Source organism: Thamnophis elegans, chromosome 10, assembly GCF_009769535.1.
Source record: "Thamnophis elegans isolate rThaEle1 chromosome 10, rThaEle1.pri, whole genome shotgun sequence".
NCBI lineage: Eukaryota > Metazoa > Chordata > Lepidosauria > Squamata > Colubridae > Thamnophis > Thamnophis elegans.
In genome coordinates, this window is record NC_045550.1 from 16,163,976 (window position 1) to 16,236,064 (window position 72,089).

Below are 72,089 nucleotides of genomic sequence, written 5' to 3' on the forward strand. Positions count from 1 at the left end.
AATCAGAGATCCTTGTAGTCCACGTAGATGTGGACAGACCTGTCAGATTTGACAGGGGTCACTAAAGGGGTCTCCAAGCATGCGTTATCAACTGGTTCTAGGATTCCCTGGCCTATGAGCTTGTCAATTGTCAAACTATGTTCCCTGGGATGGATACATGCAATGAACGTTTGTGTTGCTGTGGAGAGTTTCCCCCTTTGAGGTGTTTCTGTGTGGGTTATAGGGGAGCAGAAATTCTGACTTGGGGTCTGCTTCGGCTTCCTGCTGCGGGGCTTATGACAAAGGCTGGAAGGGAGTGCTGCTAATGGCAAAGAGCTGGAGGACCTTGTTAGCAGTTAGCAATAGCAGACTTATATACCGCTTCATAGGGCCTTCAGCCCTCTCTAAGCGGTTTACAGAGTCAGCATATTGCCCTCAACAACAATCCGGGTCCTCATTTTACCCACCTCGGAAGGATGGAAGGCTGAGTCAACCCTGAGCCGGTGAGATTTGAACAGCCGAACTGCAGTCAGCTGAAGTAGCCTGCAGTGCTGCATTTAACCACTGCGCCACCTCAGCTCTCTCTCTCTCTCTTGTTCCAGTGGGACTGCATCATGACTGGAACTGGCTGACAATCTCAACCCGCTGAACCTAAGGCATTGCACTCCCGCAGGTATTCCCTCTGCTTGGGAAACCTATGCTCATAGTCCTCAATGAGGTGCTTCTATTGAGCCGCCTTCTTGGTCAGATCCAATTTGAACTGAGCTGTTTTGCCAACTTTCTCATGGTGGCTGCTTAGCTCCAACAACTGCTTCATGTAGGGGCCCTAAGTAGCCCAGGTGAGGAGGGGAGGAGTGACTCAGAGGGGAGAGGCGACTAAAGGCTGGCAAGGCACCCTCAATGTGAGTGATATTGAGTTGGCCATTCCCACCCAGTCACATAACCACCTAGCCACACTCACCCAGCCAGTCATTAGGCAGATCATATTAGTGGTCCGCGGGATTTAAAATTATGGATTTAGTGGTCCCTGAGGTCCAAAAGGCTGGTGACCCCTGTTCCGTAGCATCTGGAAGTTATGAGGATTGATATAAGATACAATGTAGAAAGAATTCTCATAGCAAATATTTCCTTTGAAAAAATTGAAAGCTTCTATAACAGAACAATTGTGGTTTGATCCTAATCTCAGAGAGACATGATTGCTGTGTAAATAATAAAAGCACTAATACTGTATTCCCCCGACCTCCCCCCCCCAAATAAACACTTGGCCTTATTTTGGGGGAAGTCTTATTATTTTTGAGGTGAGGCGGCTGCGAGCGTGGTCACCTCATGGCTGCTGCTGTGTTGCAATATTTTCGGGGGAAGGCTTATTTTGGGGGATGGCTTATTTTAGCGCATGCGCTCAAAAGGGATCATTATCTGGGGAGATCTTATTTTGGGGGAAACAAAAATAAGGATAGTAACAATAATACTAAAAAGTTAATGAATTTCATTTATTTTTAATAAATGTTTAATAAATGTTTTTAATGTTTAATGAATCTGATACAACATGGCCTGATACAGATAAAAATCTGTATCAGGCCATGTTGTATCATATTAATTAAACATAAAAATGCTGGATAGGGAATGAAAAATCATACAAAGTAGCTTTTTTCATTTAAAAAAAGGGTTAAAAGGAAATGTTGAAGCTAAGACATATTAAGATTAAAATAAATGTTCATTGTTGCAAGGTCACTTGTGTAAAGATTTCAAGTTCCTTTGAGTCTACATTGGTCTCTCCCATAATAGGATTGAAATAATTCATAATTAATAAGCTTCTTATATTATCTCACAATAGTGTTATAGTGTGCTGAATTATTTTTTAGAACTTCTTATTCAAACTTACAAATTTGTTTGGTGAGTACAGTAACATTTTCTCTTCTATTCATCTACTTATTGAATTTGGCCTTCAACTCTGCAATAATCTATCCTTGTTCATTCTCAGTTTTTAAAACAAAGTTCAATGATGAGGCTAGAACTTATACACCTTCTACAATGATGGAAATATTAAATACATTAAATAGAAAAAATATTAAAGTAAATATTAAATAGAAGACAAGTCATACATTGAAAGAAAGAAACAAGCCTAGTTTAGTAGTAACAATTAGCTTGAGAATTTAAGTAATCTCTTATGAATTTATGGTTCCGGCCAATGCTGACTGATCTCTAATCATCATGAATCAGGCATTAATTCAGCAGGTACTTCATTGGACAGCTTTAGGAAGGAAAATGGGGAAACAAGAATCGCATAATGGTTAACTATGGCTACAGAAAGGTGGGTTAGAGAAAGGATAGAGCAGAGACTATACAACAGGACTGTTAAACTTCCATCCCGCAGGTCAGGATGTGCTTGTTACGTCCATGCCCAGTTTAGTGAAGGGGGGGAGGGGAAAGTCCTGATACATCCGTGATGATGTCATGACGTGAGTTTGACACCTCTGCTATAGAACAATGTTTTTCAAACTTGGCAATTTTAAGCTATGGACTTTAATTCCCAGAATTCCCTGGACAGCATGAGAGTAAACATCTTAAAGTTGAAAATGTTGCTATAGAATATATGAGGAACTTGTGTTTTTTCTTTTTAAAATCTGTTTTGGGAATTGGCCCTGGATTCACATTATCTGAAAAGAAAAAAAATAAACAAATATTAAAATCAAGTGCAGCAGGAAGTTTGGCAGCCTCCAAGGAGTTGCTTTTTAAGACAGTTTGTGGATATTTTGTTGACTTCTAGTTCAGATGAGCTCAATGGCAAAGAATGAAGTTGATTTGTTTTTGTATAACAATTTTGTATATCTGTTTAAATGAATTTATTGCATTTTTGTTTTGTTTTTAACAATAATAGTATTTAAATTCTAGATACATATAAATGTATCTATTGTAAGTATTTGTAAATGTTTGTGCACTGGCATATAACCTCAGCCCAATGCTATTCTATATTATTCAATATTATGAAATAATAGAGATATTTATCATAATTGAAGCATGGTTAACAAAACTGTTGTTAAATGTATATTATTGTTCTGTTGTCCACTTCTATCCATATTTATAAAAGTAAAGCTTTTTATTCAATACAAAGTACTCAAGATCAGAATACAAAACTTTAAAATACTAAATTCATAAAAAATACAGTATGATTAAATAATCAAAAAAAGATGCTGTAGTTAAGTGAATGACAATTTCATAGTACAATTTAGTAGTCTTTTCTGTTAACACATGTTCTGACTGTGGGGCAAATCACTAATAAGTAAATCTAGAACTTAGTAAAAATTGTCTCCTTTTCTTCTTTGTTTTGTTTCATTTTGCAGTTACAGGAAAGATAATGAAATATTGAACCGTTATAACACATACCAATAATCAAAGAAGGCAATCAGGCAATAAAATAACTTTTCACAATATACAAAGGTCCACAAACAATCACAATGTTGATGTTGGAACTTTTGGTTGCATAAATGGGACTGTTTGTGCTTTGGCAAGAATAAACGTAACCAATAAGAACAAAAATGCCTTTGCTGATTAGCTCAGCTTTCTTCCTTTTCCTTCACTGCATGGTTGTTTTGAATTACCTCATAGTTCTATAAATCCATACTTTTTTCCCTCGTATAGCAATAGTTCTGTTGCAATTCCAAACACAAATTTCTAATTTGGAGGAGAGAATGCTTTAATAGAGAGACAGGAAAGATGTGAGTAGAAATCTTCACTGAAAACATTCTACAAAAAAATCTTTATAATATTTTGTGGGCCACATGTTTATGCATTAACATATATAAGAATTGCTTCTATTGCTTACTATGCAAGTAATGGAAACCTTGCTATTAATTCCAATACAAACAGATTATAGCTTCCGCTAAATAGCATCAAAGGACATTGCAGCTGGATTTCTTAAAAAAGAAATTATACAGTTGAAGCAGACATCCCTTTAGGAATACTCTAAATCCGTACTCATTTGTTCGATACCATAGCAACATCGCACACAAGAAACAATGTTAGAATACAAAATTGAGAGCTTTCTATATACAATAAGGAGTCACTTGTCCAATGCTTTCGTTGATTTCATTTGGTTTTGAAGTACAGCATTTCTAGCAAAATACTTCAAAGTAAATACATTCTCCCAAGATTTTTTTTTAAGCTACCAAAAGGAATTCAACGTACCAAAACCACAGTTCTGGAAAACATAAAGAAAGTAATCATTAAGAGTCCTCAAAATTAGCAGAATATCATTTCCACCCTAACAATAAATATGAATTTAAATTACAAACTTTAAAATCAAGTGCAGCAGGAAGTCTGTCAGTCTCTAAGAAACTGCCTTTGAGAAAGTAATATTTGTGAAAACTTTGTTGATTCCTAGTTTAGATCAGCCCGATAAAGTTTATTTGTTTTTGTATAATTCATTACACTCTTAATATGTAATTTGAATCATACTCTTAATATGTCTTTATCATTTTCTAAAGCCCATTATTCTGCCTCTTATTAATGGCCAACAATTTTGGAAGAAGATTCTGCGCATACCCAGACATGCGTGCTCGCACTACCAAACCGGTAGTGAAGAGAACAGAATACAATTGCTGTGAGAAGTGATATAGTAGCAGCATTCCCAACATCCCTTAGTCAGCTCACATATACCCATTTGCAGATCAGTGATATTTCACCTACCTGGAAGGAAAATGTGGAAGCTGCTTAAAACTGAGTGAAAATAATGCTGAAAAGTGCCATAGTCTATGGAGTTTCTAGTAAATGTGAAAGGGATATTTGATAAAGTGAAATGGGTCTGAATGAAAAAAAGCTACATAAAAATTATAGAAATGTTAATGAGAGCAAAGTAGCATCTAATGTACCTAAAAAGAAGGTGGTTTTAAAGTATATGGTTAATATATGTTTGATGATGGAAAGGGTGCTGTTATTGCTCCCCTCTTCAAAGGTAGCAAGAAAGAATGCAAAAACTAGGTTGTCCCAAAGGTGTTTTTTTCAAGAGGCAACTGGACTTCTGATTTTTCTTTGAAGACCTTTCAATTCTCATCCAAGAAACTTCTCCAGGTCTCATTGGATAGTGGGGAATGCAAGGATTTATATTCCTTGCAAACCTCTGGTCATTTGCATTCTTTTAAAGAGTCATTGAGGTCATCCCGAGGTTTGGCTGTGTGCTTAGTCACCTGAGTAATGCAATTGGGTGTGGGAGCCGTCTTGAAACTGTTGAAAGGATTGTAGACAGGAGATAGATAACGTATCCCTTCCCATCTGTTGAAAGAGGGCTCTTCAATTTTGACATAGATGGCCTTTAACCCTTCTTTCAAACCAGATTGTTAAGTGTTTAAGGGAAGGTTTGGAATGGAATGAAATGTTATGAGAGATGAGAATGAGTAACATTTGGACTTTGGCTAGATAGAAGAAATGCAGGCCAGATTTGTGCTCTTCGGGTCACTGGGAAAAGTATGACTGTGAAAAATAATTTATTACATGTATGTTCGTATAGAAAAAATGAGGAGGTCTGAATTATGCTATATTTGGTATAAATATAACTTGAAGGCTGATTGTGTCAGCTGTAACCAAGTAAACAAAGGAGAGGCTGACAGATTGTTAAATAAGAATGCCTGAAAATAAATGGAATGCTCAGCAAATAGTTCAACGTTAAGTGGGAAGTGATACAAAGTTGGGTGGTACCATTTTCTACAATTCTATATTATAGTGTTTATCCTGCATGTTGGGTATAAAAATGGTACTAAAAAAATCCTTTTTCCCTGTCGAAATCGTCATTCACATGCATATGTAAACATATCTGTATACTTAAGTACAGACACTGAAGCAAGAAATATTTTCACAAGGATGTTTCATACACATGAGATATCTGAGCTGAGTTTTACTTGAGGATTAGTTCATTCGAATTTTTGTATTGGGGAAATAAGCTGAAGTTATATATCACAATGAAAAAAACATTACTCCTAAGGAAAGGTGAAAAAACAATGGACTTATCCTTAAAAAAGAGGGGAGATGAGACATTTATAAAATTAAAAACAATGAAAGAACTACACTATGGATCTGATAGAAGCACAGATAGTTTGTAAGCACAGACAAATATGGAGATAAATTGTGGATGTTGTTGGAATGTGGTGCTGCATGTCCTTTTTAAAAATTTCTTTATCTTATTTTATTTGCTTTGCTTGCTATTGCTTCCTCCTTTTTTGTGCTTTGCACAATATTGCTTCCCTCAAAAGGAAACAGGGTGATGGGAATACTTCAATGAGGTGATTAGTCTGTCAGAACTGATTGGACAATAATCTGCTTAGTATGGATGTGCATATATTTTATTTCCGAATCCAGCAACAAGAGCTATTTGATAGAACTTACAACTGAAGGTAAAAAGTGAAATGTGGTTTGTCTGCTTATGTCTTAACATGGTGTAGAAACCCAACTACAACTGTTGATAAGCATATCATGACTTAGTGATGTATGCAAAAACAGCTCAAAATGAAAATCAATATAATTAGTCACGTTCACTTTTGTGCGTTCATTGCATTCACAGCAAAAGTTCCACCTAAGCAAATAACAGGGCAAAGTTTTTTGTCCTTTTCTGGACAACTCTTAATACAAATTAATACAAGTTAACAGTATAACTGGCAGGATGAGTCCAGGTAAAAAGACATCAAAGCAGCCCTTGTCTTCTTTAGCTTCTCTCTCTCTTTTTCCACACCTTGCTTCATATTAGTTGTTACTGGAGGTGCCTGGGATTGTCCAGGGCGTATTGGTTTGATGAACTTTTTCAACCTGAGCCTTTCAGGTTTTGTTGCAAGACAGAGAAAGATTATTATCTGACTTTCTTTCTCCACCAAGAGCTGCCAAACGACAACTATCTTAATATTGTCATTTGGCACAGCTATGTTAATATTATCATTAGGCATAGTAAAAAAAAACATCCTAAAAATGTGCACACCTACACACTTTTTTTTTTGCTTCAGCATTCACTACGGTGCCCTTGTAAGACGACTTTGCAGAATATCCTGAGACTGTCTTTGTCTTGGAATAAAGCAAGGTTTCCAATTCCTTCTACACCTAAGATAATCGGCAGCATTGCTCTGCACAGCGGAAAGATCTAATGATCCCCGAGCGTCTCCTGAAGTCGGGCCCATCTCCCAATCTTCCCCACCCGCCTGGTTTCAACGGCCAGGACTGATGGCAACCCCAGACACCTGGAAGACACCAGCTCGGGGGCCCCGGGGCACCTTTTCTCAGTCTTCTGAGGTGCTCCAGCGGCCACTAACAAGAGCGCAGCCCGGCCTCTTCCCAGCTCGCCGGCGCCTGGCGCTCAGGAAATCGCGTCAGCATCTGCCCTCCTTGTTGGGGCGGTGTAAAAGAGTCAGCCTGCCCGCTAGCTTGCCGGCAAGGTCTTGCTGGGCTGCATCTCGCGTTGGAGCCGCGTCGTCCGCATTCCCCCCCCCCCCCCCCAAAGGGTGGGAGATCGGAAGGTCAAGGTACAGAGGATCCGGCGCATCGGGAGTTTTTGGAGAGATTTCTGCTGGATATTTCGGAAGGAGATTTTAAAGCCTTTCCCGAGGCTGATCGTCTGCTTGTATCATCGCTGGAAAAAAGAAGGTAATTGGTACCACTATGTTGATGGAGGATTTACTGTAGAAAACTAGGAAATGTTTGCCTATGAAATGTTTTATCGGGAATGATTTTGATCCCTCCCCCTAAAAAAAAGATGTTGCAGACGGTCACCGTCCGTAACTAGCAGTATTTTTGCTGCTGCAGTCTTGGCTTGCCAATACAAAAATAAACCGAAAGATTAACGTGAGACAAAACCGTGTGCGCATCAGTTACAATGGAAAGTATTTTAGGAACTAGTTTTTGAAAAAGAGCGCATAGCATACAGAACTGGGCTCTAGGCCCATGCTTGAATGAGAAAGCAAGTGAAATGAATACAGCATGAAATAAATGCAGTCTGATTGACAAACGCTGTCCTCTCTCCTTTCTTTTGCAAAATGTTGTGAAGAGGTGATTGAGAATGTAGAGAAACAGCATGGAAGTACGAAAAGTATTTTTCAGATTTATCCCTGAGCCCTTGAACAATTAGAAATCACTGCATGGAGGAAAGTTCCTACATGGTGGAAAGCAATTGTGCAGTTATTTGTATGTTGTTTTTTTCTGTGTAGCAAGTTAGTATTTTATCATTCTCTTAACTGTGGCAATCTGATTGATGAGTGGATTAAATTCAAAGTAGTATACCCATTTTCCTTTTTTAGATAGGCTGCTTGTTTTTCCCTTTTTCTTTCAGGCTTTCACTTGCATTCCATTGGTGTACTTAACTAACTGTGTGAAAGTCCCTTCTGTCATTCAGCCAATTTGGCTTAGATTGCTAATGTTCCCTTGGTGATTAGTTTGAACGAATTTCTTTGGCAGTAGCCTTTATAAGGCTGTATAGGGACACCCAACATTTGATACTAGTGTTTAATACAGTACTTGATCTGTTATTTATAGAAGAAAGTTTAAAGTGACTATATACTTTCCTAGCGCTGCTTGTTCATGCTACTGCATATAAATTAGCTAAGCAAAATTCTGAAGGTGATTCCTTTTTTTCCCTTCCAGTATTTTGTAAAAATTGAAGCGTTAGCTTCATTTTTGCAGTCCAGTCTCGTAATCATACAATCGGAAGTAAATCTAATTAATTCAGTGACATTTACTCCCAGGTAAGTTTATCCAAATATCCTATCTTATAGAGCTAGGCTATTGCCTCTATGAACTCTTTGTTCTAGTTTATCTTTCAGTACTTAGAGTGTTGAGGTATGAATTTATGTTATCAGAGAAACGATGAATATGCTGGTTGGGTGGTTTGTAAATTTTAATCAATGATATCCAAAGAGCATGGGATTGAATATGCTTGAGTTGGTAGAACTTTACATGCATGATAATATTTCATTGCCAGAATACTTGGATGCTCCAAATAATTGAAGCATTCAGTTACAAATTGTTCAATAGGAAACTAGACCATGACTTCCTCCTATTCTAGATGAAGTGTCTCATAAAAGTACAGAAATACAGCCTGGGATGATTCTTTCATTCTCAGTTGTTACTGAATTCCAAGGTGAGAAAGAAGATTTTTTACGTGACAGCTATGACTCCTTAGCCAATTGGATTTGGCAGCATTTGTCCATACTTTGGTCACATCCTTTCTTGACAATTCAAATTTACTCTATGTGGGACTACTTTTGAAAATGTCTTGAAGCATCAATTGATGTAAATGTGACTGTTGAAATAGCTTCATTAGTTGTCGGTTGTTCTCTCAGCAAAATTTAAGATGGTAATGATATTAGTCTTCAAAACTCTACATACTGTTCAACATAATTATCTGAGAGACTATGTCTTTGGCTAGAAACCTGTTTGAATGCTTTGATTTACAATAAATATGATCTACTATTTTCTGTAGTTGGTATCAAAGATTCTCAAAGTTTCTCAGTTCATGGAGCTCTTATATCTCATAATGTTTTTGCATAATGTTTTACTTCCAAATATTAAGTATTTTATAGGACTTTGTAAATTTGTTTAAAAAGATAGCCTCACAATTTGGGAATACAGGTTTCTATATTAAACAAAGAGGAGGGGACTTTCTTCCTTATCAGTCCCAAGCTATGGAATGCCAAGACTACATCTCTTCTTTCTTAGAGCTTTCTTAGAAAGTTATGCTTAAAGCTCTTTGAAGAGCAACCAGGATTCATCACATATTTTAAAAAACCTCTCATTTGTGAAGCCTTAAAATCCTTGGGTTTGTATTTTTGTAATTTGGAGTTGCTTTCAGCTAAAATAGTGTATTCAATGTAATTAGAACAGAAAGGAACAAAATCATTCCGTGCAGAAAATTGTGCCCTATAATTTCCTGGTTCCCTAAAGAAACTTCTGACTGTATCTTGGGAAAATACATGTTATTGACCTTTCTCACTCTGAACAAATATATTTGTTTATGCCTTTGTATTTTTTATGTATGTCTAATGTAGAGGAGAGGCTCTTTAATTTTTAACAATACAAATGCTTATGTTAGCATAATGATTTGCTGACTGTATAGGGTAGTAACCCATGTTTAACTAATTTACTTGCCTAGATCCATACAATCGCAAAAAAATTCAACCATTACAATGATGTTTAAACAGCTGTTAATTGATTAAGAATTTGCAGTCTCTCACATGTCATCTGCATCTCTATAACTAATCTGCCATCTCTTCTTTCCCATGCTTTCTAGGGTTTATTCCAATTTAAATCTTGCATCAGTTTAGTTACTCTATGCATCTTACAAAGAGAACTGCCCATGAAAGCTTTTGCCTTTCAAAAAATTTGGTAGTCAAAAAAGGTGCTACTATATTCCTTCTGATTATAGACTCACACAATGTGCTGAAATAATTTGGATGTGCAAAACACACTGAACAGCTAACCAGACATTTTATCCTTGCTTGGTTAGTGATTGTGTTCCAGCTTTCAGAAGCCTGATTGACTTATGCAACAGAGAAATATATATTAGAAAAGATACTGGTTTAAATTCCTCTTATTTTATCTTACAATATTTAAGCATGTATTTACTTTCTGTGTATGAATGAAGCACAAATTTATTTCCTCTTATTATAACCATTCTGGTAATTATAGCAACCTGTAGATAAGTTTGAAATATAATTACAAACTTTTTGTAATGAATTACAGTATCCTGAAAGAGATCAAGTTATAATTATATATTAATTATATAGTTATATAGTTGCATCTAATTAGTTGTGACATACACTTTTAAATTTGGAAGTAAAGTCTATTGATGTGCCAAAACATTTAGGATAAGTGAATTAGGTATTTACTAACACACTTAATTCTTTAGTGCTGAAATTATTTTCTTCTTTTAGCTCATGAGGCTGAATTTATGTTGTAGATCATGGACGAGACTGCTTTATCACTTGGAACAATAGATGTTTCCTATTTGTCATCTTCAGCAGAATACACTGTCACTAGATGTAAACATTCCAGTGAAGAATGGGTAAGCAAAATGCATGCTTGTTCAGTGCTTCTGGGTTTCTTAAGATAAAACTCTACTGTCCTATTGAAAAGTGAAAAAGTAATAGAGGATTATGCTTTAAAAAATTAAGAATCTTCAGTACAGATAGTCTTTGTTTGCTGTCCACTTGTTCAGCGATTATTCAAAGCTACCACATGCTGACTGCCCCTCAAAGTTCTGACACCAATAGTCACATGATTGTGATTCCAAGTGCTTGATAAGCAGTTCACATGATGGTTGCATCAATAACCAAGAAAGAAAACTCCCAACTCCATTGTTCGTGGAATTAAAGATACTTATACTGGTTATGAAAAGATAGCAGAAAAAAAGCAAGATCTGAGCCAAAAAGGCCCAAAGAAGTATATATCAAACGATTACCCAGCACCCTCCCCCCAATTACCCCAAGCCAGTGTCCAATCTGCAATTCCCTAAGAAGGTGTGGGGTGTACCTTCAAAAGGCCTCATCGAGTTGGTATGCGAGACTGTTGACCTTGACCAAGTCCAAACACCGGCCATCAGCATGCGCAGAAGATGGTGAGAACAAAGCTCCCTTCTTACATAACTCCTCCAGTACCATAAGATCCCCTTCCCAAATACCATAAGCCCCTACCCTCCCCGTTTCTATGGCAGCAAGTGAAGCAGAGGCTGAAATCTGCAGTCACTTGACTGGTATTTCTGATTTTCCCAATTGGCTTCACTTAAGCAAAGTCAATGGGGAAGCCAGCAGAGGAAGTCACAAGTTTCTCTAGTAGTCTAGTAAGTTCCTTCAGGCTCTCTAGACTCTGACCCTTCTGTATCATCTACCTTGCAGCTTTCCTGCACTTGCACCTCACTTCGCTATCCAGCCCTACAACTTCCTGTGTTTGTGCACGACTTGTGCTAGGTCACATAAATTATCCCGTCGCCAGCCCTTCTAGGCTTCCCTCATTCCTTGGGATTCCCTGGAGTACCCCTAGCTTTTTATCTGGGATTTCTACCACTTCTGGCTTAATGACCCCTATGTCTTGAGTTACAGGACAGTTGGGACTGCAATTGCTAAGCAGTGCAGCCACATGATATTGTGTTTTATGACTGTACTCCTTAGCAACAACAATTCTGGTCCCAATTGCCCTTGTAAAGACTATCTGTAGTACATTTATTTAGATAGTTCTGTATGCAGTTCTTAGGGCAGGCTATACTTGATAAAAAATAATACAGTACTGTAATGTAGCACCACTTTCATTCAAAATATATCAATAGAAAAAGTTCAGATTCATATTATAATATATGTATAGTACAGGATTATAATATTTTAGATTTATTCCTACAGTTCCAGAAATGTACAGGTAATCGTCAATTTATGACTGTAATTATGCCCAGATTTATTGTCATAAGTCATGGCAGTCCTTAAGTAAGTGACCCTTTATGCAATAGCCTTTAAGTGAATGCTGCGGTAATTAAATGAATGTTGTCATTAAGGGAAAGTGGTTGTTAAATGAATCTATTTTACCATCCATTTTTACCCAATGGGTATTTTTACCAGAAAGATTCTAACGAAGAAACACCAAAAAAAACACATAATCACAATATGCTGTAAATAGCCATAAATGCGAACTGGTTACCAAAGAGCCAAAATACAGTTATGTAACTGCAAATGGGTACAGTTTTTGGAAGTCCAGAATTGGGTCATAACTACTTTTTTTTTGGGGGGGGGGGTAGGGGAAACTGTCATATTTGAATGATTCAGTATCAAATATACAGATTTCATATAATTTAAAGGAGGAAAATATTTTGACAGAATTGATCTAGATTCTTTTAGGCAAACATTTGTATATGTGCGAGTCTATGAATGTGTTTAATTACTTCCAATAATTGAATCTGGTTATTTGTTTAAGCAGATGAATAAATCAATTGTTCTTAACTTTAGCTAGTTCATTTATAGGAAGTAACCTGAAAGACATTCAGAGCTGTCCGTTTTTATGTGCTATATTTTATATTTTCTTTACTGTCACTTTCCAGGGAGAATGCAATTCTAGGCCTACTGTCTTCCGATCAGCCACTTTAAAATGGAAAGAGACTCTTCTGGGCAGGAATAGACCATTTGTGGGACGCTGTTGTTACGTATGCACACCTCAAAGCTGGGTGAATGGAACTATATTAGTAACAAAATTAAATGGAATTTTCATGTAATGGTAATTAAATAGCCAGAAGGCAATTAAATTAAGAAATCAGTAGCTATGTGCTTACCTTGTATAGCTTACTTTCAGATTTTGCCTGGTGGAAGTAGAATAGCATTTGATGCCTTTGTATTAATGAAATACTGTAAAGTAGGGCCCAGTGATTTGTTCAGGTAATGTTAGGATGCATAGATTTTTCTTTATAGATTTACTATTATGTTTCTATCTGGATTGCTAGAGTACAAATTTAACAAATATGTGTATGTTTTGCAAATAGCTGAGATTTTATGTGAGAGTTTGGCAAGTCTAAACTTTGGCAAACTTCAAGCTATATATTATTTATATGGGGGTGGGAAGATTCCTCTCCTTTAGAAGTAATATGTAGGAAAATTCAATATTTATTGTGAACTGCTATTAGTAATACATTAATGTATACATGTATCTTTCCCTTTTAGGACAAGCTTTTTAATACTAGCATCCCTTCTTTGGGTCTGCGTAATGTTATCTATATTAATGAGACACATACACGGTAAATACTTTTTTCAGTATGGTTAATACTGTGATTTATTAAAAAGGATGTTGTACTCCTCTGGAAAATGAGTAAAAAGGTTAAATATTAATGTTGGTTTTGCTAAACTAAACCTGCAGAGTAATCACATTTTGGCTTTCAGTGCTAGAGAAGAAGTAAATATCTAAATGATGTAGAAATATAAAAGGACTTGATTCAAGGCTTTATTATAAATCATTTCTGTTAGAAAACTAGTGCTACTAGTAGTATTAATATGAATAATTAAATGTGGCTACCTTGCAACCAAAAAATTGAAATCTGTACACTGGCTGAGCTTGGAGGCCCTTTTTTTAAAAAACAGGTACTAGTTTCATTGGGCAGAATGAAGTTACATAATAATATTTCCCCATAAAACTGTGGCGGAATCACTGGTAAAGGAGAGAGGGAGTAAGGAGACTGCAAGGATGTTGTTGATTTGGAGGAGGAAATATCTGAGATCAAATATTTAAGACTATATCTGTCTTTCCCAAGGGAAGATATTCGATCTGGTGAGATTCTTTTAAATAGGTGTTTGATAATAAAAGAACTGCCTTGGTCTATTCAAGAAGTTGTTCTAGTTGCTTGCGCCTAATAAAACATATGCATGAGGATCAATAGAAATGTGTTTATTATGTAACATATTTTCTGGCACAAGTCAGAATTTTCTACTGTCAGCTGCTTACTTTAATTTTTAGATTAAGAAAATGCAAAAGTTCAAGGAGAATTTCAGGTTTGTCAGGGATAGAAAGTCCTTTGGCACCTTTACGTCGATTACATTGGGCATGAATTTGAATAAACAAGAATTTACTTGTCAGATGCACATTTGTAAAGCTAATTTCAGGCTTATGTTTTAACAGAACTCATGCTGGAAGCAGATATTAAATCTCAGATACTTATAAACTTCAGATTGATAAAGGATGGTTAGTTTACAAATAGTTCTCAACATGACTATAATGGAACCTGCCCATAATGATTGTAAATCATGGTGATCATAAAATGGATCACCCACATGTCCAAACCAATTTTACAACACACACACACACCCCCGAGTCATTAAGTGACTGCTATAGTCATTAAAAGTAGGGGCTGGTTTTGCCAAAAATCAGAAGTAAAACGGTAATAAAACATATAACACTGTCATGAATTAGTCCAGACCCCACATGTGGTCACATGACCTCAAATGGTACAGTTGTCGGAACTTCAAACTCTGTTGTAACTATCCTCAGGGAGGTCTTTTAAATTTGAATATTTGCTAAGTAACTGGTGTACATCTAGGACTACCTTAAAAAGAACAGATACTATTTTGCACTAATTGTCTTATGTAAATGTATGCATGTTAGGTAAGCTCCCCATTGAGAGAGCGCGTACGTTCAGAGAAGCATTGTTAGAATTGTGTTGGAGAACACACAAACCAGCATACAGAGACACTGCAGTTTAAATAGGCTTTTACTTTCGTGGGAATAGAGGTATAGAGTTCATCAAACAGTCCAAGTCATACATGGATAAGACAGTCAGTCATCAATGTCTTTCAATTAAGGGATAATCCAAACAACATAGTCCAGTATCATATAAACAGTCTGTAAACAAACTTTGCTAGCAGTTGCAAAACTTACAATAGCTCACGGCACTCAGATCAGCCCAGCATCTAACAAACAGAGAGCTAACAGTCATTCTGGCTCCCTCTTATGGCCGATTGAGGAAAACAGCAACCAATCACATTTTATAGTATGCTTTAAAGAAACAGGTACAGCATTGTTACTTGATTGAGTTTGAGTTGAGTTTGAGTTTATTGGTCTTGTATGCTGCCCACTCCCAAAGGACTCCGAGTGGCTTACAATAAACAAGGGAAGGGGATAAATAAACAAAACAACACTTTAAAATACACAACATTCAAGATTACCGTGGGGCTGGATATTTCACAAGCCCCCGGCCTGCTGGAGCAGCCAGGACTTGGTGGCTTTGCGGAAGGCCGGGAGGGTAGTAAGGGTCTGGATCTCCACGGGGAGGTGGTTCCAAAGGGCTGGAGCTGCAACAGAGAAGGCTCTCCCCCGGGGATTCGCCAGCCGACATTGGCTGGCAGATGGAATCCGGAGGAGACCTAACCTGTGAGATCTAATCGGTCTATGGGAGGTAATCGGCAGGAGGCGGTCTCTCAGGTACCCAGGTCCGATGCCATGTAGGGATTTATAGGTGACCAGCACCTTGAAGTGGGTCCGGAAACTAATGAGTAGCCAGTGCAGCTCGCGGAGGATAGGTGTGACGTGGGTGTACCTGGGTGTACCCACAATCGCTCGCGCGGCTGCGTTCTGGACTAACTGAAGTCTTCGAACACTCTTCAAGGGCAGCCCCATGTAGAGCGCGTTACAGTATTCCAGTCTTGAGGTCACAAGGGCGTGAGTGACTGTCTGAAGAGCCTCCCAATCCAGGTAGGGTCGCAATTGGTGCACCAGGCGAACCTGGGCAAAGGTCCCCCTGGTCATAGCCGACAAATGGTGTTCTAAAGTCAGCTGGGGATCCAGGAGGACTCCCAAATTGCGGACCCTCTCTGAGGGGCATATAATGATTTATATATTGCCAACCCAACCGTTAGATTATATTCCTAACAATGCACATATTAAATTAAGACAAAAAGGACAAATTATTCATGTTTTATCTAATCTAGCTTAATGACCTTCCATCAAACCTTTATTTCTTACCCAAAGAAAGTAAGCTTGATGCTGCATTCCATGTCGAGAACTCCCAATTTCTGCTTGCAAACGTTGACTCCTGATTATAACTTTCAAAGACTATAATCTAATTTGTTCAGTGCAGCTTAATTCTAACCAGGCATGTGATGGATTTCACAACAGTTTTAACAGTTTAATGATGCTGCAATGCAACCTTTTCATTTCTGTTAAACTGTATTACAAAATACATTTGTCATTTTAAAATACTAACAACAATGTTGGAACTCCAAAAAGCGACTATTTTATTCTTATTACTTCTTTTGGTAAATTGCTTTAATACTTCTAAGTTTAGTAGAATTTTTAAAGTAAACAATGTTTTTAACTTAGAAGCAGAGATAAGACATGGATATAGAAAGCCATGTGTACCTAAAGAAGAGATCCTGTTAACTTTTGTTTTTCTACTATTTTTCTTTCCTGACATGGCTTGACTTATCTGCTACTTTATACTATTGCATTGTATACTGTTGTTTTTCTTTATTCTTTATATGCCACTTAAAAGTTGCCCTGATAAATAAAGGCACAAATTTGCATTCCCTTCTCATTTGATCTCAGAATTGCTATTCCCTCTATAAATTCATCGTTGACATTGTTGGTGTCTTCCACCTTCAAATACTCATTGAAAATGAAGTGCTAGCTTGATTAAATTTACATCATGCACATTTGAACTAATCAGCCAAAGATAAAAGGTTGAATCAATTTTATTTGACTCTGTAGAACTCTTAAACAGATTCTATTATTATCTGCCATAGTACCAAATAGTTTTGAATTTAGAGTTGCAAAAAAACCTCAATAAACTCTGTTTATTTTGGTTTCTTATGGTGTGAAAATCTTGGGTTAAATTTCAGTTTGGTTAAAGATTTGTTCTGGGCAAGATGACTCAGTTGAGAAAAAAAGAACTAAAATAAACAAAATTCTTGTCTTTAGTATTTAGTATTGTACCTGTATTTATGTGCAAGAAATTTATATCTTCTTTTGATTTAAGCTGAACATATTTCAGCCAAGAATTTGCCTCATATACTGTCTGGATTTTTTGCAGTCATTTCTGCCATATTAAACCAGAACCAAATAAACTCAAATTGACTTCTACTGCTTTTATTAGTAGGAATGATATGATATGAAATTTTGGCAGCCATTTGAAGGATAACTTTCTAATAATGGGTCTCTCCTCCATAATGTTATAGGTACAGAGGTTGGCTTGCTCGGCGGTTTTGTTATACTCTTTTCGTGCAAGAACGGGATGTTCATAAGAGCATGTTTGCAAATAATGTGATGGAAAATGTACTGAATAATAGCCGGTAAGATGTAGATAAAAGTGATTATTGTAATTGAAAAGTTCTTATTTATAAATAATAAATGTTCAACTTATGGGAAGGCCCCAATTGTTTTTTCTTATACAGCAGAAACTCTGGATTTTAAAAGCAATTATTTTGAATTTCTTCTTACGTGTGTGTACAAGCTATAACATCTTGAAATCCTATTTCCAAAGAGTCTTCATTATATCCTTGTGTCTGGTTATGGGGCATCAATTATATAGAGGCATTTTCAGTATTATGCAACTTTTGGGGGATTCAGCCATACTTTTGTCTAGCATTCTGCAGGTTCTACTTCAAAAAGAAATGAGTAGAATTCAATGAAACAAGAATAAAGGCTAAAATTCATTTTATTTACACATACATTTATTAAAATGAAGTACAGTTAATATGATTCCTCTTTTATCATAAAATTAGTGTTTAATTTTCCCTTAAGTAATATTAAAAATTGCAATTGTGTAATAACACACAGAAATCTCTGTTTCCTGTCGCAGCAGAGCAACACAATAGCCATGAAGCGACCACGTTCATGAGCAGCCACCCGGTAAACCCCCTTTGCAGCCGGGCACAGCGCCACTCACTGACCTAGGGGTATCACCAAGCCGTGTGAGTGCCTGTTTGCCGCTGCCCGGCTCCCCGCGGCTTGGTGCCTTCCAAATGCCAGTGAATAGCGCTCTGCATGGGTGGAGAGGGGGGGTGCGTGAGCAGCTTTTCAGCTCCCGCTCACCCACCTCCCAGCCTCACGATGCATGGCCCAGCTCTCATTTCGGAGCCAGGGCACCTCCACTGCCATCCCAGCCTGGCTTTTTCCGTGGCTTCCAACCCGAGTCTTTCAGCGGGGACCACTCTGAGCGCACACTCTATGGTTATGCGTGGTCATTTCATGGCTATTGTGTTGTGCTGCTGTGACAGCACAATACAGTCATTCGCCCATGAGGCTGTGTCCGGTTCTTTGGGAGCCCGCTTGCAAGAGAGCAGCTGCCCAACAATCCCCCTCTTCAGCTGGGCACAGTGCTACTCACCAACCTAGCAGTATCCCAAAGACACCAAGCAACACGATCATCTTTCCCTCCCCCCAGGTTCCCATGGCTTGGCACCTTCGGGATACTGCTAGATTAGTGAGCGGCGCTCTGCCTGGCTGGAGGTTGTCCAGGGAGCTTATATGCGGAGGGGAGGGGCTTATATTTTTGCCCACCAGAAAATTGTGGCATGGCTGTATTATAAGGACATGTCGTATTTTTGGGGAAACACGGTATATGATACATGAAGTCTTCAACTTATGACCACAGTTGAGCCCAAAATTTCTGTTGTTAAGTGGAACATTTGTTAAGTGAATTTTGCCCCATTTTATGACCTTTCTTGTCATAGTTGTTAAGTGAATCACTACAGTTGATAAGTTAGTAACCCAGTTATTAAGTCAATTTGGCTTCCCCATTGATTTTTTTTTGTCTGAAGATTACAAAAGATGATCATGCGACCTTGGGACACAGCAATGGTCATAAATATGAAACAATTGCCAACATCAGAATTTTGATCACATGATCATGGAGATGCTGCAAATGTAACTGAAAAATGGTCTTAAGTCACTTTTTTGGTTCCATTGTAACTTTGAACTAAATGAACTGTTGTAAGTTGAGGACTACCTGTATTTTTATGTTAAAAAAATCATGAAAATTCCAATTACAAAGTACCACAGTATATAGTTAATTAGAATAATGATGAGGGGGATTTTTTGATATCTGACTTTTGGGTATTTTTAAATTGAAGATAAATGATCTGAAGTAGTTGAAATCTACAATAAATCTTCAATTCACTTTGTATTTGTAACATTTAGAGTGCAGAACGCTATTATACAGGAGGCTTCAGAATTATCAGCTGTAAATGGTCCTGATCAGTTGGAATCTAGAAACATTAACAGAATCAAGAAGAAAGCTAGAAGGATCCTTCAAGAAATGGTAGCGAATGTCTCTCCTTCTCTGATTAGGTAATAGTACTAAATTTTGTTTGTGAGGTCTGCGTATACTCAATATTGTGGATAGCCACAGAGATATTTATTATTTATTACTTCATTGTCATGGTTGCAAAATGAATAAAACACTTTCTCTGCCCCTGAAGAATTCATTCATATATTAATGTATCAAAAATAATTTTTCAATGGGACAAAATAACATTTTCACAATAAGTGTCATTTTTATCAGCCCAACATTACACTCTGTTCAGAATTATGTGGAAGTAAAATTTCTTTGTATATTATGTTTTCTACAGTTGATAGTAGTCTATCAACTATTGTTTAAACTGTATCTTAAAATTTTCACAGTCAATTAATACAGTTTTGGTCCATCATGAATGATGTAATTGTTTCTGTTTTGAACGTGGACAGAAACTAGCATATTTGTATATATATATATTGTTTATGCAAAACTGATTATATGGTGGCTTAACTTATATTTTTCTTTCAGGTTAACAGGTTGGGTTTTATTGAAATTATTTAACAGCTTCTTTTGGAATATCCAGATTCATAAAGGCCAACTAGAAATGGTGAAAGCAGCAACTGAGGTAAAAATAGTCAAGGCAATATATGCAATGGTAGCATTTTTATACCATATTATATATCTAGTTATTTTCAGATTCAATCTGTGAAATATTCAGGAAAAAAATTACCTTTATTTTTCTTTCCTGAAAAGACACCTTTGATAAAAAGATATAAAAATAATATTCATCTATATCCAGCAGAATCTGTTTTGCAATGTCAACTCCAGCATATAATCACTTCAATTGAACGGCTTGTTTAATAAATAAAAATAATGATTTAAACATGGCTGCCAGAGGTTTTGTGTGTGTAGTGAATTGTGTTAGTGTATGTCTTCCTCACCCAGGCCACAGTAGGAAGCACAATGTTTATAAGGAGAAATGCAAAAACTAGGTTTTGTAAAAAAAAATTTCAATTTCCAGTATCATTTGGTTTCTGAAGAATCTTATTATTGGGACTGAATCTGAACAGAATCATCACTGGCCAAGCAAGATATATTGTAGTAAATTATCAATGAATGAAGTATGCTTGAAATAACATTTACTTGAAATATCAGTAATTGGAGACTATTTAAGAGGTAGTTTACTATAAAGTAGTTATCTATGGTTTATTCAATATATTTTTGCCATTAATTTTCAGGTGATTCAGTTTTATTGTTCAAAGTTTACATTGCTGTATAATCAAAATACAAATTAATATGTTTCAAGTCCACCTTATGTTAGCCATAGTATCATACAAATAAAGCAATTATATTTAATTGCTGAAAATGTTGCTGCAAATCTGTTGCCTGTGAAAGATTTCTATTTCATTCATTCCCTTCTCCTTCCTCTTCAATTGGCAATGCAAATATTGCCAAGAGAAACCCAGTGACAGTACAGTAGTTTGATATGTTCAAATTATGTTTTGATATTGAACTCTTTTTCTTCTTCTACATACAGCTAAATTTGCCTCTTGTCTTCTTACCGGTTCACAAATCTCACATTGACTACCTACTCCTCACATTCATTCTTTTCTGCCACAATATCAAGGCACCCTTCATTGCAGCTGGAAATAATCTGAATATTCCTATTTTCAGGTAAAAGAGTATTAGTTCTTTTACTATTTTAATGTCCACCATTTTGTTTCCTTACCTAAACAAAGCATTAATACACATTTGTGTTTTTTTAATCTGATATAACCTTTGTTAAATTTGCATTCTTTCCCTTTTAATTAAAGAGGCATGCATATTTTATTTCGTATCCTTAGCACCTTAATCCACAAACTTGGAGGTTTTTTTATTAGAAGAAAATTAGATGAGAGACCTGATGGCCGAAAAGATATTTTATACAGAACGTTACTGCATGTGGTAAGTACCAGTTTATTTCTGAAAATTTGCTAATAACACCTGTGCACCATTTCAGTGCCCAGTGCGTATTTAAATTTGTAGCAAAGTTCAAAATTTAAATCAGTTTATTTCACTTTATAAATGAGGTATAGTTCCTTTCAGAGCTAAGCCTAAATAATATAAAAGATTCAGTAAGATAGAAAGGCTTCTGCCAAGAAAACAGTGAAAAACCTTATTGTACTTTTATGTATTTCATGGAAACTGATGATTTCATGGATCATTGTAATTATGCATGTCAGTGGTGGTATGGACTATACATGTGCCCTGAAGAAATTTGTAAACTTTAGTTAAACATTTAAGCTGCATCTCTCATATCTATGCAACTATATGCTCTTAGTTGCAGGCACTATTGTTAGTAGATACCAAAGTTACTTGTAATCTTTCAGTAGTAATTATCCCATGCAACTACATGTCTTTCCAAGAGTTGTATTTTACAGATGTGGGCATGTTCTTGTTTAAATGATTAGAAATTTTGTTCCCACACAGAGTTCCAAATTTGAACAGTGCTCATGGTGGTTGCCCACTTTACAAATTACTGATTTGAAACAATGCAAAGAACTGGTGCCTGATCTTGTTGCCATTCTCTTTTCAGCATGTTGAAGAGTTGCTTCGTCAGCAGCAATTCTTAGAGATATTTCTGGAGGGGACACGGTCCAGAAGTGGGAAAGTAGCCTGTGCAAGGGCAGGTCTTTTATCAGTGGTGGTGGATGCTCTATATTCAAATGCTGCTCCTGACATACTAATTATACCTGTGGGAATCTCCTATGACAGAATAATTGAAGGTCACTATACTGGTGAGCAGCTGGTAAGAGATGCTATTGTATGCTTAACATATTTATAGAGTGTAGTTACTATTGACAGTTCTTCTAATAAACTATAGAAGTGAGGCAGGTTAACTTCCCTCTGTACTTAATATGTTACAAAATAAAATCATGCAGAAAAGAATATAATTCAGGGAAAAATATATGTTTATTTAGTGAAAGCAACTCTATAACAACTTCACACGATTTGGAAGACCAATTAATTTGATTTAGTTTTATTATTGAATAAGAACAGAACAAACATGATTTGGTGTGTGCATTAATGTAATATGATTTTCCCCTTTCTTTTTCTTTTCAACGTCTTTCAGGGAAAGCCCAAGAAGAATGAAAGTCTATGGAGTGTAGCACGAGGAGTCTTTCGAATGTTACGAAAGAATTATGGGTGTGTTAGAGTAGATTTCGCTCAACCGTTTTCTTTAAAAGTAAGCGTATATTTTATGACAAAAATTCCATTGAGAAACTGTGAAAAAGATATTTTAAACTATTCGTATTTCAGTAGAAACAATATTTCAAGTTTTTACTTCATACACAATGGTGTTGCTCAAACAAAAGAGTTTTGTAGCTGAAAACTCATGCTAGAAAATGGAGTGCTGAATATGAGATGCCGTGGCTTCAAGGTATTAATCAAAAGAAAACAATACTGGTACCAATAATAACTGGAGCAAATGAAACATCTCTAGAACACCCTTAACTACTGTTAGTCAATGCAAAAGGCTTTATTTTAATCACTTTACATCGTTCACGATATCATCAAACAATATCTACCTATTCCCAGATCCTTGGGAAGAACTCGATAAGTGGATGAAATTGTCTAATTCAGTGCAAACATCTTGCTGACTTCAACCAACAAAAACAACAATAATACACTTGGAATCAGCTTATGTTCTTTGATGATATATTAATATTATTAAACAACAACACCCGACTGATCAAAGACTAAGACATCAAGTAGAGCGTTTTCTTTTGAAACAGTGATGCAAGAAATCCCACCTAGAAATATGTAAGAAATTTATTATTACCTTTTCAGTTTGGTTGTCATTTACTTTAAGTAAGGGCTGTCAAACTCATGGCCCATAGGCCAGATGCATCATGCACTGGCCACGCCCACGTCTAGGGAAGAAAATGCTAAGTGAGCACCTGTCTACCCTAGACGAGTTCAAATCATCAGGACCAGATTACACCCCAGGGTTCTGAAGGAACTGGCAGATGAGATCTCAGAACCACTGAACTATATCTTCTGGAGATTCTGGAGCACCGGGGAACTGCCAGAGGACTGGAAAAGAGCTGATGTGGTTCCCAACTTCAAAAAAGGAAAAAAAAAAGATCCAGGAAACTATAGACCTATCAGCCTGACTTCAATACCAGGAACCATTATGGAAAAGATAATCAAGCAATGAATTAGCGAACACCTAGAAGTAAACAAAGTAATAGCCAAAAGCCAACATGGCTTTGTCAAAAACAGACTAATCTTATTGCATTCTTTTGACAAAGTGACAAAATTAGTGGACCAGAGGAATGCTGTCGATATAGTTTACTTGGACTTAAGTAAGACATTTGATAAGGTAGACCATAACCTACTACTAGACAAAGTAGAGGAATGTGAGTTGGACAGCATCACCACCAGATGGATTTGTAACTGGCTGACCAATCGCACTCAATATGTAGTCCTCAATGGAACTGCATCTTCATGGAGGGAACTATGCAGTGGAAAACCCAAGGCTCTGTTTTGGGCCCAGTACTCTTCAACATCTTCATCAATGATTTGGATGAGGGAATAAATGGGGAACTCATCAAATTTGCAGATGACACCAAGCTGACAGGAATAGCCAACACTCCAGAAGACAGGCTTAAGATACAGAAGGATCTTGACAAACTTGAACATTGGGCACTATCTAAAATGAAATTCAATGGTGAAAAGAGTAAGGTTCTACATTTAAGCAAGAAAAACGAAATGCACAAGTACAGTATAGGTGGTACCTTGCTCAATAGTAGTAACTGTGAGAGGGATCTTGGCATCCTAGTGGACAACCATTTAAATATGAGTCAGCAGTGTGCAGCAGCTGCCAAAAAAGCCAACACAGTTCTAGGCTACATAAACAGAGGGATAGACTCAAGATCACATGAAGTGTTAATACTACTTGGAATACTGCATTCAGTTTTGGTTGCCACAATGTAGAAAAGATTTGGAGACTCTAGAAAGAGTGTAGAGAAGAGCAACAAAGATGATTAGGGGACTGGAGAGTAAAACATGAAGAACAGTTGCAGGAACTGGGTATGTCTAGTTTAATGAAAAGAAAGACTAGGGGAGGCATGATAGCAGTGTTCAATATCTCAGGGGTTGCCACAAAGAAGAGGGAGTCAAACTATTCTCCAAGGCACCTGAGGGTAGAACAAGAAGCAATGGGTGGAAACTAATCAAGGAGAGAAGCAAATTAGAACTGAAGAGAAATTTCCTGACAGTTAGAATTAATCAGTGGAACAGCTTCCCTCCAGAGGTTGTGAATGCCCCAACACTGGAAGTCTTTAAGAAGATGTTGGATAGCCATTTGTCTGGAACAGTATAGGGAATGGTATAAAAAGAGCCGATGTGGCGCAGTGGTTAAGGTGCAGTACTGCAGGCCACTTCAGCTGACTGTTATCTGTTATCTGTTCTAATCTCACCGGCTCAAGGTTGACTCAGCCTTCCATCCTTCCGAGGTGGGTGAAATGAGGACCCAGACTGTGGGGGCGATATGCTGACTCTGTAAACCGCTTAGAGAGGGCTGAAAGCCCTATGAAGCGGTATATAAGTCTAACTGCTATTGCTATTGCTAATTCCTTGCCTAGGCAGGGGGTTGGACTAGAAGACCTCTAAGGTCCCTTCCAACTCTGCTATTGTATGTCCGGTTTAGCGAAGTGGAAAAAGTTGCGATATATCACATGACACCACGAGTTTGCTTTAGATTCTAGGGGTAATTAATGCACTTAAAAATTACATGTTTTAGTATATTATATTATTGGCTAATTATCAGTATTTACTACTATGCTGGTCTCTGAAAATCCTTTTGCTAATTGGTAAGGTAGTTGTTACAAATGTTATGTTTTTTCAGGAATATTTAGATTGCCAAAATCAAAAACCTTTGCCTGTTCCTCTTTCTTTGGAGCATACTCTGTTACCAGCTGTACTGCCTTCAAGGTAAGATGGAACTGAGGATTTTATATCAATGATGAACAAGCAACAATCAAATATACTGTTAAATCTACAGACTAAATTATAAATGTTGAGGAAGTTCTTTTCCAAATATCAGTTTATCATATTTAAGGACTCATGATCAAAATATTTTCCGTGAATGTCTTTTGAATAAGTTAGATTCTGCTTAGATAACAAATCTTAAATTAAAGCATGATTTACTATTTTTGCAATACAACCTGGATGCTACCATGGATGGTCTGGGCAGTCTCTTTGTTAATACAATGTGATTCCATGAAGCAAACAATTGTAGGAAAAATCTGTCAGACTTAGATCTATAATTTAATCAGGGAAGTGGGGTTCATATTTGGCAAAGGGCAGTAATAGACTTGTCCTATAGTATTTTTCACAATAATTTTCTTATAAGACAAAAGAACACTTTATCTGCAAATTCAGTGCCGTCTCCCTCACAAATGTAGTCTTTAGCATGGGGAACTACGCACTTAAATATTTTGGGGTCTTATGATGATGTAATTTGTAAGTACAGTATATCCATTCTGTTACATTTTCAGGCCTAACTACATAGTGGGAGAAAGTTCAGAAACTGTCCTTCCTGAGTCCAGGAATTTATCTTGTGAGCCACTGAGAAGACAATTAATAGCCAACTTGGCAGAACACGTAATGTTCAGTAAGTATTCAATGTGGAATTCATTCTGCATTTTCTCTGTCACATCCAACTTTCTAAATAACAGGGATTTCCTCTTTCTGTATCCTTTCTTCTTTTGTCTTAAAATTGCGCAGTTTTTAATCTGAGAGATGTCATTTTGAATAAGTCTCTTTATTACTCATTGTATTTACTGGATTTTAGAATTTTAGAATAAGGCCACACTTGGAATACTGCATCCAGTTTTGGTCGCCACGATGTAAAAAAGATGTTGAGACTCTAGAAAGAATGGAGAGAAGAGCAACAAGGATGATTAGGGGACTGGAGGCTAAAACATATGAAGAACGGTTGCAGGAACTGGGTATGTCTAGTTTAATGAAAAGAAGAATTAAGGATGACATGATAGCAGTGTTCCGATATCTCAAGGGCTACCACAAAGAAGAGGGAGTCAAGCTATTCTCCAAAGCACCTGAGGGTAGGACAAGAAGCAATGGATGGAAACTAATCAAGGAGAGAAGCAACCTAGAACTAAAGAGAAATTTCCTGACAGAACAATTAATCAGTGGAACAATTTGCCTCCAGCAGCTGTGAATGCTCCAACATTGGAAGTCTTTAAGAAGATGTTGGATAGCCATTTTTCTGAAGTGGTGTAGGGTTTCCTGCCTAAGCAGGGGGTTGGACTAGAAGATCTTCAATGTCCATATTTTATATATTCTTAAAATTGTAATACTTCAGTTCTGTGGTTTTTGTGGAGGCAAACCCAAACCATTTAGCTGAAAATATTTTGGTTCCTTCTGTCTCTGCGTATTTTTCTGAAGATGAAACAATTTAACTAAACTTGATTTTTAAAATAAGACATGATCCTTAGATGTCAGATGTTATTCACAAAAGGAATAGGACGAAAAACAAGGAGAAAAACAAAAGTAGGCCTCAGTTCTTAAAGTGATAATTTGCATGATAATCAGATGGGATAAACTGACTGCTGTTAGGCAACAGTTAAGGAAAAGTAAAGGCTGATTTGTCAGCTTGCCTCCACACATACACCCTCCCCCCCAATGCCACAATTCATAAATGTGTCTTTTAATGTGACAGGACACTATTGTATATCTCAGAGAATGAAACCAAAATGATGTCCAAATTCTGTTTTGTGATTGATTTGATTGAATGTTCATTCTTCAGTGTTGCTAATAAGCTTTCAGCAGTAAAAAAAACTTTGTCAGGTTATTTGTTTATAGGAATTTATATAGTGCCCAACTCTAACAACTCCAGGCAATCTACAAAGTCAAAACATAAACAATCATATCAACAACAGAACTACAGTACAGTAAATCATTTGTTACTCAAGTGATAACTTCTGGTCACTTATAAATTTATTAGAAAACCTTTAAAATTATCAAAAGTCTCCTAGTTAAATAGCACAATTTTTAGCACATAGTAAAACATAAATAAGGAATATGTAAGTGTAGTCCCTGGGATGCAGCATGGAAGCCATTATGGAGAAATACTATATTTAGGTCCATGTCTGTTTGAGATAATGCACCTTTTCTCTCTGGCTCCTTCCTTTCCCCTATTCTATCATAACCTTATTAAACTTTAAAACAACCATTGTATATCCCTTGAATAAGCAGGCATCTGTTAAAACACTTCAACAGCCCCATTCCACTTAGATATACACCATTGCTGTTACTCTAGAATTGGGCTTTCCATACTACTCTTCAGTCTCTCAGAGACCTATATGATTCTCTAGTTTTCATCTAAAACAATAATATCCAAGGATTCATACATGGTTGCTGCCTCCAGCAGTCCTTACCATAAGGCCAGCTTTTCCTACTGCCCTCAGAGTTGACAGCCAAACTTTGCTGTCTGTTTTTACCTCCACTCTTCATTTCCACTCTTCACTCTTTCAGAATGCCATGTATTTTAATATTTGTTGTTAGTTGCAAAGTCGTGTCTGACCCATTGTGACCCCATGGACAACGTTCCTCCAGGCCTTCCTGTCCTCTACCATCCTCTGGAGTTCATTTAGGCTCACGCCTACTGCTTTGGTGACTTTATCCAGCCACCTCTTTCTATGTCATCCCCTCCTTCTTTTGCCCTCAATCTTTTCCAGCATTAGACTCTTCTCCAGTGAGTCCTTCCTTCTCATTAGGTGGCCAAATTTCATCTTCAGGATCTGGCCTTCTAAAGAGCAGTCAGGATTTATCTCCTCTAGGACTGACCTGTTTGATTCATCTTACAGTCCAAGGGACTCGCAGGAGTCTTCTCCAGCACCATAGTTCAAAAGCCTCAATTCTTTGACGCTCAGCCTTTCTTATGGTTTAACTTTCGCAGCCAAACATTGCAACTAGGAAAACCATAGCCTTGATTATATGCACTTTGTTGGCAGGGTGATATATCTGCTTTTTAGTATGCTGTCTAGATTTGCCATAGCTTTCCTTCCCCGAACAAGCGTCTTTTAATTTCTTGACTGCAGTCCCTATCTGAGGTGATCTTGGAGCCCAGGAAAATAAAATCTCTCACTAACTCCATTTCTTCCCCATCTATTTGCCAGGAATTGAGAGGGCCGGATTCCATGATCTTAGTTTTTTTAATGTTGAGTTTCAAGCCAACTTTTGCACTCTCTTCTTCACGCACATCAAGAGGCTCTTTAGTTCCTCTTCACTTTCTACCATTAGAGTGGTACCATCTGCATATCTTAAGTTTTGGATGTTTCTCCCAGCAATTTTAACTTGTGATTCATTAGCCCTGCCTTTTTCATGATGTGCTCTGCATATAAGTTAAATAGGCAGGGTGACAGTTTACAGCCTTGCCGAACTCCTTTCCCAATGTTGAAACAATCAGTGGTTCCATGTCCAATTCTCGCTGTTGCTTCTTGATCCAAATATAAGTTTTAATATTACAATGGATTAAAATATTGTTTTTGGTGTACTAAAGCTTAATGTCTATTTTTGATCAATAGATGGTTTTTTTGTGCTGCCTTATTGAAAATGGAAAATCTTTCTGAATATAACCATAATACTCAATTCAACCGTGACTGACATTTTATAACTGTTGCTTTCTGAGCCCTTCAGTTGCAATCCAAAGTGCCAATATAGCTTTACTCTGTTTTGTTTGCTTTTAGCTGCTAACAAATCATGTGCTGTGATGTCAACACACATTGTTGCCTGTTTGCTGCTCTATCGACATAGACAGGTAAGGCTGCCATGCTTCTGCATTCACTGCATAGACTTGCAAAGTCCCAGCAATGCTTAAAACATGTTCTATGCTTTCATTTCCCCTACTTTATCTTATTTACTTTGTTGAGGAATAGGGTGCATTCATAAGCTATGTGTAAACTGACTTTGTTAATTATTTATTCTTCTTCTCTGAAATAAGAAAGAAACCTACTATACACATATTTAGACACAACCCTTATCCAGCTACAAGCTGTACTGCATCTTGTCTGTTGCCTCTCTTCCCACCCGGGAATGTACCATTTCCTTCCTGGGAAAACTGCTGATTCATTGTAATCCATCACACCACCCTCTGTGGGCACCATCTCTCACACAAACCAACAAAATATAACATCACTGTTGCCCCACTATGTTGTTTCAGGACAGGATTCCTAAGTATCATAAATGTGATTTCAGTATTGTCCAGGATTATAACTCTCATTCCTTGGAAATTACTCTAACCAATCCTATTTAGCATTTCTTAACTTGTGATTCGAAGTTGTAATCAATATATCAATGCAATCAATATACACACACATAGACATCTTTCTTTGTGCTTACTAGGGCTTTTCCATTATACTGAAGCTATTTATTTGTTTGTTTTGTTTGTTTGTTTGTTTAATGTCTACTCTTAATGTCTTCTCTTCCTTCTCAAATGATTTACAAAATAAGTTACGGGGTGGGAGTGAGTGATCTTAAATAAAACTGTCAACAACCAGTGCCTAAAACAATACTTTTTTTTTTCTTTTAACGACGAGAGAGAGAGAGAGAGAGAGAGAGAGAGAGAGAGAGAGAGAGAGAGAGAAAGAGAGAGAAAGAGAGAGAAAAAAAATATCTGCTGCTACCTGGGATGGAACTCACAGCCTCCTGACAGTGAGGCAAGAGCTCCATTTCTAGGCCAGCATTCCGCTCAGCTAAAAACAATATATACATACTCTAAAAACTGTGTTTATTTTAGGTAAACAAAACTAAAACAAATAAGCCAATTTAGGCAGCCTGAACATGGAATATTTCTTGCCCTTCTGGCCTTAGCAAATATAAACATTTTCAGTGGTTTCTGAAAGAAGAATGGGCAAACAAGTTTTTTTTTCCTGGATAGGCTTGTATAATTGGAGAGCTGTCACTTATTTACTTCAATACTTTATCTAGGGAATTGATCTTTCTAAGCTGGTGGAAGATTTTTTTTCCATGAAGGAGGAAGTCTTGGCTCGGGACTATGACTTGGGATTTTCAGGGAATTCTGAAGATGTTGTCATGCACGCTATCCATTTGTTGGGAAATTGTATCACCATCACGAACACCAGTCGGAATAATGAGTTCTTCATCACTCCCAGCACAACTGTTCCTGCTGTCTTTGAACTCAGCTTTTATAGCAATGGGATACTGCATGTCTTCTTCAAAGAGGCTGTGATCGGTATGTTCGAAAGCTGTCCTTGCTCTGATGCCTGAAATACTCTTTGCCTAATGATGCTGTTACTATTTAAGAGGTTGAGTTTGACAGATCATGCAGTCATTTAGGAATAAGTTTGAATATATCTTCTCTTTTGCTTCAGCCTGTAGTCTTCATGCTTTACTGAACAAAAGGCACAGAAATGGTATCAGTGGAATTCTGCCCAATGTGGTTAGTCAAGAACAACTGGTCCGAAAAGCTGCCAGCCTCTGTTATTTGCTGTGCTATGAAGGAACTGTTTCATTGGTAAGTGTTTGGCTGCAGATTTGTTAGACACATATTCTGTTGCTACCACCATATCATTTGTATTATGCTACGGTACTGTGGGTCAAATAGAGATGTACTGGAGTTCTTAGAAAGAGGAAATGAAGAAGGGAAGAGAAACAGGTAGCTGCAAGCAGTAGCAATTTCCCTTTACATACAGAAGTAACAGACAAATTCTCAAATGTGACCAGAAAAAGGAACATGGTTATTAATTCCTAATAGAGGAAGTGTTCAATGAATGATCTCCCAGCAGACACTGGCCAATTTAGAACCAAAGGTCTACTCAGTTAAAAACTAATCCATTCTGCATTAGAATTTTTAACAACGTTGGAATTTGAAGTGTAAAGGATATGTCAAGCATTAAAGCTGATAGTATAACACAAGGCAGACTGGAACAAGCTATGTAAAACAATATACAACACTAATTGAAATAATACACAATGACACATATCAAAGTATGTATGACTAATAATTTTTAAACCTTCTGGAATAGCTTTTGGGATGAAACTTTGACAAAAGCATTATCAAATATGGAGAAAGGGAGTTTCTTTCTAGTTCTGTAATTGTTTATTTTCCTGCTTTTATTTTTCAATTATGGTGAAATTAAAATAAATGCATTACCTGTGTTTCCTCTGAAATAGGAAAATATAGAAAAATTTACAAGCACTCTTTCACATACATACTCAGATATGATATACTACACATTGACTACCTGTTTCAGAGAAATAACAATTATTGACTTGAAGTAGCTGCAGAGGAAATTAACAATTTCTTTTCTTGACATAACCTTTTTTAAAGTAAGGAATTGTTGTTCATTTTTGCAAGAATATTCAAAAGCAGCAATTAATAGAAAGCAATAGCACATTGAAAGAGAATAGTCATGACTGATCTTATTTGTTTTCCTATTCAGCCCTGTCAGCTGTTATGTCAAGTGTGCCATGAAGCAATTGAACAGTTCATACAATATGGAGTTCTTTTAGTAGCAGAGGTAAGATTTTGATTATGTTTTTTTATGTGTCTAGATAATTATTTATGGACCTTGAACTATAATAATTGGCAACTTTTTATACTCATTTCACTGCAGAAAATCTTTTGAGAATTATTCAGACCAAAATAAGTTTGTATACGTTGTTTTGTATATATAATTTTATTGTAATCAAGAAAATCAGTGCTAACAAAGTAATATAAAAGAAGAAAAAAGAAGAAAAGGAAATAAAAGGAAAAAATGCAAGGAAATAAAACTGAAGAAAAATGGAAAACAAAATATAAAGTGCTTCTGATAGTCTTCACATCGGTTATAAATATTTAAAAAATGGGATGGGATAAGAAAAGAAAAAAAAATTCGGGTTTCAATTGAATATTGATTTTTAAAATCTTCTGTATCAAAGTATGTATTCAGATCCAAACTTTTTCAGCTTTTTTATATGTCCACTAAACATGATAAAATATTCCTTCATGTTCCTAATTCCAAGTATTAATTATATAGGTTCAAATTTAAAGCATTGTGTGCACAGAATTCTTCATAAGATGAAACTATCAAAGTAAAAAACTCAAACACTAATGTTTATATTTGTGCAAATTGCTGTAGAAGAAATTATTTAATTATTTAAGACACTGGAATTCTGAAAAGTCTGAATATGCCTCAGGTGTTTTTATACCTTAACACATGAAATATACTTGAAGAATGTTTCTATAGTAATGAAGTTGAATTGGTTCAATTTCTGTGAAATCCAGCTTCTTTGGTTTATAATGAGACACATTTCTTTAGAAATACTTGGATCTTCCTTTGCTAACACCTGAAATGATTACAGAAAAGCTTGGTGGTTGCCCCTAGAATAAAAAGCAGTATTCACAAAGGAAAAAATAGATTCTTACAGTTCTATTTTTCTATTCTAAGCAGGAAGAACAGGAGGATATTAGTTCTAGCCTTACAGAGCAAAACTGGGAAAAGAGTATTCCAGAGCCATTATCTTGGAGAAGTGATGAGGAGGATGAAGATAGTGATTTTGGTGAAGAACAACGGGATTGCTACTTGAAGGTACTCAGTAGATTTGTAGAACCAACTCCTTTATGTGTGTGTGTAATTTTTACATAGCATAAAATGGATTAAATGGAAAAAAGGCAGAAAAAAGTGCAAGAAATGAAAAAATTAATAAAAAACTGCAAATATACTTATTTTTCATAGTGTCATATACCAATATTTGTATTGTCATACATAATTTTATACAATTTTTCTCTTAAACTCTGACGCACTATAAATAATACCAATTATCACATTCTCTGCTAAATGTTTATTTCAACTTGTAGAAGCAATTCTTAAGGGTTTCACATTTACTGTTCAGAAGTTTTCAATGTGAAAGTCAGACTGACTTTGAGCTCTTTTATTGAAAAACAAAGAATATCTCTGGAACAACTAATTTTGGTTCTTTTTTAAGACAACTAAGATTGTTTCTAAGAAATAAGCCAATATTTCTTTTCAGCAGATTTTGAGATACATTGTTATAATCATAGCTTGGTGAACAATTAAAAAAGCAACAACAACCCACACACAGTAAAGCAGTAATGGAGTTTTAGTTGATTTTCCCTTTTAAAAAAATGCTCTTGGTTTATATGTTCATGGGTTGATAAGATGCGGGCACAGGACAAACAAAAATTAAGACATAGAAATAAACGAGGAAGTCAAAAAGCAAACCATATTTTATATTAATATCTTGTGCTAATATAATAAGCCAATAAGCCAAAAACCACCTCTAGTTTACCACCTAAGACGAGCCATAATTTATTCCCTGGCCTGCCCTCTTGCAATCTGATAATGTCTGAGTTTTAGTGTGTGAATTTAGCATTATTGTTGCATTATCCTCTTAGTGATTGTTGTTTTTATTATTTTGCTTGTCTTACTAGGTGAGCCAGTCACAGGAACACCAGCAATATATCTCCTTCCTGCAGAAACTGCTAGGGCCATTACTGGAGGCATATAGTTCAGCCGCCATTTTCATCCATAATTTCAGTGGACCTGTCAGGGAAACAGAATGTCTTCAAAAGTTACACAAATACTTAATATCAAGAACAGAAAAGAATGTTGCAGTGTACGGTATGTCAAATACTTATTTCTGGAGAAGTATTGGATTTGTGATTTAATTATATTGTTTTAGATTGGCTTTTTAAATCTATAAATTAACAATATAATGTTATTGCTATATTCACAGCTGAGAGTGCCACCTATTGTCTTGCCAAAAATTCAATTAAAGTTTTTAAAGAAATGGGGGTAAGTCTAAATACTTATTGCTCCATAATAATTATAGCAAACCTAAACATTAGTCCTTAGCATGTAACACAATGTATGTGATCAACTTTACATATTCGTTGTTGTGTGTGCATTTATATAGTTTTATCAAGAGTAAAATGCAAAATGGAAAAACAAAAAAGTGCCCATCCAATATTTGTTGCTTCATTTTTAATCTGACATTACAATATAAAACAGGGGTGTCAAACTTGCGACCTGGGGCCGGATGTGTCACATGCTGGCCATGCCCACCCCCAGGTTAGTGAAAGGGAAAAGTCATGATATGTCACGTGACAACAGCGTGATGCCACGAGTTTGACACCCCTGGTATAAAATGTTCAAAAATGTTGAGCATTTTTGTCAATCTTTTCAGGTAGTATGGATTCTCTAAAATAAACCACCCCAAATTTTGGCAGCACTTGAGAAATTTGAAATTTTTGTGAGCTCTTGCATGATCCTACATAGGAGTGCCTACTGTCTAGAGAGATCATGCAGAAAAACTAACAAATCTCATTAAATGTGATGATCTTGTAACACTTTGTCCATTTCATTTTTAAAATTAATTTTGAAGCCATGTTACTGAGAGCATCATGTTCCAACCTCTGGACTCTGGTAATTCAAGAAATTAACTCAAATTATCTAAATGATACTATGCCAAATTATTAATATGTTTCTGAATATGTTTGCTAGATTAGGTGTCCATGTATTTAGAAAATATTCAGCAATTTAACAGGATAAAAAAATGATTTTTTAAAAATGATAGAATGTATAGCTAAATGTGACATACATTGATAACACTGTTAAAATAAGGATTTGTTTATTGAATATTGTCTCAGATTACAGCTTCTTTTACTATTTCAATCAGGAAGAACAGGATCCAATCAGCGTCGATCACCGGAACCAAAGATTTATTCTTCCAAGCTTTCGGGCTCAACATTAGGGAACTTCTCTCTCTCTAGAATGTTATGTTCATTTTCCAGAATATGTTCTATTCTGGAGAGACAGAAGTTAGCCAATTATGGGCTTCAGCATGATTTGAAAGAATAAACCTTGGTCCCAGTGACAGACTCAGATTGGATCCTGCAGCATTGTCCTGGGGCACATATCTTTTTCCTCATTTGCATGGCCAAGAGCAGATCACAGACTTACTTTGACAAGAACTGATATTTTGGCACTAGAACTGAACGAAGTGTTTAATTTTCCAAAATTGTTGATTGTCTATGTTACCTATATAGAATCAATGCATATTATGATTGTTAACAAATATGCAATGTGCCTTGAAGTTATTATGGAAAATATGTTTTTCTTGCAGGTATTTAAGGAGACAAAACAAAAGAGAGAGAACATTTTGGAACTAAGCAGTACTTTTCTACCTCATTGTAATCGGCAAAAACTATTAGAATTTATTCTGAGTTTTATTGTACTTTAGAATATCTCTCAACTTCTCCTAGTAGACTTGGACAATGTGATGCAAAGCTTCAGGGTTTGGCTCTGCTTCCATAGAATCAGTAGTGCCATTTTTGGCAAGGCCTTATCTGACCCAAGCCATAAAAAGACAAGTGCCTTCTTACATATGCACATATGGAACTACAATATTTAGAATTCACACACATTGCTATCATCCAACATGTTCAGTCAATGTATGCACAACCCCTGAGTTTTTCCATAAATCTGTATCAGGTATTACGGTTTTTACATTGCGAAGTACCACACTTACTTCAAAACTAATGAATGACAAATGCACCTATCTTCCAGATTTGAACTACATAAAATAATTTGGATTACTCTGTGAACTTAGCAAAAGCTGTGTCAGTATAACTACTTCATTGTATTCAGTACTGTAAAGGAATGGTTTTTAGAAAAAAAAATTAATGGGGGCGTGGGGGGGTCTGAAAGGGCATATAATATTTCTACTAATAGTATGGTAACATAGTAAGCAAAAAAGGCAAAGTAGTCACCAGGATCTCATTAAAATTAGTTGAACAGCAAACAGCCTGCACAGAGTGTGATCCAAGCAGCATGAGTATAAGAATGCATCAATCTTTCTAATGTATAAATAAAAATTCAAAATTCATTAAATTGGTGCACTAAAGAAACAGATAACCCAATTTGTCCTGCAAAGTTCTAAAAGCTTTTCCTGATGAGCATTTAAACTTTAGTACTTTGTTTTCCTTGCAAGCACTCGGAACTCAGATGTAACTCTGGCTTAAGCACCCTGTGGTGCTTTTCCAAAAGGCAACTGACTTCTGAAGAATGAGGAGCAAAATATTTTCAAGGAAAAACCAGGAAAGTCCGGTTCCTTTTGGAAAAAGCCCCTTTGGGACAATCATGGTGATTGAGAATCTCCATAGACATCTGGCTTAAACTCTGTAAATTGATGAAATAACCTAATAAATACATTATCTCATTCTAACCTTGATTGATTTTGGATGGAAAATGCTTTGCTGTCATAAAGTTTTACCAGCCATACTGCTGAAACATGAGTGATTTGAACTCTGAGGTTATGATGATAACATAAATTGCAAGCAACTTATTCTTGGTAATCTTTTAGAAGGCAATAACTTCCAAACCGGATTACAAAATGAGCTCTACAGGCTCATACACGATGTATCAGGAAAAGCAATAATAAGGCATTTATTTTTAAGAGCGAGAACTTATTGCCTTATCCCTTGAAGAAACTTTGCCACTGCAGTGTTAATAGTATTTCTCAACTTCATTTTTTTTCCATTCTTATCTGGACTTGAAAAATAGTGTGATTATGAAAATCTATGTTTGCTTCTTTTTAAAAAAAATACAGAGCTTCTGAACATTTGAGGGTACCACAAGTCTCGGTTTATTCCACATTTGCAAAGGTTGGATTTTCTATAAATGTATATATGAATTAAAACATCATATGTAATGTTTTTCAGTATTATCCTGCAGTTTCGAATGATGGGAACAACTATGCACATTTGTCATCATAAAACAGGTGCTTTAAAACATATCAAGATAAATATTTGAACCAAAGTTGCATCTGATCAATAACAGCAATAGTCAGGCAACCTGACTTAATATGTTGTTTTATGGCAGGATAGCAGCTGAAATTACATTCACTTGTCCTGTTAATCATAGCTATATGGGGCAATTATTTTCCATTGTTGTTTGTTTGAACTGTTCATTAAACCCGAATGTATTCTGAATAGCAATTTCTAAAGACTGATGATGGCTTCCAATTAAGGTCGGAATAGGTGCTTGTAAATAAATAACTTCTGTAGTTTCACTGTAGTTCAGTAAACATCCATTGTATTAATAGAATTAAGATTGTGTATTATTAATAAAATAGAGCCAAGCAATATATTATAAATGACATTTTGCTCATTTTAATTAAAATGTGTCTAATTTAAAGAAATGAGGGGTTAGGAATTAGTTTGGACAACAGAAAATAATTCCTAGTTGTCATTTCATGAGAGTAACTTATTAACGTTATTAAAATGTTCTTTAGCTGATAGTTTTCATTTGAATTGAAGAGATATGCAATGTATTGTAACTACTGAACATGAAAATAGGGTTTAAGTGTCATAAGCAGAGAGATTTTGCATGTGCAGAAATGTCAATCTGAGAATGTTGTTTCTGGGAAGAGATCTGTGCCATGAATGTAGCATGCACCTAGCAATGCACCTAGCTTGGCTTTTCCATGAAGTACATGGCTCTTTACTGGAAAGCTGCTAAATAGAATGCTGCTTTTGTAGGGTATTATTTTCAAACCTCATGTTCCTCTTCTAAGACAGAAAAATCCTAAAAAAATGTGTGGCTCCTAATTCTGGTTCTAGAACATCCACAATAGATACTTAAATGCATTATGTTTACAAATTACTGAAAATAATATGGTAACCTGAAGGACAACATTCTGTGCATATTTGTTTGTTGTGTAGAATGAATAAAGTTACTTTTCAGGTCTCCAGTGATTTTCTAAGATTACACAATTGTTAACAGCACTAATACATTGTATTCTTAAGCAAATATAATTTACCCAATTGTCTCCCTTTATAATATCTATTTTAAAAAAATAACATTGGCACAATATTTTCATAAATAAAGGGTTGAGGTAGAATTGAACAACAGCAACAACAAACTGTGGGTGTCTTTATTTCTACTTGTAAAACCTGATAAAGTCTCAAAAAAATAATAATATTACTTTTTCCCTTTCGTCTCTTATGTAAGAAGCACAGCTGCACAGTCATTGTATTTTAATAAATAATTGAAACTGTTTTGGTGTAATGTGACAAAGTCTTTAGAGAGCAGAAAAAAATATGAGTACCTCCTACCAGTTCCTGATGTTTTCTATGTCTTGTCTAAGCTTGTGGCAGCTGATGATAATCTGTTGGAAAAATCGCTTTGCAGGCACAAAAAAATACCATTCACTAAATAGTTAATCACAATTCACTCTTTTACAGTAGGAAGACATTGGTCTATCTAAAGACACAATGCTTTCTAAAACACTGCTCAGTGATAGTTGATATTCAAGTTCATGTAGTCCTCTACATATAACAGTACACTTAGTGACCATTCAAAGTTACAACAGCATTAAAATGTGACTTATGATTCGGTTTTCACACTTATGACTCTTGCAGCACCCCATGGCCACATGATCAAAATTCAGACACTTAGCAACTGACTCATATTTATAATGGCTGCAGTGTCCCGGGGTCATGTGAGTTCCTTTTCGGTCCTCCTGATAAGCAAAGTCAATGGGAAATTCAGATTCATTTAACAACTGTTACTAACTTAACAACTGGCAAGAAAGGTTGTAAAATGGGACAAAACTCACTTAATATCTCAGCAACAGAAATTTTGGGCTTAATTGTGTAGATATTTTCAGTGTAGGTATAGAAAGGTTGGTTTGAAAAAAGCTTCAAAACTGCCCATTACTGGTCAGCATGTTGAAAATGGACTTAATGGCTCAACTGAAGTATGGCTGTGTGCTTCTGGGGAAGAAACATTGCCTTGCCCTTCTTCCTGGAGGTTTTCAAATAGAAGGTGGATAGTCACTTCTATAGGTGTTTAATGAAGTCCAGGTTTTGAGCAAGACTTGAATGAGATGATTACAAGGTTTCCTCTGAGTTATATTAAGGAGATCGATACTGGCATTCCAATGATTCTATGATTCTAACATGGAAAAGCAAAACAACCCCCCCCCCTCATATTTTAAAGGTCAGTTCTTATTCAGGGTGAAATTAATGCCCAGATTGAGCCTTATGTAATTGCTTTTGCAAAATATTTGAAGATGCATCGAAGTTTTGGAATGACCTACAAAAATTGGAAGTAGCTTGCTGTGGAAAAATTCCTCGAGTCTTTTCACCAGGTTATTTTTGGATGATTCTTATATTACATTTGAGTGTATCATGTTCACATATAAGCCATGAGAAAATCTTTGAAGGAAAGACTGATTAATTAAATCTATTGCCCTGAAAGATCTGTGATTAGAATAAATTATACTTTTCTTCTTTCTGTTCCAACTGGAAAAATGATTGTTCATCAATAACAGATTTGGAAGCCTTTGGCTACATCCATCAAGTTATATTATAATTAATTGGAAAAAAGACTTAAGCAGTAATGAAAACACTACTACTGACTTTTCCTGTTATGATTAATTTTTATTGATAGTAGATGTACCGCTAGGCTGCTTTCTATGTAAATGTCTAGCATTTTGCAAAGTCATTAGAAGTCAAATTTAAAAAATTCTTCAGTCATTGTGAAATGCAATTTATCTAATAACACCATTCTATTAACCAGCATTTTGTTCGGTTTCTCATTGCAGGAAATATGGTAGTAGCATTATCATGCTGGAACTTTTATTCTGGGAAGCCTCAAAAATTGCACAATATTGAAAATGTTGAATATTGAAAATTATGATTATATACAGACTACATTAAGCTGGGTGAGATACGTTTTATATTGCCCATCCAGCAAAGTTTCCATGAAGAGTTTCTAAAAGTAACACAAAAGTACTACAAAATAATAATAAAAAAGAATACAGCTGATAACATTTTTTTAAAAAGTTGCGTAGAATCATTATGGGCCTGCCAAATGTGATCGTCTTTCTTACCTGAATATATGTTGTCAAGCTGTACATATAGCAGACCACTATAGAGTAGTAGTCCCAGAGAAAAGATCTCAAGATGATAATTATTGGGAATGGTCTGCTTTCAAATCAGCCTGAAAAATGGTTGCCAGGCTGCAGTTGAAGGTTCAAGGATACTATTTCCAATGAAAAAATTCATTGCTTATTAAACTAAATAGACTCTTTAGATTGCCTTCATATACTCAATAGAGGATATTAGGCTGTCTATATCCATGGAGAGTCATATTTGTCCTTTAAAGTTATTAAAAGGTATTTCTTTGCACTGGGAGCACATGAAGAATATGCGAAATGCATGCCTGCAAGCATGCAACCTTATTCACTCTAATTTAAACAAAGGTTAAGCTGAGTATTTCTTACCTTCTCATACTTTCTTTTGAAGTATGAGCTAATAGAAATCATGTTCATCAATTAGACATTCAGGCGTAAAGTTCTCAAAGTGTAAGGAGGCTTTTCCAATGGAAACATTCACATCACATTTGTGTCGGAAGTACCAAGGCACTTCTGAGTTGAAAGGATTAGTTGGTGACATCACCAGGTGACATCCAGTTGGAGGCTCCTTTTATGTTCCAAACAGGAGCTGGAGTGAATGACAGTAGCTCACCCCATCCCATGGCAACATTCAGGTCTCGAACACTGGCTTGCTGCTTGTCAAACCAATGTCCTCACCATGCAAGCCACCATTGTCCTTAATGGAAACACTGAGGCCCTTTGAAAGAATGTGATGCGAGCATATACAATTTTCAATGCCTATAGAAGTTTTGAGTTACAAAGCCACATGTGCCTCCCAAGTCATGGAATTAGCTTTTACAAATTATCACTATTATTTCCATTTTTATAGAACTGGAAACTATAAATCTACAAATAACCACCAAATTTAGTGCATATATTTATGTAATTTCTACATTTCATTAGGCAAAAATTTGACCATATGTTCATACCAACAAATGGAAATTCCAAGTTGCAGAGAAATCATGAAAGCACCTTTCTCTGAAAGCTGTTACAATTTTTTGTTCTTTATTTTGATATGTTAGAGGCAGATAAACAAAAAAGTATACAGAAACTTATTCTAGCATTGAAGGAAAGCTTTAAGGGACATATAATAAGTAGTTATAATCCTGGCAAGAATTAAAATGGGATATAAATCCTATAAACCAACATTCATTGTTGATCTAGCATCTAAATAATGCAAGTGAGATTGTTGGCCTGTAGAAGGAAAGTATGAGAATGAGAGTCCCAAACTACTTGTAAGGAAGTGCTTGGACTTCTAACAGAACTCCCACACTGCCTATTTAAGGATTGAGGTAGAACTTCCTTCCATTGCTGTTGGACAACATAAGAAACTAGAAAGCTTTCATGTTTGTTTCATCCATCACACAGATGGGAATCAATGATTAAAAATTGTTACCTATTTTCTAAATATATTCCCTACCACTATTGGGATAACTTAGATTTTGGAATACAGAAAATACTAAAGATTAGCTTTTTGAAGGGATGCAAATAAAGATGGTATTATAGTACAATCATTCATTTTTAAAAAAATTTGGTATAATTATAATGGCCAACATTCATTTTTCTTGAAAACATCAGTAGGGAGAGATATAAAGGGAATAGGTTAGAATCTTGTAATATAAGCTTTAGGCAGTTAAAGCCAAAGTGGGTGAACTTGAAATGATTTAAACAAATGGAAGTGTCGTTTAGAGGTGTATCCCATCTCTTTATGTATAGGGTTGTCTTTCTATAACAGGAGATATGCCATTTACTCTATGAATCACCATCAACCTTTTGTAAACATGTGAAATGCCTGACATTTTCAAAGTCACAGGAGAAAATTATAACTCCATGCCTGTCATTAAGCTGATTTTAAATTTTTAACTATTATCCTTTCCTCATGGAATATGCACTCTATTATTAGATGAAAGCAAACAAGAAGTTGGATTGCCAACACTGGTGTAGAGGAGATACAAGGTTGTTTCTTGTTTGTAAGCTTTAAAATATGTGTCTTGACTATGTAAAGAATGACACCCAATGAGGTGCAGAATAACTTCTTCTTGAAGACAGGTCAGTGGCTGTCTATTAGTGTGCCTGCTAAGGTGTAGGTGTGTGTGTGTGTGTGTGTGTGTGTGTGTGTGTGTCTGTGTCTGTGTCTGTGTGAGTGAGAGGGAGGGAGGGAGGGAGGGAGGGAGGGAAAGAGAGAGAGAGAGAGAGAGAGAGAGATACTGTATTACTATATGGACAGAATTAACAGAATTAATAAACTGCTATGAATGAGAAGGAGTAATGGATTATTGAGATAATGTGAGACCTGACTGAACAGCAAAGTTGAAAATGTGAGATATGAATGATTTTTGTTAGAATACCATCACATTAATTTCTTATATGCCTGACAAAAATTTTCTAGGCTGTTCCTGAGGCAGCAATAGCTCTTTATTTATTTATTTTAAATTATTTATTTAGAACAATCCAAAAGTGTGAGTCCACAGCAGACTTGCTGGAGAAAAACAGTCTCAGAGGAGCTATGCAGCAGCTTTGACCACACTTCATGCATTTCAAGCAGCATTCCCAATCTGGAATGGCTAAAGAATTATGGAAATTCATCTGAAAATCTAGTTCATCTGAAAGGCTCCATTGAGGGTGTGTGTGTGATTGGATGAAATATCTCAAGTTTCAAAATTGGGAAACATTACACATGATTGAAATTTTGATTTATCAGAACTTTTCAATGCAAATTAAATAATAATAATTAACTGTTTAATGCGGAATGCTCTGGATGACTTTTTTATGTGTATTTTTATTGAGTTGCTATACTTTTACCGAATCACATTGCTTGCCTGAATTTTTAGCATATACAGCTTTATGCTGTATGTGGTTTTGTTTTATCTTATAGAATATTCCAGATTCTTTAAGAGACATTTTGAAAATTTGCTCTTTTAGTGCTGGCAATGACATATATTCTCCAAAGTTCCTTAATAACGAATGTGCAGGCAGCATAAAACTATTTTATGAATAATAGAGGACTACATTATTGCTTTAGTTCTTAAATTTAATAGAACTGCATTTCTGACTTCTCTGTACTCCATCAGGTTTCAAATATATTTGTAGAATGCAAAAATTAATCAGATAACCAGCTAGAATTTTGTGAAGCTTTTTAGCATTTTTCTATCTCCACTTAAATATCACTTGAAATAAATTTATTCATTGCTTTTATCTAATGCTTCTTAGGGTTAATATTTTTGTTGATTTGCACTTACTTTCTATGTGACAATCTTATCCTGTTGTTTGTTTACAGGAATTGGGAAATTTAAAGGGGAGACATAACTATATAGATTTAGAACCAGTGTGAAATTCAGCCAGTTCTATCCAGTTCAGGCGAACCGGTAGCAGCGGTGGTGGAAGGTTCTCCCCACCCACCCGGTCGTCATCACGTCCCGTTTTTGATGCAGTGCGCATGCATGTGCGTTCACATTTGTGAACCGGTAGCAAAGGTAAGTTGATTTCACCCGTGTCTAGAAGGAAAAGTTGCTCATTAGTACTAAAATTGGTTTACTTACAACTATAAGCATTACAGCTGACTCCTGATTTCTGAGAGACACTATTAGTTATTTCCCCTTTCTTAGTAGTTTAGATTATCCTTTCCTTTTCATTGTTAACAAATCTTGCAAAAATAAGTTAAAAACAAATGGCATTTTTCTCCTGAAGTTCAGATTAATGTTATGTATGAATATGCTATAGAATAGAACATTCTCTAAGTGTAATTTACTGTCTAAATATGTTTTAAACCTGTTAGCAATTTGAAAAATGGTAAATAGTCTTTGAGCAGATTATATGTAATATAGCAAGAACTTTGCTTCTCCCCAGGATGGCTGCTGAACGGTAGGAACTTTTCTTTCTCCAGGCGATGTTCTGCCAATTTTTCTGCCAAAGCCAGTTCTTTGAGAGTGGTGCTCCCTGGTTTTGAATGGAATAATCTAAGATAGCTTTGAATGGCCCACCTGGGCAGGGGAGTTTTAAAGTTTCCAGTTCTCTCTGGGAGAGGTCGGAAAGTCATGGGCTTCCATCTTTCCTCTCAGCAGTTTATTTTCTTAAGTGAGCCTGGGTTTTAACTTCACTTTTCGGAGGTTTTGTTTTATTTTTATTTTTATCTTTAAAAGTTGACCTGCTGATTTATTTTAACCTCCTACTTGATTATTTGTTTTTTCTCTTTCCCTTTTATTTATGTTGTTGTTCTGAATAGCTTTTGCTTTTTCATAAAGAAAAAATTGGTAAAACAACTGGAGAAAACAGCATAGTTGACTGGTACATATAAAATCTGATTTTATGAGAGAAATGCACATTTCTGCACCAGTTAAAACAGGGAAACAGTTTTAATTGTATTTTATTAGGCCCAATTAGTTATTAGAATTTAAGAGCAAGAGATAAATGCTAATGGATATGTTAAAATACTTTGTCCATCTTTTTCAGCAACTAAAAGATTAGTTACAGTAATGTAATTCAAGATTTGCCTATATTTTATTATTACTTCTGTGCCTGTCTTTATTAAGAAATCTTATTGAAATTCGGTAGCAGATTTTATCATTATCTTTCTGGTTCAAAGGTGCTGAAAATTGCTCTTAAACATAAGATGGCATACACAATTCTGATTACATAATGTTCTCTTAGAGAACATTTAAAATGAGAATAATAAGAAAGAGTTGGGACTTCTTTAAAAAAATCATAAAGTGAATTAGAAGTGCACATTCTCTTTGAGCAGTGGTTCTCAATCTATTCTTCATTAGGAACCCCCTTTAAATACCTTTTGTGGCATGGACCATGGCCATAGCCCAGGGGTGGGTTCCTGGCAGTTCTAACCTCTTCTATAGAAGAGGTCCCACAAATCTACCATAACATTTAGAACTGGTTCCAGCTCCCTTCCCCTGCCCATCCACACCACGCTTGCCCTGCCCACCGCTCACTGATTGGCTGGCTCACCAATCGCTCTGCCTGCCTCTAAGAGTCCTATCTAAACCTTAAAATCTTAAAGCTGTCAAGTTTGAACATCCCTGGGGTTAGGGGTGCAAGGGTCTTGTAACTTGATAGCTTTAAGACTTGCACACTTCAATGCCAGAGTTCATGAGCCAACATGACTGGAAGAGGAATTCTGGGAGTTGAAGTCCACAAATCTTAAAGCTGTCAAGTTTGAACACCCCTGGGGTTTTTTTTCTAAAGGGTTAGAGGTGCAAGGGTCTTGTAACTTGACAGCTTTAAGACTTGCGTGCTTCAAATGCCAGAATTTCTGAGCCAACATTTTGGTTGCTAAGCAAGAGTGTTGCTAAGTGAGTTTCACCACATTTTACAAGTTGGCCATGCCCACCCAGTCACATGACTGCCAAGCCACTCCCACTCGGTCACATGGCTGGCAAGCCACTTCTACCAAGTCACATGGCCAGCAAGCCATTCCCACAAAGCTGACCACACCTACAGAAGAGGTTCTAAAAATTTTTGAAACCCACCACTGCCATGGACCACCAAGACTTACTCAAACTTTAAAGCACTAGACTGTATCACATATTCTTGGCCCCCTTGTGGTGATATAGTGCCCCCCCCCGGGGTCCGCAGACCACAGTTGAGATTCACTGTCTTTGAGGCTTCTTTTTAAAGGATAAATCCTGTCACAGCTAGGAAGTGGTGGAAGAACTACCAAAGTGGTAAGAATGAGATCATGGTTTAGGAAGGTTAGAGTGGGGTGAGGGATTTGGAAAATGGAACAGACTGAAGGAATGTGAACCCTAAAGAAATAAAGATCCGAGCATAGAACTGAATTTTCAGAAATAAACCACTTTATAAACAACCTAGCATATGTTTGGACACAGTGGTGAAAAGAACAAGAAGTTTTGAACAAGTATTAAAAACAGCAGAACTGACTTTACCTTAGAGAATAATGTGGAGGGAGAAGACACAAAATTGCTTATTTCTAAATTGAGAGGGGTTGATGATAACCAACCATCTCAATTTAGAAATAAGCAATTTTGTGCCTTTTGTATGTTCTAAATTGTATATTTGTAGGAATATCCATTGAAGAGCATTTGAAGGAAATATTAGTGAAAACCATAAAAATATAACAGAAATAAAATTTCTGCTTATAATATATATTATATACACATGTTCTGTATAAGTGTGCCTGGACAGAAAACTGAATTAAGAGATTAATAACCTTTTAAATAAAGAACAGTGAGAATGATCCACATAGAAGGGAGACACATTAAATTCTTATCTCTGTCTATGTTCCAGGGACATCTTGTGATGGGTAACCTATGAGGTGGTAAAGAGACTGGATCACTGGATTTGGACCTCAGGCATTAAATTTCAATTTCTATTAGGTATGGAGGATCTAGAGTTACTAGGTCCTAAACTGTTTGGTATTACGCATATATAAATCATTCCTATTCTTTCAACTAATCAATGATGGTGCATATATCGCTTCTGGCTACTTTATAATCTAAAACATAACAACTACCTCACTGTAGCAACAAATGCACTTTGTCCATCAGTTCAGTAATCCAATCAGAGGTGGATTGCTACCAGTTTGGCCCAGTTCAGCCGAACTGTTAGTGGAATGTTGGCCTGGGCTGCAGAACCGGCCATGACCCAGGCTGACCACACCTCTGAACTGGGTTGTCCGTCGCTATGGCATGTTTTTTTTTTTTTGGCATTTTTAATGCCAAAATGTGCAGACCTATTTAAAGGCAACTGCACATGCGCACCAAACCGGCAGCAACCCACCCCTGAATCCAATCCTTGGTCTTCTCCATGGTGAAAAAAAAGCCATAAAATCCTACTGAAGGAAAACATCAGTTTCTCACATAGTCATCAATAAACTGAATTGTACATGTCAAGGTAGGAATGAGAGATTATCCTGTAAAATATGGACTTTTTGTAATAAAACTTGTAATAAAACCTGTGATTATAATGCCTCAGGGGGGAATTTGTTTTCTGCTAGGATCAAACCTCCTTTTATCTTTTCTCCAGGAAGTCTTAAAGACAGAATTCCTTTCATTGTTACAACATATAGTATATAATACTGTGAGCATGGGTTATACTTCCTATACTAAAGAATAAACAGACACAAACTACAGAGAGTGAGAAAAATATTTCAACATTAAGTATCATCTGTGTATCATCTACACATAGAAACTAAAATATCCCTGGGATTGGGGGGTTTGATGATTTAATAAATCTTCTTAATGTTCTAAAGACAACCAAGAACCTCTGGTATTGGTGATCGAGCCAGGTTAGATCCTACAACCAATGAAGTTTCTGGAAAAGCGTTGCTGATACTTTTAGCTCAATTTTATTTTCACCACAAGATGGCATTGCAAGTACATGCTCGGCCTTGATTCTCGCTTCCATAAAACAGGAACAGCCATAGGAAAAAAGTTCCACTTATTATTTATCTTATTAGTAAAATCCTTTTTAAAAACTGTGTCCTTTTTTTTCTTGCTTTTCTTGCTTTTATTAATTTTGGCAGATATGTTAGTAGAGGAAGACAAGGAAAACAAACCACCCTCTTGAAATACCAACATTTGTGCAATAAACAGACTATCAGTAACAAGCATGCAACTGTCAGATTGTACTAGGTTTACTGGACAAGTCGGGAAATGAAGATGTCACAGTAAAGCTAAATTTTGACTCTTTTCCTTGTTTTAATGAGACATTTAAGTTCAAGGCTCTCACTGAACATTTTAATTTCTATCCTCTGCACTCAGATTTATAGTATTGCTTCTATTGAGTTTATTCTAGTTTCTCAAAGACATAATAGTGACATTCATATAATTCCAATTTTAATAAATATGTTGTCCTACAGAGTTTGTGTTCAGAGCTCTCTATCTGCTCCTTAATTTTCTCCTTGCCAGAAAATATACAATAAAAGTGGAAAGCTGTGTTTCAAAGCTATGTGAACAAGCAACTTTAGCTAGAAAGAAAAGAAATAGTTGTATCCATGTTCATGAGAATGTTTTGATGGCCAGAGACTGCATTTCTTTCTTTATTTCTTTTTTAAACTATATTTCACCTTTATTTGTACAATTCAAGGCAGCCTACATAGTACTGACTCTTCAAATCTTCCTCAAAACAACTACAACCAGCACCCTTACTTAATCACTGAGTGACTGACCTAAAGTCAATAGGAAGCTTTGTGCTTAATGGAAGAGAAGAACTGAACTTTAATATTTGCCCTAGAGCCATTGCTATACCAGTTAGGGCTGGAATTTTTCCAGTTTTAAGGAAAGGTATTAAAGAGATTTTGTATGGATTTTTGTTTTTGATTGATTAAATCTAGAGCTATAATATATAAGGTTGCAATGTGGACCAACTCCGGTTTCAGGATACATCACCAAGATAAACAAATAAATGTACATGTACACACACATACATGAACATACACAATATACATACACATACACACTTACACGTGTTCAGTGGCAAATGGAGCTGAAGTAACCAAAAACCAAAAAGAAAATCAAATGTAATTAGTTAGTAGTAGTGAGGCACATTTGGATGGTTGTGGACCAAAGATCATCCATTTTTCATAGTATTTTTTCTAGAATTTCTCTATATTAAGCTTGAGAAGGAGGTAAGACTATAGGCTGACCACAAGAACATAGATAATTTCTTGCTTTGTGAAGAAAAGGAAAGTATTTGGAGAAATTAACCCATAAAGAATATAAAAAGGAGCAGTCATGAAATTCAAACTCAACTTTGCCTACAGCAAATAACTTGCCTTTCAGTTTCCTTTCCTTTTCATTTTATGTCCAATAGATTCCATTAACTTTCCAACCCCAATATCCAGGAAAACAACATGGTTTTTAAAGCTTTCCAGATTGTCAGAAACTCAGGGATGTATCTCAAGATCAAAGACAGCAAAGACTAGATACAAGCAGCTTTACTTGGGATTTTGTAAATACAAGCAGCATCAGGAGATAAACATACAGATTTCCAGGAACTGGAGTGGTTGTTCTCCATGGAGAACTATTGAAAACAGTGATGGTTCTTAAATGGAACTTGCACCAAGTATGTCAACCACCAACAAGAACATTGTTGTCATCCAAGAAGTCTTGCATATATCCTCTTTTCTTCTGTATCTTCAGCCCAAATGGTCTAGGCTAGCAGGAAAGTCAGATCTAGTTCTTCTAAGACCGAGATCAGCTTTTATATGGAACTGAAGTTTGCAGCTTAAAACAAATATCAATCCTAGAACAAACACAATCACAACATTTAGATGTATCTTGGATATGGATAAAAGGACTTCAGCTTCCACAGCTATAACTGAATTGGAAATTTATAGAATTTGTTCTTTGTCCAAAATCAGAACATATAATTATTGATCCAAATTAATGTTGTGGAAATGAACAAACTCCCAAAATTATGTCTCTTAGAACAAACAAAACCTTAATTAAAGACCTCTTGGACTGTACGAATGACAAATTACATTAGAAGCTGTAGTCTACCTCTCTCTTATACGGCTGGAGAACAAGCTAAAAAGATTGCTGCACAAAGAACCATTGACATAGGAGTACAAAAAAATAGAACAATCAGTAAGATTGGCACATTGTAATGAATGAGATACTAAAAATATACTTTTCAAATTGTATGGTTGGGATTCAAAAATCACATATAATGTGGCCCTTTGTTTGAATAAAACAGTTTTGTTGCTATTGTATATGAGCCCGATGGGATAAATTGTACAGCTGACATGGAAATATTATTTATTCTTTTTATTTAATCTGTTTACTTTATTCCATTTTTACATAGGTTTTATTTTATTCTGCATTTATATTCTGTATTTTGATATGGCCTATTGAGTAATCAACAATACAGTTCAAAAGTTCAATTGCTTGTCTCTCATGGCTTCTAGTTCATTTAAATGTTTCTTGATCATTTCAGCCATAACTGACTGATTGCTTGTCTCACCTTGTGGCTATTATTTGCCCAGGGCATTCTAAGCAGCTTCTTCCATCTCTGATTCTGGACATCTTAGAGAGTCGCTTCCTGAGGACAGACACTGTGGCAACAAAGGATTGCTTTCTAGTTCCCATTAAAAGAGATTCCATGATTTGGAATAGTCACTTTTGATTTGGAACTTTAAGAAATAATTCTGTTATGATTGACTTTGGTATCTGGAGCTACACATAGTAGTAAGAAACAATGATACCTAGGCTACTATTTAAGCAAGTCATGCCAAGAAAAATTCTAACAAGAGCTGGTTGTTGACAATGTCTGAGTTTTGTATACTTCTGTTTGGGGGAATTGTGCTGTGAAATTCCAGATGTTCATGATATTTTTATTTGGGTTTTAAAAAACGATTCATGACTTTTAATATGTAAGCTGCTCAGAATGCTTGGAGTCATGTTGCCTCTAGAGTCAATTAAAATGAATAATAAACAGACAAGTAAAACTTGTTTCCTGAGTAAGTTGCTAAAGTGATACAGACACTTATATTAAAAAAAGAAAAAACAACATTTCTGGAAGTCATTAACTTAACATGTGATGTTGATCATTATAATTGTTTTTAGGTGGCAAACTAAGTTCATGGAAAATATTTATATTCAGATGTACTGCTCATCCAGATATCTATTGCTGGTGATAAACAGCCAGCCAGGGATACTGTCGCATACTAATTGGGTTGGTCTTTGTGGTAAACTGGTTTGATTGTGGTTGGAGTTCTTATGTTGAATGGAAGCAAAGGACAAGTTCTCATGAATGACAATAACATAATGATGCTATAGATACCATAGATACTGACAATACTTAATATTGCATGGTAAATACACAGTAGGACTTTGCTCATCCTTTGAAAGAGATGATTCACAAAATGCAAGAATACATATGGAGCGTCTTAATTTAAATAATTGAAACAGCTACATCTTTTTCCAAGTTCATACCTGGAACAATAACATAATAAATGACTAGTTGCTTTGTATGTGCTTTTGTAAGTAGTGACATACTTCTTTTGAATTATTTATACAATTCTACTATTATGTCAATTATTTTTCTCTTATTCTTCGCTCTTTGCCTTCAGTTTTTCATTGGTTTCATTTTGGTTTTTAATTTATTCCTTGCCCTTGCTTATTGATTGATTGCTATGAATTACTCTTTGAGCTGGTTTACTGTCTTATCCTACGGCTCCTGGTTGCTAGCTCAACTGAGATTGCTGCCCACAGTCCAGTCATAACTAATGCTGTGCTATGTGCTCTTGTAAAGCTACTCTATCCCTGTTCTTATAAAGCTGAGCAACAAAATGAGAAATATGTTACCTCTAAGGAATAAACTGATGTTTTACTGGGAAAGACTGAATGATAAGTAACCCTGTTCACATTTGATTAAATCAAGACTAACAACATTATGTTTCTTAAAGCTGTTGTCATGGTTATAAAATATATTTTTACATTTTTTACAGGAAAATATTGCTCAAGTATAAATAGAATGTCATGTATAAAGAAGAGTTGTGTTTACTTTTATTGTAGTTGTGAAACTGGTTTGAAATATGGGCTGGACACGGAATATTTCTGGAATACACTTTTGCCAGAACTGAAAGTTGACATTTTTGTGCAAAAATTACAAAGGACCAGATAATGAAACACCTTAAGACAAACCACTGAATTAATATATTAAAATATATTTTTCACACCCTGTGATTTCTGTTAAGTCTGTCACTTTCTTTTTTATATTATTTCCAAGTAGTTTGGCATCCTTTATCTGAAAAATTATAGAAAGCCCAGCTTTCAAGAAAAGTAAAAAAAAGACGAGTATAATTGCATTCATTAATTCACTGATTTAACTATTTTTTGCTATTAAATTTATAAGAGATAAAAATAAAATTACACATGCAATTGCAGGCCAATGCAGATTATTCCCAAACCTGAAACTAGTTATGTACAATTTTAATTTCAGAATGATTCTTTTTCTTCTGGTTCAAGAGCTCAATGTAGTAACATAGAAATTAATAGAGGAATTGGCTTTTCTAGAATCTTATAGTCTGGATTTAGACCTAGATTTGGAATAGACATGGACTTAGTTGTCTTTACCAATGACCTGTACTCTCAGAAGAAAAGAGAAGAGAAAAGAGTTTATTGATCAAATATGATTAGATACACAAGGAATTTGTCCCTGGTGCAAAAGCTGTCAATGGACGCACAAAGCAATAGAGTAATAATAATTATAATAATGATACCAATAAGAGGGGGTAGTAAAGAAGATGGTGATGATAATAATAATACTTCAACCATATGGGTTAAGTAAATATACTTAGACATAAGACAGTACTATGAGAATTAAGTGATCAGCAGAGTGATGACATGAGGAGAAAAATTATTCCTGTGTCTAATTGTTTTGGCAAGCAATGCCCTAGAGCAGCGTCCTGAGATGTTGAAACAGTTTATGTCCAGGGTCTTATGTCTTTATGTGATAGGTCTGTAGATACTTTTCTCAGCCTTCCTTCTGACCCACATAATATACAAGTCTTCTATAGAGGGCAGGCTGGTTGCAATTGTTTTTTCTGCAGTCCTAACTATCTGTTGGAATTCGTATCTGTCCTGTTTGATTGCTGTACCAAACCAGACAGTTATAGAAGTACAAATGACAGATTCAATAATTTCTCTGTAGAGCTGTATCGACAGCTCCTGGTACATGTGAACACTCTTTGTTGTGCCTTTTTAATGATGGTTCTAATATTAGATGTCAATTTCAAATCCTGGAAGACTATAGAACCTGAAGGATTCTACTGCTGATTCTGTGCAGTCAAATATAGTAAGAGGTGGCAGAATAGAAAGACTCTTCCTAAAATCCACTCTAGTCTCTACAGTTTTAAACATGTTCAGCTCCAGATAGTTCCAACCGCACCACAGGGCCAGTTTTTCAACTTTTAATCTGTATGCAGACTCATCACTGTCTCAAATGACCAATGACTATTGTATAATTTGAAAACTTCAGTACTTTAAAAGAGGGATCCCCAGAGATGCAGTCATTGGTACAGATAGGTGCTTGCAACACAATTAATCTTCCTAGGTCTGCTGGACTGAACAAAGCAGCTCTTCTTTTTCCATCTGCATTTCCTCTTTAATTCATCAGAGCATGATGAGACAAAGTTTGTGCATTGCAGAGTTTCTATATTGCCTGGAAGGAAAAGCATGTTTTGAAACCAGACTTGGAAAAAACAGACTCTGTTGACTGCCTTGCCCAGTCCAGCAGGTCAGATTTCAAATGGACACACCACATGGCCCAGCAAGAAAGACCTACACTACTTTCTTTTCCCTTCCCCCATATTCTGAGTTCTGGAGGTCTTCAGAAGGAAAGTAAGGGATTGTGAGGGGTGGAAGAGGGGGACAAAGCAGGCCCAGTGCCTTTGGGGACCCAGCAGGGCATGGATGGGGGGAAGAGATAGGGTGAATGACGAGGTGACTTCTGTAGAATTCATAACTTTGAAATAGGGTAGTATATGGCTCTTTGGTGGGCTGTTGTAACCTTGAACAGTAATTTATGAGTACCTCGAGGATCACTTGTACACAAATAATTTTAAATATCTCAAAATATAGCACAAGAAAAATATAGAAAAGCTTTGAAGAAATTAGGCTGATCACTTTAAAAGAAAAGTATACGTTTACCTTTCAAGATATACTTTTGCAGATGGGATTAATTTATATCTTCAACAAATAGTCCACTAGTGTTTTATTAAAGTATTTAATTAAAATGTTATGACTTGAAAAAAGAGACTATATTTCTAATAATGTTCTTTTTCTTTTTTTAATAATCTCCCTATTGACTATTAGTAACAAGTTCAAAACCAAACAGAACTTGTATCTTGGAGCAAGGATACTATTTTGCAAGTACTCCTAGAACTAAAGGACAGCACAATGGCTCAGCAGTTAAGACATTGGGCCTGCTTTAGAGACCTGAACATCCGTGATGGAGGAACACATCTTCACCTAACTCCTGTCCACCTGGCTGTTCAAAAGCATGTAAGTGTGAGTAGATAAATAGGTACCAATTTGGGGGGTAGGAAACAGCACTCCACGACGTCATGTTGGCCACATGACTGCAGTAACATCTTCAGACATCGCTGGCTCATGGTCTCAAAATGGAGATGTATGCCACTCTCTATAGTCATCAATGATTATTGGAATTAAATTCACAGGGACTCCTTTGAGTTCTGTCCACAGAACTAAACAGAACAAACAATTCAAGTATACCTTAAATGATTTTAATATAATGTGCATGCTTGGTTTCCTTTTTTGAATTGTTAAAAATCACCTTTAATCTTGGATTGTATATGACATATTAACAACATTTGTCCCCCCCCCACACATTGTTTCATAGACAAGAAGATCCCTTTATATTGTCTTATATTTCAGAAGTTCTATAAATCACAGGTATAGATTATTTCTACAAACACCAGATATTATTGTAAACAATTTATTTAAAATTCTAATTTTTTTAATACTTTAAATCTTTATTTTGGTAAAATTCTGATTTTTTTTGCAAACAACAAAGATCAGTTGCTAGTTACTATTGACTCTCATGAATTGAAAAATCTGGCCTAGAGCCTCCACAGACCCAGTGATGTCAATAAGTTAGGTCAGCTATGAATGGACAAGGAAGTGGCATGCAGAAACCAATTTTTCTCATCTCTGGGAAGCAGTCAAAGGAACAGGTTATGTAAGATGAGAAAATGATGAGTCACAGATAGCAGACTGCATGCTCTAATCTACCAATATCAAGTTTAGAGAGAAAAACTGGTGCTGCTTAACTAATGATCAGATTACAACACCATAAAGAAGTATTATTAAGTATAAACATGCATTATATTGGAAGCACAGATGAGCATGTCTCGGGCTCCATTGTTTCATTTTTTGCTTTTCCTATTCTGTATAAATATTCTGCATAAATATTGCTTTTGCTATAGTCTCATTTTTAGAAAATATGAAAGATCCTGAAAAAGCAAATGTATATCTATTTGTAACTTTGTTTCTTTTTCAGTATGGGTCTCAGAGCTATCCTTTCTTGGCACGTGACAATATTCTAGTTTGGTTTTACTGATGAGTGATTATGAGAGTAATGAATCCTGAAATATTTGGAAATTCCTCACCAGTTTTATGGAAAATGCTCACCAGAGTATAATATTTACTCATGAAGAAATCTATCTTAAGACAACGATAAATAAATATAATAAGCATTTTCTATTCTATAAACATTCTCAGTTAGTTACATTGGGCACGCAGTGGTCAATTCGAATCAGGCAGGTTTATAATTTATTTTTCTGGAAATGATATCAACAGATGAAAGGGACTTGCATTCTGTATAAGCAGACAAGTGGCTAAATGTGTTGACAATCACAGAGCTACTCAACATCACCATTCTACAAATTTACACTCCAATTATAGACTCAAATTATGATGAAATTGAACATCTTTTGCTTTCAAGTAAATGCCAAAAAGAAATCTTTGAACATTATGTGTGATTTCAGTTTAAAAACAGGCCAAGGAAAATTTGCTAGAATAGTAGGTAAGTTTGGGCTAGATGAATGGAATGAAGGTGTTGATTGCCTAGTACAATTTTGCCAGGAAAATCATCTCAGCATAATGAATATGTGGTTTATTCAACACAAGTGATGTTTACACACATGGACAACACCAAATGGACAACACTGAAATCAGATAGATTTTATTTTAGCCAACAATGCTGAAAAGGTTCATTTACATCTGTTAAGACACTTCCTGATTGTAGCTCAGACCATCAGCTCTTAGTGGCCAAATTGAACTAAATTGTGCAATGTGAAAAAAGGTACTAAAATTCAATGTGAACAACATCTCACCTATGTACACCATAGAAATTAAAAATAGGTTTGAACCACTGAATCTAGAATGAAAATATTGAAATAAACAGTGGCAAGAGATCCAAGGTAAATTGGAAATTGCTGGAAGGTACAGTATATGTCATGCTTTTTGGCATCTAAAGAGAACAAATGGGAATCTAGTGACACCATCAAAATAGCTGATCAGCATAGGATAGCCAGAATCAAAGGTAATAAGGACAAAGTTAAAAGGTTGTATGCAATTTCCAATGTGAAGCCAGTGACAGTAAGAGAAGCAATTGTCAACATCTGGAAGAAGCTAACAGCAAGGGCCATACTAAAGTCATGCTTGCTATAGTGAAATGATGTAATCCAACTTTCAGCATGGCAAGGAAACTGTTTAACATTACAGCAGAATGTACTAAGTAACCAGCAGAATATCAGAACAGGTGGAAATCTATAGCAATTTGACTTACCATCAAGATGAAATGATGACAGCATAATTAATAAAGAACCAAACATATTGAAAGAAGAAGTAGAATGGACCATGGAGAAATTGCCAAACCAGAAAGTCCCAGGTATTGATGGAATTCTTATGGAATTACTAAGAGTCAGTTGACATCATCACTGCCCTATGCAAGAAATATAGTCTATATATCAATAGCCTCAGAACTGGAAAAGATCTGTTTTCATCCCATTGGTAAAGAAAGGCAATGCCAGAACAATCAACAGATAGATGCTGAAATGTATAAATCCAGAAACATCACTAGAAGCCAAAATTACAAGACTACATCTGATTTCCTTTAGCTATATCACACATGCACATTCATTGGAGAAGTCAGTGACCTTAGGCATGCTTAGTGGAAGAAGGGCCAAGCAAAGATCTCACTGACTTGATATCATCAGAACTGATACAAAAATGAACATCCAATAATTGAAAGATGCTGTGCTTGACAGGATTGCATAGAAATCACTTGCCTATAAAGTTGCCAAGAGTCAGACACAACTAAATGGTTGAAACCACCGTATTTTTCAGAGTATAAGATGCTCCGAAGTATAAGACACACCTGGCTTTTGGGGAGCAAAACAGAAAAAGATCTGCCTCTATCTCTTAACAATTTGCCTCCTTGCAACAAACAACACAGACAATATACACTGTCTGCAGTGTTACTGCTATGTACTGGGCTCTGAGGAAAGCCCGGAGACCGATTGCTGAACAACTGCTTTTATTTTAAGACTAACAGTGAACCAAGAAACAATTTAACCTGACAGCTCTTATATAGCCTAGCTGTCAAACACTTAACCAATGGGAAGCCTGGAATCTTCCCACAGACTGCAGTTGCATCTGGACCAATCAGCGCTTGCCAAATACATGATTGAAGTTCCTGGCCGTAGTCATGGCGACATAACACTCCTTCCCCCCAGATTGCACAGATGTAGTCCTTAAGGTAGGCGGGCTTCTGGCATGTCCTCTTCAAATGTCTTAGTTCTGGGTTGGCTGCCAGGCAAGGAGGCTGTGCTGACTCCACCCCTGCTGCTATTGGTGTTTGCTGGTTGAGGCCCTCCGGAAACTCTACCCTTGCTGGACTATGGGAAACAACAGGCATGTCATCCGACAAGAACGAGGTGGGTGTATCAGTGAGGTTGGTTTCAGAAGGATTGCAGTCTGGCCGGCAGGCGGCAGAGATAGGCAGATTTGGAAGGGGCTCTCTGCTATGCACAGCGGGCTGAGCTAATAGATTGGGTTGCACATTGCGGTGCTGCAGCTGGTCCACATGCCGGCGCCACTGCCATCCATCTTGTAACTGGATCCTATAAGAACATGGGCCAGTTACTTGAACAATATATCCCTCAACCTATTTTGGGTCTGCTATAAAATATTGTGCAAATACCCTATCCCCTAGACTTAAAGTATGGGTATGGCCCAACGGCTCCTGAGGGTAGTCCACATGATAGGTAGGATGCAACCGGTCCAGTAATGTGTGGAGACGGTGGTCCATTAAAAGTTCTGTGGGGCTTTACACTGAGATTGGGCAAGGTGTGGTGTGTTGGGCCAGTAAGTACTGATTAATTTTCTGCCCCCACTGTCCTGGTCCCATGTACTGTAGAGCCTCCTTAGTGGTTCAGACAGCCAGTTCTGCCTGTCTGTTGCTAGAAGGGTGATAGAGGGTGACCAATGCATGTCTAATACCCAGACTGGACAGAAAGGCTTGGAAAATGGCAGATGTCAATTGCGGCTTGTTATTGGACACTATGGTGTCCGGTAATCCATGTGTGGCAAAAAGATGCCGCAATTCTTTTATGGTGGCCTCTGATGTGGTAGTGTGCATGGTAGATATTTCTACCCACTTCGAAAAAGCATCTACCACTATCAGAAAATTGTGTCTGTTTACTGGGCCAATAAAATCTAAATGCAGCTGGGCCCACGGCCCCTTAGGCAATTCCCATGTCCTAGTGGGGGGCTGATGGAGGACTGGGTCTGGATAACTGACAAGGTTGACATTCTGCCACCCAGATAGCTATTTCTTCATCTAATTTGGGCCACCAGACATAGCTGCAGCCTAAAGCCTTCATCCTGATGATTCCAGGGTGCCCTTCATGGAGGTGGCACAGAATGGGAGTACGAAGAGATAGGGGCACTACAACTCTCTGTCCCCATAATAGACAGCATTTAAGTTCTGACAGTTCTAGCAGCCTGCGACAATATGGTAGGAACTGCTCGGCAACTTCCCTAGGCCAGCCTCTTTTCACCCAGCCCAGGACCTGTGAGATAGTGGGGTCTTGTTTTGAATAGGCCACCACATCAGTGGATGATAGTGGCAAGTCTAGATGATCAATCAAAAGGACCATAGAAATGGGGGCCGGTCTTGAGTTTCTGTTGGCAAGGGACAGCGACTCAAGGCGTCCACATGTCCCATGTATTTTCCAGGGCAGAACTCTAAGCAGTAGCAATACGCCACTAAGAATTCTGTCCACTGAGTCATTTAGGGGATAGTATGGAGGGAGTTGGATGGCCCCCTGCTATTATTCCTAGTAGTGGCTTGTGATCCGTTTGGAGAATGAAGGGGCAGTCATATAGGTAATGATGGAATCTCTTGATTCTGGCTACTGCCGCCAACGCCTCCTTGTCCAATTGGCTGTAATTCCTTTCAGCTTTGGACAAGGAGCGGGAAAAGTAAGAGATGGGAGCTTCGCTGCCATCTGGGCAGCAATGGCTCAACACATTTCCCACATCATGGGGGGAAGCATCGGTGGCCAAGATGAGCAGTAGGGACTCGCAGTACTGCATAAGCACAGCAGAAGATGTTAAGAGAAATTTGACAACCATGAACACATGCGCTTCACGGCTGCCCCATCTCCAAACTGCGGAAGAGTCCAGTAGCCTATGCAAACGTTCCGCAATGGAAGCCTTATGAGGTAAAAACATGGTGTAGAAGTTTAATATCCCCCAAAAGACTTGCAGCTCTGTTTTATTGGTGGGGGCTGGAGCCCGTTTAATGGCTTCCACCTTTGCAGGGGTCGGATGGATGCCCCTGGCATCTATGTGAAATCCCAGGAAGACTACCGATTCTACTTGGATTTTTTAAATTTGAGAGCCGCCTTGCAGAATCTTGTAATATGGCCCTGAGCTTAGACAGCAGGGCCTCTCGACTTTGTGCTGTTATCAGCACATCGTTGAAATAGAATAACACCCCTGGCAGCCCATGGAGCAGTCTCTCCATGATGCTTTGAAAAATGCCTAGGGCCGCACAGACTCCAAACTGGAGTCTGTGGCATTGGAATGCTCTGCGATGTGTGACAATTGTTTGAGTGACCATAGTAGCGTCATCCACTGTCAATTGCTGGTACTCTTGCGCTAAGTCAAGCTTAGTGAATATGCAGCCCTGCCCAGTGAGTGCAACAAGTGTTGCACCACAGGGACAGGGTAGGGATGAGCCTGAAGGGCTTTATTTAAAGTTGATTTGTAATCCGCATAGATCCTAATGGATCCATCGGATTTGACAGGTCTCCCACTTAGCATAATCTACAGGCTCTAATACCCCCTGCTGCAGTAGCTTGTCTAATTTGGCATCTACCTTAGTCTGGAGACCAAAGGGAACCCACCTCGCCTTCAAGCGGATGGGGTGACACTTGGGTTTAAATTAGAAGATATTGGGGAACCCCTAGATTTACCAAGGGACTCACTAAATACGTCTTCAAACTCCCTGGCCAGGTCTTCAAATTCAGCAGTGCAGTCGGTGGTGTGGATGCCTGTAATGGAAAAACCCAAAGCAGTAAACCACTCTAACCCCATTAAGGTAGTCAACGGCCCACCCACCACCATTAGCGGCCGGGATCCTTAGCCAATAACTGGTATTGGGTATTTTGGTAATCCCTTAAAAAACAGCTGCCCCGTGCCAAATCGGTTTTTTTAACATGGGGCAGCAGCCGCTTGAGAGTTCCCCAAGCTATAATTGATTTTGTAGATCTCGTGTCCACCTCCATTCTACATGGAGTCCCCTCAATCAATACACTGACAAACAGCTTCTTGCAGCTGGCACTCCTCACAGCTGCAGTATTGATGGTGTCCACGTTGTCCTCCTCGCAGTCTATGGCATTGCAGTCATCTTAAAGTGCTCAAACTTTCTAATAGCATTTATTAGCATTTATTAGCATCTTATAGCTAATAAATGGAACATTGTCTTCCTTCCTTCAATTCTTCAGCCATACGTCGAGAAACCAGCTTCTGGTTGTGGTTTCAGTAGGGCTTCTTCTGCCCCATAAGAGCTTCCCGTTGCCAGTAAGGAAGCTTATGGGGGGCGTTTCTTTAAGCATATCACTAGAGGATGGGCTTCATTCTGGTCTGCCTCCCAATACTCATCAGCAGCTGGCTTAACTTGAGTTCAGTGAATCCAAAACTTGGATTCCAACACTTTTACTTACATGACCACAGTATACAGGCCCTTCTAGGTTTCAAATTCTTCTCCTTTCCAGTGTTTTTCTTATACTTTTTCTTCCACCTGAATATTATGACTAGGGGTGGTCAGAAATGGTGGACTGAGGGACACACCGTATTGTTGGATTTCTTGTATTGCTTATTCAGTTCTCTCACCATTTGGTTCACCCATGAGGCCCCTATTTGACCTAGGTCCCCTACATGATTTTTCAAGTTAGCACTTATAACTGGGGGTCTCCCAAACATCACTTCAAAAGGAGATAACCCAATTTCCTTTTGCGTAGTGCATCACACAGACCAAAATGCCAGTGGCAATGCATTCACCCATTTATGACTAGCATTGCCTTATATAGCCCACACTTGGCTATATAAGCTAGTCCAGAATGCAGACGCACGAGCGATATTGGGGTACCGAGGTACACCCACATTACACCTATCCTCCACAAGCTGCACTGGCTACCAATTGGTCTCCGGATGCAATTCAAGGTGTTGGTTATTACCTTTAAAGCTCTACATGGCTTAGGGCCAGCGTACCTTCGAGACCTCCTACTGCCACATACCTCCCAGTGCCCTGTAAGATCCCACAGATTGGGCCTCCTTCGGATGCCATCAGCCACACAGTGTCGGCTGGCAGGCCCCCAGAGGAGAATCTTCTCTGTGGCTGCTCTGACTCTTTGGAATCAGCTACCCCCAGAGCTCTGGACCATACCCACTCTCATGGCCTTCAGGAAAGCTGTTAAAACCTGGCTGTTCTGGCAGGCCTGGGACTGTTGACCTCATTGTTGAGGTCCAGCCCCGATTAGAATGAATGCATGTGGTTTTATGATTTTAAGCTTTCTTTTTTTTCTTTCTCTTTGTTTCTTCTTTTTGTAAGCCACCCGGAGTCCTTCGGGATTGGGTGGCATATAAATTTTAATAATAAATAAATAAACAAACAAATAAATAAACTAATTAATCCATGGGATAATATCCTTGGGTTGACTTCCAGGAGGGAGTCTAGGTCCTTGCCTTGGGTTTACTTGAGCACACATGCTACACCTTTCACTTGCATGGGCACACAGTGCGTGTAAGCGGTCAATGTAAGATGGAGTTCTTCTGCTTTGGAATATCTGGAGCTCAGCCTCCTTCACATTTTCCAATGCTGCATAAGTTGTCATGTCAGGGTGGCTCTGATCATCTCGGGTTGTGACAGCCTTGGTTCTCTGTCAGCTGCTTTTCCCTTTTCTGCTGGATCCGACCATCAGTTTGGAGAGATTAAGGAGCTATTTAGAGTCCTTTACATGGGGTACATCTTACAGACCAGAGAGCTAAGGGTAAGGCATCTACCCATTTAAAGTGGGTTTCCAACACATCTTATCTTTTCCTTAACAGTGCGATTCACACATTAATTTCTTTTTTGAGGCCGTTAAAAGACCTCTTTCTCCATAATCAGCAGTACTGATATGCAAAGTAAGGAAGGCATATGGAGTCAGTTCAGAAGTTCACCCTTTCATTCTTTGTTTCTTTTAATGCCCCATTTTAAAGCCCATAATTTTGCTACTTGGGATTGTTAACCATAAATGTCCCTTTGTTTCTAAAATTCCTTGAATGGCATGGCTGGTATAGATAAAAGTAGCCTGTCCAAAAGTTAATTTATTAGCTTCTTCTATCAGAAGAGCTGTGGCAGCTAGAATCTTTAGGCAATGTGGCCAGCCTTTTGCCACAGAGTCCAGTTGTTTATATAGATAAGCCACAGGTTGTTGCCAACTTCCCTTTTCTTATCAGAGCCTGAGATAATTCTGACTTCAGGGCTTTTTACACTCGTTTCTGCTTTAAACCCCAAACAAAGGTTTTTTTTTTCACCCCCCTTCGTAGATGTGTAAGGAGGTTTGGCTAGAAGAGCGAAATTTGAAATCCTCATCCTAGTCATTGGTTCTGCAATTTGGCACACAGCTTCTTTTCCACTCATTTCCTATTGCCTTCTAACCTCGACTTATGTGTACCTTAAATATTTACTTGGGGCTTTCCCAGGTGAGCTTTTTGCCTTGGGGCACCATGTCCCTTGCCCATTAACAAATGGATTAATTGATTGGGTTTTTTGTTTTTTCAACAAATCTCCTTCATTTGTCTGGTTACTGAGATATTAATAGAAACATATTGGAGTAGCACATTCCTTCACCAAAAAGGTAGGTGAATTATATTTTATTTTTTCAAATCCTTGGCAAGCAAACTGCCTCTTGTCACCTGTTACTAGGTTTTCCCAGTTTTTGGCTGTCCCTATGTATTTGAGGTGGTAGGCAGACAGGCATGGCTAGAGGCTTTACTTGTAATTATTGGTACACGATGAGATGCATAGCCTAGTGGATTAAATTCTTGAACCACCATTACTCACCATATCTCATCTGGGGAGGGCCCTCATCATTAGGGCCATTTTTTCTTCCTCAAAGGACAGTGAAATTCGCATTTTGCATAGGATCACACCTCAAAAGAGGAACTATCCATTCAGGCATGTCTTGGGACATTTTTGTAATCAGATGGCCCTTTTTCTTTTCTTTTCACCAAATACATTGACCTCTGCTTTGGAATTATTTGACAACACAAACTATCAGCATTCAGCTTTACGTTGCATCTGTCTTCTTTTCTTTCTTTCTTTCTTTCTTCTTTCTTTCTTTCTTTCTTTCTTTCTTCTTTCTTTCTTCTTTCTTTCCTTTCTTCTTTCTTTCCAAAGAACTTTCATGCAATTTCCATTATTCAAGCCACACAGACCTTCGTGCTTTCTTTTCTTGCTAACTGGAAGGCTGTTTCTCTGACTGGGCATGGATTCTATCTATTTGGCCCTCCTCTACAATTCTTCAGCAAGTCCCCTAGCGTCGCACTCTTTCTGTCTTTCTTCTCTGAAATTTGAGCCCAATTTAACATCCATTTTGTATGCTATTCTGCCAGTTCAGAGATGCCTTTCCTGCCCCCCTTTTTGTCTTCTGTTTTTTATTTATTTACTTACTTATTTACTTACTTACTTACTTACTTACCCTAATGTCATCGCAGAGTGACCAATGAAGATCATATTGATCATTTTCTTACTTTCTTCAAGCTCAGGATCTAATGTGGTATTTTGCCTAAATGTTTGATAAATGCATTCTAGGATTTCCCCTGGATTTCATCCTGTTTCTGTTGAATTTAATAGGCCTTCTCTAAATTCTTAACTTTTGTTGAATCCTAACAAAACTAAGGTCCAATAGTTTTCAGCTGAATGGACTGGGCTCCCAGTCTGGTTCCTTTAGTAACCATGTCCAGTCTGGATTTTTTTTCCATGATCCTTCTGCAAAGGCTTATTCATGGTTATCTTCACCAGCCTTTTTTTCTCTGGGGTTAATAAAATTTCCATCAGAATTTGTATGTCAGCTCAAGCAGACTGGTGAGTTCAGAAAAATGGATGCAAAAGGACATGCATCTCATCTGGATTTTCTCTATAAGCAGGAATTTGATTTTTTCCAATTATATAAATTAGCCATTGAAAATGGAGCATATCCACACTTATGTAGCTCCCCCTCAGCTTCTGGGCAATAAAATTTTCCTTAGGGGCAATTTGAGTTTTTGTCTCGACTGCTCTCTTGGACCATGTTTGTGGTCCACTTGATCTGTTCCTTTTGTAACCTTTTTGGTTTCCTTCCTCCTGGCCCCACCTAATGGGACCGTTTGTTCATTCTAACCAATATCTGATTCCACTTTTTGTCTCCCTGGGTCTCCTACCCCTTCAGTGTCAACCGCTTCATGTTAAGGCTACACAGGTGGAGGGCACTGATATCAGAGATACACTCTCTCTTTCTCTTTTTAAACACTTAAACACATCAAAAAAGACAAACATGCAAGCTAAAACAGCCCAGGAACTAAATGTTTTGTTGAGACTCTCTTCCCCCCCTTTTTTTCTTATTTCTTATCTGTCTCTTTTGTGGATTCATACGGTGGTTTGACAAGAGGGCAAAATTCATTATCCATATTCTACAATACTCTGCTACAACTAAAAAAACCCTCATAATTGTCTCCTTTTAATTGGTTTTGTCATTAAATCAAATCATTAATTTTTTTCAATACCACTACTCTGTGTGGAATAGACAGCATGAAGTTTCCACTTAATTCTAAAAACCTAGGAAACAGTTTGTGTCACCTGATTTTTAATAGTCCAAATTCTTGATCTCCCAGCCCGCGCTGGTATATTTTTAAAGATCGAGATGTATGGAGACTTTCATTAACACATCACTTGCATCTGGGTGGGCTCTTGATTCATCTCATGGTGGCCAGAATCTGAGCCCTACAGAAAGCCACCCCAAATCTGGCACAATGTCTTTCAGTACACACAAACCAAGAGATCTCTAAGTCCCAATTTCTGGGATATTGTGGGGAAATCTATTTGCCATACAGCACCTGGGAGCCCTGTAGAAGGACTTCCAAAGGAAGTTTCCATCCTGTCTTTGGGTTGGTTTCTTTTCCCACAACTGAGACCGGTGTGTAGCAACTGATTAACAACAGCATATGTGCCTCTAACTACCGATCCCTGCAAACAATCTCCTTGAGGCTTGTGCAATGGGGGTGAGGATAATTTCTCTGCCACAGACTTTACTAAAACTTTTCTGAAGGTTTTTTCAACATGTATTGGAGGGGAGTTTGAGGAAAGCTCCCCACCCTCCCATGTTCTATTTCTAACACACTTTTCTGCTGACTTGCGGCCCTGGAGCTCATGGTCACCAAACAGGAACTGCAGCAGATAACCTCCCACACAAACCTAGAGCCTCATTAGGATATGCTGGTTCCATTTGGAAGGGACGCTATCCCGGGCCCAGGGGAGTGATTGGGCCCCCTTCTTCCACTCCTAACTGAGTGGGTCTACAATTCTTTTGATACTGCCTGCAGGTGTCTTCTTTCTCACCCGGCATATTTTTTATTAACTTGTCCTGTCCCTGGTCAGATTCTGGATCAGTGGTGTCTTCCGGATGCCCAAGAGAGGTCATCAGCCTTCTTCCAGAGAAAGGTCTCTGTGGCGCCTGAAGATGAGCGAGATGGCCTGATGGGGCACCAGTCGGTCCGTTCCGTCCTCAGCCAAATATCACTCTAAGTCCTGCCGCGGGTCGCCAGAATATGTTGCAGAAAATGACAGGCTTTTAGACTTCTCAGGATACAGGAAAAGTTTATTTGGCAGCCAGGTTCAGAAAGCTAGGCCATGGATAGCATTGCAAGTTCTGAACAACCTTCATTATCAAAGCACGCGTTCTTATACATTCTCAAAAGCATTGCAACATGGAAATACTTACCACATTTCTTAGTGGGTTACCTTGAGGAGAAAGCCTTATACGGAGATGGGGTCGGTCTTCTCCTTTTGTTTATGGAGTACGTGTCATTAACGAACTTAATTGAACCTTGGACTTTTGACATAGGCTTTTGACATAGGCTTTTGACATAGGCTTTTGACATAGGGACATCTCGTGGTTAGCTTCCTGTTCTTTTGCAAGCTGCAACTCTGCCTATGTGGCTTTAATATTAGAAGTAAAGGGGCTCTAAGAGGCTGTCCAGCCTGACCAGTAGGTTCACACTTAAGGTCCAAATCTCACTTTACATCCTGCTTTAGTATTTTATTAGGTGTGAAAGTAAGTTTGAGCAATAAGGTTTGTTAAAAAGTTGTATTGAAAAAAAAATAAAGTATTGCTTAAACATTCTTTCCCACATAGGAAAAACCCTCTAGCATCACACTGTCTTTTCTGATTTTTCCTTTATGAAAAGTCATGCAAATTATTTTTGGTGTATCTTAAATTATGTTTATAATCCCACACTAGCAAGATTAGACTCTAAGGATAAAGCACATTAGAGCAAAATTTAGCGATCTACATGTTGCCTATTTGAAAAGAATTCTGGCAGCAAATGAACAGCAATTCTGATAATGTCTGTGGGAAAATGGCAAATAGGAAATTAGATTTGGCAAGGAACAGGCGAGACTTTGTGTACTTCCATAAGCCCAAAGAAAAAAACCTATGTACAAACAATATTTTATATATTATGTGAGGTTGTGGGGTAGGAGGCTGTTTGCTTCAAATCTGAAGCAAAGTTTGAGGAATGAATAATTGGATTTGGACTTGCTTTTCCTAAAGGTTCCTGTGCCTACGCTTCACATAGGATGGAAGTGACATATAATAATAGAAGGCGGTTATGACTTTTCCTTCCTATGCACCAATATAACTGCCTCTTTTTTTGCCACCACCTCTCTACATCTACATTGAGCTCCCAGTAGCTTTCTCTAGTTGCTTGGCTGGCAAGCATAGCTCATTCACAGCTGTCTCTCAGCAGCTATAAAGTAGGACTATGTGGGGTGCCATGTAATTATTTCTAGAAAAAACTATATGCATACTTTGTAATTCTGTGGATATGGGATGTTATTTTGGAAAGATTTGATTTTAGCACTGCCAAAATATATATTTTTAACATTTTAATGATAGAACATCTGCAATTATTCATAATCTGCACGCAGATTTAAAATAAGGCTTTAGATTGGCACCAATAAGGTTTTAAGATTGTTTTTTTGGTGTTTTTTTGGGGGTGGGAAAATGAGTTCTATGGATAAAACTTTTCTAAGTCCCCCCCCACCGCCGCCCCCTTCTGTTCAATCATATCAGATGACAAAGCCTGGACAAGTTCCTGGAGTTTACTTGGCAGATTTTTTTTCAGAAATGATTTGCCATTATGCCCTTCCTAGGGCCGAGACTGGTCTAAGGTTACATAGCTCGCTTTGTGCCTAAGGCAATCTTTCAGTTTCTAGCCTGGTGCCTTAACCACTACAGAAAACTAGTTCCCAATATAACTTTAAATCATACTATGTTTTTCATCCCAATATGCAGAAAAAATATATTTTGTTCCCAATTTCATTTGAGTTTATCTATTTTAATCAATTGCTAGAGGCCACTAGAAATACTGTCTTGCATTCTAGTCCCACTAAGTGGTCATAAGACATACTGGTTGATTGATGTTGTATCTTTATTCCTGTGAACCAATACTTCAGAAACAGGGTCTTCAAAAATTCTCTTTCTGCCTTTATATTTTCTTCCTTTATAAAATGTATCTATAGGATCTTATGCACAGATCAATTTTTAGGCTCAATTACAGTTGTAAATTGAGGACTACTGTATTCAGCTTCAACTCCAAAGACAGCTCTTCCCATAGTAAAGTGAAATATAATAAAGAGCTCCATATTTTTTGTTGTTTTATTTTATATTATATTTTAATATTATAATCAGGAGACAAGTTGTGACTTTTTTTTTACTCTTGCACCCTGGATACGAGGAATATTCATTTGAGTAAATGGAAGCGAATGGAGGCCTATTTTGCTTAAACAGCAAAATGTGTTGTATGATCTGTTGCGGTCTGCCAGCGGCCTGCGGAGCTCACAGAAGAGTCGAACAGCGAGGAGGCTGGAGAGGAATATGGCCAGTCCTGGAGTCTGGGGAAGGCTCAGATGAGGACTCTGCATCAGAGGCAGAGAGGGAGCCAGGGCATCTGGGCGTTATGTGCTGTGTCCAGAGCCTCCAGAGTCAGACAGCAGCGAGGCAGAGGAACAGGCTTCTCCTGTTCCCAGTGCGCACATGCACAGAGTTGCCAGAAGACAAGAACAGTTAACGCAGAAGGGAGTAAGGTTTGGAGGTGATTGGCCCTGCCATAGGACATAAAAAGGAACAAAGGCACATGAGCCGGAAGCAACTTTCATGCTGATCAGTTTACCTTCTGAAAATACATTTGGACTTTTTGGTCCATGTCGCCTTGCCAAGCTAATTGCCAATTAAGTCTTTGGCAGTGTTTTCAAGAAGATAAAGGTGGGTGCTTATCAGCCTTAACCTGAATGACTTTGGCAGCCTGCTGTAGAACTCTTTACTTCTATTTGGAACTGATTACGGGCTGTGAATGAATATAATTCATAGCTTTTGAAATAAAAGAGGGTTTTTGGACTTAATCATGTGCATTTTACTGTATCACGAAGCCTAGATCAGAACACTATCCTTGTTCAGCTCATCCACTCCTAATAACATATTTCTATCCTGCACAAGGGCATACACATAGTCACTCCAATACCTTGCCTAAATTAAACAAGACTGGCATCTAAATCTTTTCGATGACATGGTAAATTTATGACACTACGAGAGATTTGTCATCACAGCTGGTGCTGAACATTTTGCTATCTTTTGCAATGAAGGAAGTAATGCCTTCCCCCACATCCCATGGAAATGGATCCAGCTGTACCTTGCTTCAAACACTGCAACTGTAATGAACTAGCAGAGACTCAGCCATTTCCTTCAACACTTTATTGCTCTACTCCTGGTTCTACTGATGAAATAGCGATTTCACTCTGCCGAACAGTTGGCTTTATTCTGATTGTTCTTGGCATGGAACTCTGTTCTATTTTGGAAGATTTATGTGACAATCCATAATGTGTAGCAAGCCGGGAATCATAAAAGTTTTCCTCCTAGACAATTGCTCTGGTTAAAGGTTGACCTTAAGAATTCAGTATGAGGGTTGTCAAAGAACCAGCCTCTTGTGAATGTGAAATAAGACTTTACCCTCCCTATCAAAGAACAATTTTTTTTTCTTTCATGAGGCATATTGTCTTGAGTGAAAAGAGAAAAGGCAAACTGACAAGCTCTTCTCTGCAGACCACTGCTTCACTTTGACTGTGCTACTTATTACAGCTGCACAGCAGGGACTTGGCTACTGTAAGAAGCTTGACCTCACGCTTGACAAACCTGCTTTGAATAATGTTAGAGAAATGTGACACAGTGGCATTATCATTCATCCTGTGCTAGGAGGATGCCTTAGGCTGAGTTTGAATTGTACCATATGCTTTTAAGTCATCTGCATTAGTCAGAGCCATACTCCACATTTCCCCACTACCTTCTTCCTTCAATACAAATTTCTTTTAACTTGGTTTCCTTTATAGGACCGAAGAAATATTCTAATATATCTCTGCAAATGTTGATGTGCAGATTTTGGTAGTGAGGAAGTATTCCTGTAATTAAAGTAATATGTAATTCAAATTTCTGTACCAGGCGACATCTATTGCCTTTTATGCAAAAAAGGCAAACTTTATCACTTAGAAGAATACTTGCTGAGGCCAAAGGATGGATCTATATGTCATTTCCTCTCCTGTAAATCCAATTATGTACTTGATGAGAACAACATTTTAAGTGGGAGCTGCTTCCTTTGAGGTGATTGTGATAATCAGGCATGGAACATAGAGCTCTTGGGAAGCCTCAAACCAATGTAAACATTTAGTTAATGTTAAATTAATTATGGCTTGGAGCCACTAATAATATTAAACCATGTGTTGTGAATTTAAAAAGTTTTTAGCATGGCTTTTGACTTTTAATTGGTGTTCATAGATGTGTGCTACTAGTCTTCTGCCTATTTTATATGGTGACTGTTACAGTCCTTATACTGTCATCTATATTGTAGATGACTCTGTTTTTTCTTCTTGGGCAACTGGGTTTTTGGTTTAAGGTAGAATCCACATGAACACACTCTACCCACTGAGTTTCCACTGTAGCTAATCTACCAAGGCAATAATAACAATCTCTACTCATAACCAGGTCTGAAATCATGGGCAATAATTGTAATAGATAAGTGTCTCACTCAAATCTCCTTGGAGCTTAGACATCATTCCACATATAGTACATTACAATAAATAAATAAATAAATAAAAATAAATACTGTTATCAGTATGTAGTCATTTATAGCTTTGATATTACACATTATGTACTTGAAATTGACTGGGTAATTACCATTTATACAACATTTTGTACAAATTTCCCATAAATTTTAACTTGGATTGAACTTTACTGATTTTTCAAGACACAAGAAGTTATGTGACCAAATGTTCCAAAGTGTACTAAATTATTTAGATTACATAATAAATCAGTAATGAAATTTGGTTTACATTCTGCTCCTAACAATATTTATGCCATTTTTATTCTGAAGACCCTATATACAGTTTATGTATTCTCATGTTCATATCTACCCATATAATTCTAGTTACAGGCTCAGAAGGCAAATTTTGCAGCACAAATTCTGAATAGTAATTCTTTTGGTTGGTTTCATTACATAAGAAGCATAAACACAATGCATATAACAAGTAAGGGATAGAGTATTTGAAGAAGTAAGGCAAGAAATGTTTGGGAAAAAAGAATAGTTTTATGCAACTAGATTGGGTTTCATAATGCACACTGGAAGTATTGTGAAGGCTGGCGATGTTCATGGAAAAGTCCATGAAAAAGTCCCACGCACATATGTGCTAGTCGTTCTAACTCTAGGGGCAGGCTCAACCCTGTTTCAAAGCCAAAATGCCAGATGTCCAAAGATTATGTGGCCAGCATGACTAAACACCGAAGGCACACAGAACACTATTTTCTTCCCAACAAAGGTGGTTCCTATTTTTTCTACTTGCATTTTCACATGTTTTCAAACTGCTAGGTTGGCAGAAGCTGGGACATGTAACAGGAGCTGACTCCATTATGTGGCGCTAGGGATTCGAACCGCTGACCTGCCAATCTTTCTGATTGACAAGCTCAGCGTCGTAGCCACTGAGCCACTGCGTCCCTATATAAAGTCCTGCTAGAACAGCCCAAGTCATATGTCTGTGAATCCCTTGCAGGGGTAGAAGTGAAGCA

The 72,089-nt window shown here is 37.2% G+C and overlaps 1 protein-coding gene across 3 annotated transcripts; it reads left to right on the plus strand.

Moving 5' to 3' along the window:
• Positions 1-7,395: 7,395 nt before the first annotated feature.
• On the plus strand, positions 7,396-37,810 carry GPAM (glycerol-3-phosphate acyltransferase, mitochondrial). 3 transcript variants are annotated; one of them, XM_032225708.1, is made up of 22 exons: positions 7,396-7,596; positions 8,590-8,690; positions 10,878-11,008; positions 13,025-13,147; positions 13,638-13,711; positions 17,637-17,750; positions 19,600-19,749; positions 20,225-20,321; positions 21,234-21,370; positions 21,541-21,640; positions 22,272-22,484; positions 22,809-22,922; positions 25,590-25,675; positions 26,242-26,357; positions 29,455-29,525; positions 30,695-30,959; positions 31,099-31,241; positions 32,170-32,247; positions 33,160-33,297; positions 34,161-34,350; positions 34,466-34,524; positions 35,855-37,810. In XM_032225708.1, exons 3-22 carry the CDS (start codon positions 10,907-10,909, stop codon positions 35,969-35,971), a joined length of 2,487 nt encoding a protein of 828 aa, XP_032081599.1. In that variant the 5' UTR covers positions 7,396-7,596; positions 8,590-8,690; positions 10,878-10,906; the 3' UTR covers positions 35,972-37,810. The 3 variants fall into 3 exon arrangements, with proteins under 3 accessions (XP_032081599.1, XP_032081597.1, XP_032081598.1); XM_032225706.1 differs by having other exon boundaries at positions 7,398-7,596; positions 33,157-33,297; XM_032225707.1 differs by having other exon boundaries at positions 7,398-7,596; positions 10,904-11,008; positions 33,157-33,297.
• The last annotated feature ends 34,279 nt before the right edge of the window (positions 37,811-72,089 follow it).

What these genes read in the sequence shown, in the direction of transcription:
- GPAM (XM_032225706.1), top strand. Translation starts at nt 10,907, where the DNA reads ATGGACGAGACTGCTTTATCACTTGGAACAATAGATGTTTCCTATTTG. An exon ending in AACATTCCAGTGAAGAATGG is followed by an intron (nt 11,009 to 13,024) that starts GTAAGCAAAATG and finishes GTCACTTTCCAG; the next exon opens with GGAGAATGCAATTCTAGGCC. An exon ending in AAGTTTTTAAAGAAATGGGG is followed by an intron (nt 34,525 to 35,854) that starts GTAAGTCTAAAT and finishes TTTTTCTTGCAG; the next exon opens with GTATTTAAGGAGACAAAACA.